Here is a 72089-nt window from a genome sequence, read left to right as displayed (position 1 = left end):
ATTTCAATGCAGCGTATATCCGAATTCTGCCTAAGCCAAACAGAGATTTATGCCTACCTACCTCCTATAGGCCCATATCCTTACTTGATTCAGATTACAAGATATTAGCCAAAATTTTGGCGGACAGACTCAAAAAAGTGTTACCCCTAATTATTCACCCCGATCAAACGGGATTTATAACGGGCAGGCAGTCAGTCCTTAATGTCAGAAAAGTGGTATCAGCAGTACAGCATCTCCAACTTTCATTAGGCATTGCCCCTCCGGGAGTAGTTATGTCCTTAGACGCAGAGAAGGCCTTCGACCTTGTTCTCTGGCCTCATTTATTTTCCACAATGGAACGTTTTGGAATTCCCCCTATGTACATCTCCTATATTAAAATGTTATACACAAACCCTATTTCCCGAATCATGTGTAATGGCCAATTCTCTGACTGGTTTACTTTGCATAGAGGCACGAGACAGGGTTGCCCCCTGTCCCCCCTCCTCTTTGCAATAGCCATAGAACCCCTGGCTATCATGTTACGAGAATCCTCGGGCTTTAGGGGTATTCGCATCTCCGATTATGAGTTAAAAGTGTCTCTTTTCGCAGATGACATGCTCCTCTTCATTTCAGATCCTTTACACTCCATTCCGATAATCATGTCCATAATTACGAGATTTGGTGAGATTTCGGGGTACAGGGTAAATGTCGAAAAATCAGAAATATTGCCCTTAGGCTCTTACTCCCTTGATCTCTCCACTTCTCAGGTATTCTCTGAATTTAAGATTAATTCCACCCAATTGAAATACTTGGGAATTTTTATCTCTAATAAGATAGATAAATTATACCAAGCAAACTTCTCCCCCCTAGTAAGCAAAATCACTACGTTAATGAACTCCTGGAACTCTCTCCCTCTTTCACTGATGGGTAGGGCTGCTGCGGTCAAGACTGTTATCTTTCCTAAGCTATTTTACGCAATTCAAATGCTTCCCATTGCTCTGAGAAACAGAGACATTCTTACAATTAACGCCTCTGTCTCCAAATTTCTATGGAACAACAAGAGACCTAGAATCGCTCTCTCAAAACTTATATTACCCAAACACCAAGGAGGACTTAGCATCCCAGATTTTGCAGCTTACTCGATAGCAGTATTTTATAGATACGCCAGCGACTGGCTTCTAGATACCTCCACATTTACAGATGTAAGGCTGGACAAGGCCTTATTCCACCCCTACTCCCCTTCAGCGCTACTCCACCTCAAATCTAGTGAGATACCTAAAATTATTTGCACCCATGTGATATTTCAAGACACTTACATCTCCTGGGTAAAACTTCATAAAAAACTTCATAGGGATTACAGATTCTCCCCTTACCTCCCCCTTTGGGGTAACCCAAACTTTCCTCCCTCCCTTCACAACCCCTCTTTTCAGGTTTGGAAACATAAAGGGATTGCTCTGGTGAACAAAGTCTTTGACCCGGGAGGAAATATCCTCTCTTTTGCAGAACTGCAGCAACAATACTCCCTACCTAACACTCTGTTCTATCTATATCTCCAGATTAGACATTACATACAGTCCCTCCCAATTGTATTCCCTCTACTCAATGATTCCCATCTACTGCTTAGATTACTACGCACCAGACCCTTGATCCATTATAGAATAAAACACCTCTACCCCCATCTCATAGAATCTAAGGTTAGGAATCCGCAACACGCACAAAATGTTTTCTCAAGTTGGGTTGCGGATATGCCAAGGCTAAGTGGGTCAGAAGTAGTATTACTTCAAAACTATTGCAGATGCACTAAATATCTCCAATCCGCCTATTTGCAAGAAACCCATTTACGCCTTCTGCACAGAGCTTATATCTCCCCAGCCCAGAGAAAATATATGCTACCTGAAGACACGGGGAATTGTGTTAAATGTAACATGTCTAATGCGAAACTACTACACTGCTTTTGGGACTGCTCCAAGGTACGCAGATTCTGGATGAAAACAATGTGCTTTCTAAATGCTACTCTAGGACTCTCCCTGACTCCCTCACCGGAGGCTTGTTTACTGATGGACTTCAGAGAATGGACCTTTGGTGCTGGCAACGCACGTTTTATCCCCTTTATTGTCACGGTTCTAACTGTGGCCAAAAAGCTGATATTAATCCATTGGATCAAGAAAACTGCACCCTCCATACAGGAACTTAAATCACGACTATTGTACCTACTGTACTTTGATATGAGATCTGTACTACTCACTGAAACTATTCCCTCTACTAAGGTCTATAAAAAATGGGACTCGTACATAAACTCTTTGGGGGATGAAAGCAAATCCATTATATCGGCATTTTTTGGATCTCAACAATGGACGAGAGCTCGAATGCTTCTAACACCCCCTGTGTGAGCCTATATACTTCATTGATGTTTGTTATTCAATATGTAATGTCCACCGCTTGCCTTACCCACCCTCATACAGGTCAGAATGGTGAATGTATATATGCTTTGGAGGTTTAACAGAACCCGCCTCCCATTATCCTCAAATGTAAAACTAGGCGCAAACCTTACATATATTCCTCAGATATCGCCTCTTTACTCTATAAGCTGTCCTCTCCCCTCCCCCCAATCACCCCCCCCCCCTTCCCCTCTCCCTTCTTACTTTCACGTCTATACTTATCCCATCTCCTCTATACTTTTCCCACTCTATGTCTGTCATGTCATGTTTGTCAGGTTAAAGTTTATTAAGGTCAAAAAAGAAAACACGCTCTAGGTGAAATGTTGCAGTACTTTTATTGCCTGATTGTGTAACGACCTTGTTTCTGTATACTAGCAGTATGTAACATACTCAAGATTTGTTTGTTCTATTTTTGTCGAAAATCACAATAAAACGTATTTAAAAAAAAAAAAAAAACCACAGAGAGGTTGAATGGGAACATCGAACAAATGTTCCCTATACCAAGTTTCAAAAACTATAGATACTTTGGATCCACTATCCATCAATACTGTACAATCTTGCCCATTTATCATAGCTTTCACCAGTGGTGCATGCCCCATTAGGGCATCTGGAATGTTGGAAGACAACTGGGCACTCCCCATTGCTCGCACATTTATGATTGGGGAGCCTGTGAGGGGGTCACAGCACTCCCGTTGGGGTTTTCCCACGGAGCCGTCATCATCCGACCCTGGTTTTGCTGACTTCCCCGTCCTTCCTTGGACATTCAAAGGACCGATGTCCAGGTTGTCCGCAACTATAGCAGATGATGGGGAATCGATTCCCTCTTCCCCTACTCCTCCCCCTTTCCCCATCGGGGGTCCAATACGACCTAGGGTTGTTATTTGCTTGGATGGCAATTAACTGATCTATTTTCTTGTTTTGCTCCTCCAGCAATTTGAGCAACCGATCTTCAAGAATTGGGGGTGATGGAGTCATGGTAGGTAATACTACCTTTACTTTCTTAATGGTCTTCTCTCGATTTTCGATCTGTACCTCTTCTAATTTTACTTCCTTTACAAACTCCATTAAGGAAGGGGGGGGACCAGATGCCATAGTACATCGGAGACGTTGAGCCACAGGGTGGTTAGTTAATGCTCCTTTTAACAACTGCTTCCTGCGACTCTCGTTAACACACTCAGGGGCAATACCCCCTTTATCCACAATTTTGTAGATCAATCTATCCACCCGGTATATATAGTTCATCAGGGTCTCCCCGGGCTCTTGATAAGTACGAGTCAATCTCGCCATTAAATCCCCCACATCCTCCAGAGTGCCAAACGAAAAATCCAATGCCTCTATATAGTCTTTCAATGTAGCTGCTGCCTTACTTCTCCGAGTGGCCTGTATAACTCCCATAGCTGGTCCCCGAAGACTCTCAACTATACGCTGTTTCTTAATCGACTCTGGGCATTGCCATTCCTCAGAATGTTGAATAGCAGCTTCTCGCCAGTTGTCATAGGTTTCTTCCCCAGCTGGCACAGGAGTAATCCCCCAAAATATCCTCAATCGTCTATATCCACCCTCGTAGTGCCATCTTTCAAGTTGACTAACCATTTTGTCAACTACCATGTCGACTCCAGTCCCAGTAGTTTCACCTTTGGTTTCGTGGACTTACTGGTCATCACTATTAGTGTGAAGACACCCCCGGGATGTTGTAGCCCTAACATCAGCGTCCCCCCATTAGGGTTCTCTTCATCGGCACAACCCTCCGCTTCGGGCCATAATAATTGTGCTCTTTGCACTACATCCCCTTCCAATACCACCATACTTGGAATTAACCTGGGATCTAAGTGGTTCCGATTACTAATCAACACCACATCAGTATCCCCATACTGCCCTTTCCACCGATCGACTATACATGGCTGGTCGATACCATATAGATTCCTTACAGCTTTAAGAATTACATCATCATTAACAGCTGACAAAGTCCTCTCTAATCTGAAACTACAAAGAGGTTCCACCCCCTTATCTCTACACCATCGATAAATGGTGGCTACAGTTACTTCTTCCATAGTCTCTACTACAGGTTATACAGCCTGATTGTATCCTCTCGTTGGTATCTCAGCATTGCCACCACTTGTAACCCTTCCTTACTCTATGGTACATTAAATGGGGGGTTACTTTATTACCTCCTATGGCGTGCCTCCACCCAAGCACTAAATATAATCGGGCTTGCTTGGGAAAGCCAGTAAACTTATACTAAGTATACTTTAATACATAATACTTAACATACTCTTTGCTTTATACCTTGCTTTCTACTTTGTCTTTCAGTTCTTCTCGGTATACCGTCCCCTGGATTCGATGTCCGTCCTGGTAAGTATGTAGTACACAATAAAATACCACCCGTGCATGAAGTTATATTTGAATGAGTATATTATTAGTTCACATGAACAATACTAAGACTACAACTGTGGACCTATACAAATTCATTTGCATGCAGAACAAAAAAACAATGTTACTTTGGTACCAAAAAATTATATGAGCTCAGTATTAAACCAGTGTACCGTGTTTATATTTATCCAAAGTTAGTTACATAGGTCTTTTGTTAACTAGTTATATCCAAGAGACTCAAAGATATATTTGGCTCCACCACCTCTCCTCTGTACACTTTCTTTTGTCTCTGATCAAATGTAGTAGCTGCAGTTGAATATTCCGCTGATTACGGATAGGAAGGGAACTAGGTGTGTATTCAAAAGCTTTACTATTTGCTACTATGCTCAGTGCAGCACCCTTGACGGTACTCCAAACAGTTCTGGTCACTTCGCTACTGCCCAACTCTCCTCAGCTTTTGCATTTATAGTGTTTTATCAGAAGTAGTCTCTATTAAGACACCCACCACCATCAAATAATCCTTTTCTGGAATGATGGCGTTTCAAGTTCTTGGTAGGCTATGCAGTGGCAGATAGTCGTCCTATCATATCCCAGTTAGTACAATGTCTATCAATAATACCAACTAATACCCAATAATACTGGCCACTCTGCAGACCCAATGGTGCACCATACAGTCTCCGTAACCAAGGAATAGTGGTGTTAGCCTCCCAATCGTTGTAGAGTGCTCTTTCAATATCCCCAGTTGTAGTCTCTATAGTGTGAAGGGATTATGCTGATTGTTACCCTTATGTTTTATGTCCTCTTTGGTACAGCTTAATACTGTTGCAGAGCTGCCATTTATTGCACCGGATCCCACCCTAAGTTTATGCTGCAATAACTACCTTCTCCCCCTTCACTGAAGTTGCATAGATATGGATTTATTGATAGGTAACAGAGGTTGCAGCTGAGTTGAATTTACTCTTCTAGCAATACAGCTGGCAAGGAGGACTTCCCAATTTACTCAATACACTTGTATGTGGGAGGGCCCAGTTCGGTAAAGTGTGGCATATGATGCCTGACTTCTCCTAACCCAACCTCTTCCTGACGTGTCATGTCATCTATTCCATCCCAATGTGAGCACGGAGCTGCGCTCCGGTAAGCAGGGATCTACGAGGCTCTATGCGGCTTTTTAGAACAATGTACCGGTACCTCTCTGTGCAGCGCTCCCCACAGCGCCTTCCGTCTCTCCTCAACTAGCCCACTGGCAGTTCTCCGCGCTGCAACATCTCGTCGATCGGCTGTATATGCTCTCTATATACTCAGCAGGAGAGAGCCCTCTTGTACTTCTCCTCCTGCCCAACCTCCGCTGCCTACTATCAGGGGCACAGGATCATTGTCCGGTTATGTTATTGGTCCGTCTTGCTACCCGCTGCCGCACCTCTGTTCGGGTCCTCTTTCGCTGCCGCTTCCCTGCGTCACCTCGTTGTCCTCGAGAGACCCAGCTCAACCGTCCTTGCTACAACTGTCCTCGCTGGCTCGCGGTCCCTTCTAGGCACGAGGGTTCTGGAAGATTCTCTCCAGACCCTCAAGGCTCCATACATATAATTATGACCATTTATATATATTACCAGCATTACAACCAGACATATATACCTTACACAATTACACACAATTGATATATTTACACATATTCCCCTATTACCCAGTAATCCTCCATACTTTTATTTCTAGGGCGCTACAAATGCTTAGCATGGGTAAGTCATTCCACCACGAGTAGCGATTGAATGGAGTCCCAAATTTTTTTGCCTCAAAAGAATTAGTATAAAGTAGCAGATTAAAGTAGCATATCTTAAGAAAAATCACAAGGCGTGGCTAAATCGCAGATTCCATTGCCTGGCTAATTTTGCCATATGACTTAAATGTAGAAAGGTGTACATATGTGGACACTAGAGATGTGCACCGGAAATTTTTCAGGTTTTGTGTTTTGGTTTTGGATTCAGTTCCGCGGGCGTGTTTTGGATTCGGACGCGTTTTGGCAAAACCTCCCTGAAAATTTTTTGTCGGATTCGGGTGTGTTTTGGATACGGGTGTTTTTTTTCACCATCCCCCCCAAAAAAGCTTAAATCATAGAATTTGGGGGTAATTTTGATCCTATAGTATTATTAACCTCAAAAACCATAATTTCCACTCATTTCCCGTCTATTCTAAACACCTCACACCTCACAATATTATTTTTAGTCCTAAAATTTGCACCGAGGTTGCTGGATGACTAAGCTAAGCGACCCAAGTGGGCGGCACAAACACCTGGCCCATCTAGGGGTGGCACTGCAGTGTCAGACAGGATGGCAATTAAAAAAATTGGCCCCAAACATCACATGATGCAAAGATAAATAATAATAAAAAAAAGAGGTACAAGATGGAATTGTCCTTGGGCCCTCCCACCCACCCTGATGTTGTATAAACAGGACATGCACACTTTAACAAACCCATCATTTCAGCCGCAGGGTCTGCCACATGACTGTGGATGAAATGACTGGTTGGTTTGGGCCCCCACCAAAAAATAAGATTTTAAACCTACCGGTAAATCTTTTTCTCCTAGTCCGTAGAGGATGCTGGGGACTCCGTAAGGACCATGGGGTATAGACGGGCTCCGCAGGAGACATTGGCACTCTAAGACTTTAGATGGGTGTGAACTGGCTCCTCCCTCTATACCCCTCCTCCAGACCTCAGTTCTAGAACTGTGCCCAGAGGAGACGGACAGTACGAGGAAAGGATTTTTGTTAATCTTAGGGCAAGATACACACCAGCCCACACCATACACACCGTACAACATGGTACATAATAAACCAGTTAACAGCATGAACAAAACAGCATCAGCCAGAGCCTGATCTCAACTGTAACATAACCCTTATAACAACAACTATATACAAGCCTTGCAGAAATAGTCCGCACTGGGACGGGCACCCAGCATCCTCTACGGCAGGCATTCCCAACCACGGTCCTCAAGGCACACTAACAGTGCACTGGTTTCCTTTAATCTGGCAGGGGATTTATTATATACTGCCTCTGCAGTATCTATATAACTGTGCCAGACTTATTTGAGGTGAAAATTGCTGCCTAGGGCGCCCCCCCCGTGCTGTGCCTGTGTGTGTTGTGGGAGCGATGGCGCGCAGCGCGACCGCTGCGCGGTACCTCATGAAGATCTGAAGTCTTCTGCCGCCTTTGAAGTCTTCTTGTTTCTTACACTTACCCGGCTTCTATCTTCCGGCTCTGTGAGGAGGACGGCGGCGCGGCTCTGGGACGAACAGCAAAGACGACACCTGTGTTCCGACCCTCTGGAGCTAATTGTGTCCAGTAGCCTAAGAAGCAGAGCCCATCAGTCCAGGAAAGTGGGTCTGCTTCTCTCCCCTCAGTCCCACGAAGCAGGGAGCCTGTTGCCAACAGTGCTCCCTGAAAATAAAAAACCTAACAAAAGTCTTTTCAGAGAAACTCAGTAGAGCTCCCCTGCAGTGCATCCAGTCTCCTCTGGGCACAGGATCTAACTGAGGTCTGGAGGAGGGGCATAGAGGGAGGAGCCAGTTCACACCCATCTAAAGTCTTAGAGTTCCCATGTCTCCTGTGGAGCCCGTCTATACCCCATGGTACTTACGGAGTCCCCAGCATCCTCTAGGACGTAAGAGAAAAAGAAGCAATCAATCTCTCCTTGCTCAAACTGGCTCTACAGAGGCAAGATGTCCACCTCATCATCATCCTCCGATTCCTCACCCCTTTCACTGTGTACATCCCACTCGTCACAGAGTATTAATTCATCCCCACTGGAATCCACCCTCTCAGGTCCCTGTGTACTTTCTGGAGGCAATTGATGGTGAATGTCTCAACGGAGGAATTGATTATAATTCATTTTGATGAACATCATCTTCTCCACATTTTGTGGAAGTAACCTCGTACGCCGATCGCTGACAAGGTGACCGGCTGCACTAAACACTCTTTCAGAGTACACACTGGAAGGGGGACAACTTAGGTAAAATAAAGCCAGTTTGTGCAAGGGCCTCCAAATTGCCTCTTTTTCCTGCCAGTATACGTACGGACTGTTTGACGTGCCTACTTGGATGCTGTCACTCATATAATCCTCCACCATTCTTTCAATGGTGACAGAATCATATGCAGTGACAGTAGACGACATGTCAGTAATAGTTGGCAGGTCCTTCAGTCCGGACCAGATGTCAGCACTCGCTCCACACTGACCTGCATCACCACCAGCGGGTGGGCTCGGAATTCAAAGCCTTTTCCTCGCAGCCCCAGTTGCGGGAGAATGTGAAGGAGGAGCTGTTGACGGGTCACGTTCCGCTTGAGTTGACAAGTGTCTCACCAGCAGGTCTTTGAACATCTGCAGACTTGTGTCTGCCGGAAAGAGAGATACAACGTAGGCTTTAAACCTAGGATCGAGCACGGTGGCCAAAATGTAGTGCTCTGATTTCAACAGATTGACCACCCGTGAATCCTGGTTAAGTGAATGAAGGGCTCCCTCCACAAGTCCCACATGCCTAGTGGAATCGCTCCGTTTTAGCTCCTCCTTCAATCTCTCCAGCTGCTTCTGCAAAAGCCTGATGAGGGGAATGACCTGACTCAGGCTGGCAGTGTCTGAACTGACTAGTTCAAAGGGTTGGAGAACCTTGCACAACGTTGAAATCATTCTCCACTGCACTTGAGTCAGGTGCATTCCTCCTCCTTTGCCTATATCGTAGGCAGATGTATAGGCTTGAATGGCCTTTTGCTGCTCCTCCATCCTCTGAAGCATATAGAGGGTTGAATTCCACCTCGTTACCACCTCTTGCTTCAGATGATGGTGGGGCAGGTTCAGGAGTGTTTGCTGGTGCTCCAGTCTTCGGCACGTTGTGGCTGAATGCCGAAAGTGGCCCGCAAATCTTTGGGCCACCGACAGCATCTCTTGCACGCCCCTGTCGTTTTTTTTTAAATTCTGCACCACCAAATTCAATGTATGTGCAAAACATGGGACATGCTGGAATTTGCCCACATGTAATGCACGCACAATATTGGTGGCGTTGTCCGATACCACAAATCCCCAGGAGAGTCCAATTGGGGTAAGCCAATCTGCGATGATGTTCCTCAGTTTCCGTTAGAGGCTGTCAGCTGTGTGCCTCTTATGGAAAGTGGTGATACAAAGCGTAGCCTGCCTAGGAACTAGTTGGCGTTTGCGAGATGCTGCTACTGGTGCCGCCGCTGCTGTTCTTGCTGCGGGAGGCAATACATCTACCCAGTGTTTTGTCACAGTCATATAGTCCTGAGTCTGCCCTGCTCCACTTGTCCACATGTCCGTGGTTAAGTGGACATTGGGTACAACTGAATTGAACTTTTTTAGGACACTGGTGAGTCTTTTTCTGACGTCTGTGTACATTCTCTGTATCGCCTGCCTAGAAAAGTGGAACCTAGATGGCATTTGGTAACGGGGACACACTACCTCAAGAAATTCTCTAAGTCCCTGTGAACTAACGTCGGATACCGGACGCACGTCTAACACCAACACAGCTGCCAAGGCCTGAGTTATCCGCTTTGCAGCAGGATGACTGCTGTGATATTTCAACTTCCTCGCAAAGGACTGTTGGACAGTCAATTGCTTACTGGAAGTAGTACAAGTGGTCTTCGACTTCCCCTCTGGGATGACGATCGACTCCCAGCAGCAACAACAGCAGAGCCAGGAGTAGTAGGCGTTACACTCAAGGAGAGGACTCGTCAGACTTGCCAGTGACATGGCCTACAGGACTATTGGTGTTTCTGTCTAAGGAGGAAATTGACACTGAGAGAGTTGGTGGTGTGGTTTGCACTGGGGGCTTGGGTACAAGAAGAAGAAGAAGGGATTTAGTTGTCAGTGGACTGCTTCCTCTGTCACCCAAAGTTTTTGAACTTGTCAATGACTTCTGATGAATGCGCTCCAGGTGACGTATAAGGGAGGATGTTTCTAGGTGGTTAACGTCCTTACCCCTACTTATTACAACTTGACAAAGGCAACACACGACTTGACACCTGTTGTCCGCATTTCTGTTAAAATAATTCCACACCAAAGAGGTGATTTTTTTTGTAATTTGACCAGGCATGTCAATGGCCATATTCATCCCATGGACAATAGGTGTCTCCCCGGGTGCCTGACTTAAACAAACCACCTCACCATCAGAATCCTCCTTGTGAATTTCCTCCTCAGCGCCAGCAACACCCATATCCTTATCCTGGTGTACTTCAACAGTGAAATCTTCAATTTGACTATCAGGAACTGGACTGTGGGTGCTCCTTCCAGCACTTGCAGGGGGCGTGCAAATGGTGGATGGCGCCACCTCTTCCCGTCCAATGTTGGAAAGGTCATGCATCGCAACCGCCGACACAATTAGACTCTCCTTGGGGATTTGTGATTTAGAAGAACGCACAGTTCTTTGCTGTGCTTTTGCCATCTTAACTCTTTTCAGTTTTCTAGCGGGAGGATGAGTGCTTCCATCCTCATGTGAAGCTGAACCACTAGCCATGAACATAGGCCAGGGCCTCAGGCGTTCCTTGCCACTCCGTGTTGTAAATGGCATATTGGTAAGTTTACGCTTCTCCTCAGGCGCTTTTAATTAGATTTTTGGGTCATTTTACTGAACTAGTGCCAGCAACTTCAGCACTAGGTGGAAGTGGATCTTGATCTTTCCCTATTTCACCCTCCACATTTTTGTTCTCCATTTTTTAATGTGTGGAATTAAATGCCAGTAATATTATTATATCAATAGCAATGGCCTACTGTACTGTACAACTATATACTGTTGGTCACCAAAATGCTGCACTGTACTACTATATATACTGCTCTCAAAAATGCAGCACAGATATGGAATGGATACTTGCAGTGACACAGAGCTGCAAGATACAGCAATGGCCTAATGTACTGTACAACTATATACTTTTGGTCACCCAAATGCTGCACTGTACTACTATATATACTGCTCACAAAAATGCAGCACAGATATGGAATGGATACTTGCAGTGACACGGAGATGCAAGATACAACGGCATACTGTACTGTACAACTATAAATGTCACAAGACACCACTTACTGACACACACAAACACACACAAAAAATTATGAAAAAAACTTGTGGCTTGCGGCAATGAATAGGAAAAAAGAGGAGAGTGTAGTGGGTGCAGCAGGAGAAGAAAGGAGAAAGATTGGAAAGAGGACACTAGGAATAATTTTAAAAATAAAAAATAAATAAATAATAAAATATAAAAACAATGGTCTAGTGGCCCGATGTTTACAGGCCCTTCTACGTGATTTGATTTGGTGTGGAGCTGGTTAGAGAAAATTATAGTCCCGCGTTGAACGCTTGGTGGACACTGTCTCTGGCTTACCCTAAGTCAGGTCCCGCTCTGTGCGCTATGCGCTGTGACCTGAAGTTAGGGTCTCGGCTTCCGGTGATGGCAGACGCTGGCGGCGGTGCTTTCTCCTTCTCTTGTGTCTGCTCCCATGCTATATCCAATGCATTTCGAGCGGGACCTGACAAAAGGTAAGCCCTTTTTTCCTATTCATTGCCGCAAGCCACAATTTTTTTTCATAATTTTTTTATTATTATTAGTTTTTATTATTATTATTATTATTATTATTATTTTTTATCATTATTATTTACCACCATATTTTTTCTATTTTGTTCTTTCTTTTCATTTATATTATATCATAATTTGTTCATTTATTTATTCATCACTGTGCCAGACATACACTAACACAGCGCTTAATCTCGCCTCCAAAAACGGATTCCCCGATCTATAAATTGAGCAGCTCACATCAAGCACCGCAAACTATTATCATTTACCCGAAACATTTACCACAGACACCACTTACTGACACACACACACACACACACACACACACACACACACACACACACACACCGACATAGACCCCACTTACTGACACACACACCCTACATAGACACCACTTACTGACACACACACCCTACATAGACATCACTTACTGACACACACACACACACACGCACACACACACACACACACACACACACACACACACACCCTACATAGACACCACTTACTGACACACACACCCTACATAGACACCACTTACTGACACACACCCTACATAGACACCACTTACTGACACACACACCCTACATAGACATCACTTACTGACACACACACACACACACACACACACACACACACACACACACACACCCTACATAGACACCACTTACTGACACACACACCCTACATAGACATCACTTACTGACACACACGCCCTACATAGATACCACTTACAGACAAGAATACAGACACCACTTACTGACACACAGACACCACTTACTTACACAAACAAACACCACTTACTGACACAAATGCACACAGACACCACTTACTGACACAAACAGACACCACTTACTGACACAAACTCACTAAACAGCCACCACTTACTGACACAAGGTGAGAGGGTAACCCCCGGGTGTGCGCTGCTTCTCGCAGATGTCCGCCCGCTCTGCCATCCACGGACCCGGCTGTCATCTTCTCAGTGCAGCCTCCTCCTCCATGCCCAGGTGTTGGTCCTTCTGGCAGGCGGGGGCCAGGTTCTCTGGGACACTCCGACACTGACGTATATCGCAGCAGAGCGGGGACAGGAAGGAGCCGGTAACAAGATGCAGGAGGGAGCGGGAGGCAGCTCCCGCTCCCTCCTGCAACGTGAGCGGGCAGTGTCGGACTGGAGCATGAAGGGCCCACCGGGGGTATGCAGTGGTAGGGGCCCATAATTAGAGGTGTGGCCAGCCTCCAAAGAGGGTGTGGCCAGCCACCACAGAGGTTTGGCTAACCATTATAGAGTACCTGGTCTGGACTCCTTGATAATTTATATAGTAATTAATGCTAGTGCATGCATGATAATGTGCCAGATTAATGACAGCAATGTACTGTAGAGAATACATCCTGTGCAGTATAAGGTAACATATGTATAATATATAATTCAAGAGCACAGTCTAGAACCTGATCCTTAGAGGAGGAGGGCCCCCAAGGCAGTGGGGCCTACCGGTGGTTTCCCCTGTACCCCTGTAGGCCAGTCCAAGCCTGTGAGCGGGAGTCCAATTGCGGGGGGAAGGGGGGGAGCTGGTGACAACATGCAGTAGGGCAGGAGCCAATCGCGGGATTGCGTGAAGGTGGGGGGGGGGCAGGTAACATTCGGCTATACAATCACGGGGGGGGGGGGAACGCGGATAACATTCAGGGGAGCCTAATCGCAGGGACGGGGGAAGTAGCCAACATGACGTGGGAGCCAATCGCGAGTGGAGCTGCCGGCTGGTAATTTCTTCAGTGTGCTGTGCCGCCCTCCAGTGGTCGCCGCCCATAGGCAGCTGCCTAAAGCTGCCTAGTGTTAGCGCCGGCCCTGGGCCTACTGTACTATACAACTATATACTGTTGGTCACCAAAATGCTGCACTGTACTACTATATATACTGCTCACAAAAATGCAGCACAGATATAGAATGGATATTTGCAGTGACACGGAGCTGCAAGATACAGCAATGGCCTACTGTACTGTACAACTATATACTGTTGGTCACCAAAATGCTGCACTGTACTACTATATATACTGCTCACAAAAATGCAGCACAGATATGGAATGGATACTTGCAGTGACACGGAGCTGCAAGATACAGCAATGGCCTACTGTACTGTACAACTATATAGTACTGTTGGTCACCAAAATGCTCCACTGTACTACTATATATACTGCTCACAAAAATGCAGCACAGATATGGAATGGATACTTGCAGTGACACAGAGCTGCAAGATACAGCAATGGCCTACTGTACTGTACAACTATATACTGATGGTCACCAAAATACTGCACTGTACTACTATATATACTGCTCACAAAAATGCAGCACAGATATGGAATGGATACTTGCAGTGACACGGAGCTGCAAGATACAGCAATGGCCTACTGTACTGTAAAACTATATACTGTTGGTCACCAAAATGCTGCACTGTACTACTACATATACTGCTCACAAAAATGCAGCACAGATATAGAATGGATACTTGCAGTGACACGGAGCTGCAAGATACAGCAATGGCCTACTGTACTGTACAACTATATACTGCTGGTCACCAAAATGCTGCACTGTACTACTATATATACTGCTCACAAAAATGCAGCACAGATATGGAATGGATACTTGCAGTGACACGGAGATGCAAGATACAACGGCATACTGTACTGTACAACTATAAATGTCACAAGACACCACTTACTGACACACACAAACACACACAAAAAATGATGAAAAAAAATTGTGGCTTGCGGCAATGAATAGGAAAAAAGAGGAGAGTGCAGTGGGTGCAGCAGGAGAAGAAAGGAGAAAGATTGGAAAGAGGACACTAGGAATAATTTAAAAAATAAAAAATAAATAAATAATAAAATATAAAAACAATGGTCTAGTGGCCCGATGTTTACAGGCCCTTCTACGTGATTTGATTTGGTGTGGAGCTGGTTAGAGAAAATTATAGTCCCGCTTTGAACGCTTGGTGGACACTGTCCCTGGCTTACCGTAAGTCAGGTCCCGCTCTGTGCGCTATGCGCTGTGACCTGAAGTTCGGGTCTCGGCTTCCGGTGATGGCAGACGCTGGCGGCGGTGCTTTCTCCTTCTCTTGTGTCTGCTCCCACGCTATATCCAATGCATTTCGAGCGGGACCTGACAAAAGGTAAGCCCTTTTTTCCTATTCATTGCCGCAAGCCACAATTTTTTTTCATATTTTTTTTCATATTATTAGTTTTTATTATTATTATTATTATTATTATTATTATTATTTTTTATCATTATTATTTACCACCATATTTTTTCTATTTTGTTCTTTCTTTTCATTTATATTATATCATAATTTTTTCATTTATTTATTCATCACTGTGCCAGACATACACTAACACAGCGCTTAATCTCGCCTCCAAAAACGGATTCCCCGATCTATAAATTGAGCAGCTCACATCAAGCACAGCAAACTATTATCATTTACCTGAAACATTTACCACAGACACCACTTACTGACACACACACACACACACACACACACACACACACACACACACACACACCGACATAGACACCACTTACTGACACACACACCCTACATAGACACCACTTACTGACACACACACCCTACATAGACACCACTTACTGACACACACCCTACATAGACACCACTTACTGACACACACACCCTACATAGACATCACTAACTGACACACACACACACACACACACACACACACACACACACACACACACCCTACATAGTCACCACTTACTGACACACACACCCTACATAGACATCACTTACTGACACACACACCCTACATAGATACCACTTACTGACAAGAATACAGACACCACTTACTGACACACACACAGACACCACTTACTTACACAAACAAACACCACTTACTGACACAAATGCACACAGACACCACTTACTGACACAAACAGACACCACTTACTGACACAAACTCACTAAACAGCCACCACTTACTGACACAAGGTGAGAGGGTAACCCCCGGGTGTGCGCTGCTTCTCGCAGATGTCCGCCCGCTCTGCCATCCACGGACCCGGCTGTCATCTTCTCAGTGCAGCCTCCTCCTCCATGCCCAGGTGTTGGTCCTTCTGGCAGGCGGGGGCCAGGTTCTCTGGGACACTCCGACACTGACGTATATCGCAGCAGAGCGGGGACAGGAAGGAGCCGGTAACAAGATGCAGGAGGGAGCGGGAGGCAGCGGGTACCAAACGTGAGCGGGCAGTGTCGGACTGGAGCATGAAGGGCCCACCGGGGGTATGCAGTGGTAGGGGCCCATAATTAGAGGTGTGGCCAGCCTCCAAAGAGGGTGTGGCCAGCCACCACAGAGGTTTGGCTAACCATTATAGAGTACCTGGTCTGGACTCCTTGATAATTTATATAGTAATTCATGCTAGTGCATGCATGATAATGTGCCAGATTAATGACAGCAATGTACTGTAGAGAATACATCATAATCCTGTGCAGTATAAGGTAACATATGTATAATATATAATTCAAGAGCACAGTCTAGAACCTGATCCTTAGAGGAGGAGGGCCCCCAAGGCAGTGGGGCCTACCGGTGGTTTCCCCTGTACCCCTGTAGGCCAGTCCAAGCCTGTAAGCGGGAGTCCAATTGCGGGGGGAAGGGGGGGAGCTGGTGACAACATGCAGTAGGGCAGGAGCCAATCGCGGGATTGCGTGAAGGTGGGGGGGGGGGAACATTCGGCTATACAATCACGGGGGGGGACGACGCGGATAACATTCAGGGAAGCCTAATCGCAGGGACGGGGGAAGTAGCCAACATGACGTGGGAGCCAATCGCGAGTGGAGCTGCCGGCTGGTAATTTCTTCAGTGTGCTGTGCCGCCCTCCAGTGGTCGCCGCCCATAGGCAGCTGCCTAAAGCTGCCTAGTGGTAGCGCCGGCCCTGGGCCTACTGTACTAAACAACTATATACTGTTGGTCACCAAAATGCTGCACTGTACTACTATATATACTGCTCACAAAAATGCAGCACAGATATAGAATGGATACTTGCAGTGACACGGAGCTGCAAGATGCAGCAATGGCCTACTGTACTGTACAACTATATAATGTTGGTCACCAAAATGCTGCACTGTACTACTATATATACTGCTCACAAAAATGCAGCACAGATATGGAATGGATACTTGCAGTAACACGGAGCTGCAAGATACAGCAATGGCCTACTGTACTGTACAACTATATACTGTTGGTCACCAAAATGCTCCACTGTACTACTATATATACTGCTCACAAAAATGCAGCACAGATATGGAATGGATACTTGCAGTGACACAGAGCTGCAAGATACAGCAATGGCCTACTGTACTGTACAACTATATACTGATGGTCACCAAAATACTGCACTCTACTACTATATATACTGCTCACAAAAATGCAGCACAGATATGGAATGGATACTTGCAGTGACACGGAGCTGCAAGATACAGCAATGGCCTACTGTACTGTAAAACTATATACTGTTGGTCACCAAAATGCTGCACTGTACTACTATATATACTGCTCACAAAAATGCAGCACAGATATAGAATGGATACTTGCAGTGACACGGAGCTGCAAGATACAGCAATGGCCTACTGTACTGTACAACTATATACTGCTGGTCACCAAAATGCTGCACTGTACTACTATATATACTGCTCACAAAAATGCAGCACATATATGGAATGGATACTTGCAGTGACACAGAGCTGCAAGATACAGCAATGGAGTACTGTACTGTACAACTATATACTGTTGGTCACCAAAATGCTCCACTGTACTACTATATATACTGCTCACAAAAATGCAACACAGATATGGAATGGATACTTGCAGTGACATAGAGCTGCAAGATACAGCAATGGCCTACTGTACTGTACAGCTATATACTGATGGTCACCAAAATACTGCACTGTACTACTATATATACTGCTCACAAAAATGCAGCACAGATATGGAATGGATACTTGCAGTGACACGGAGCTGCAAGATACAGAAATGGCCTACTGTACTGTACAACTATATACTGTTGGTCACCAAAATGCAGCACACTGAGCACAGATATGGAGCTTTTCAGGCAGAGAACGTAGATATTTGCAGCACACTGAGCACAGATATTTGCAGCACACTGAGCACAGATATGGAGCTTTTCAGGCAGAGAACGTAGCCACGTCCTCTCCGTTCAATCTCCAATGCACGAGTGAAAATGGTGACGTGCGTTCTTTATATAGAATACGAATCTCGTGAGAATCCGACAGCGGGATGATTACGTTTGGCCGCGTTCGGGTTGTCCGAGCAAGGCGGGAAGATCCGAGGCTGCCTCGGACCAGTGTAAAATAGGTGAAGTTCGGGGGGGTTCGGATCTCGACGAACCGAACCCGCTCATCTCTAGTAGACACATCTCTATGTTAATAGTTGGAAGCGATATTATATTTCCCTATATTTCTTTATCTAGCATTTTTTTTGTTATTACATATTTGTCTCTATACATAGAGGTCATGGCTTAAGAGAGCACATGCAGTCATTCACTTTATTATGTGCTGAGTGGACCTTCTAGGTGCCAGTACAAAACTAAAGGGGGTTACACACGGAGAGATGTGTGCTGATCGAACTATCACAGAACGCTCAGCACACATCTCTCCTCCCGCTCAGCACATAGCACGACGTGATCTAAGACGATACGCGATCTTACTAGATTTGGCATGCATGCATGCCAAATCTAGAGCCGGCGAATGCGACATGCAGGACTGTGCATCGCTGTTGCCAGCACCCTACACACGGAGCGATGTGTGCTTAATTTCTAAGCAATCTAGTTAAATTACTTAGAAATTAAGTAAAAATCGCTACGTGTGTACCCCCCTTAGGACATCTTGGAGTCCAAAATCAGTGCAAAGACATGACATTTACAGTGCAAATTGGGTGTGCACACTGACAGATTCAGGGGGGCACCAGGACACATACCCCTTCGATTACATTTTTTAATTATTGAACCACTTGCCTGGCAACACCGGGCTAGGCTACCTCTACTGGGCAACTGAAGCCCTCTATATCAGAGAGACCTTAAGTGTGGACATTATGTGTATAAGGAGCACCACTACTGTGGGTATTATGTGTAAGGGACACTATGACTGTGGGCATTATGTGTATAAGGGGCACTACCCCATTCTTGGCAGCTGGCTCTCCTCTTCTTAGTTTGTCCCATGTCAATCGCAATGGGAGCAGCTGGAGCATACTCCCAGGCTTCATCTGGCCACGTGTTGAGGAGACAGGAGTCTCTGTCACCCACTGCCTCCCTGTCTCCCATTATCTCTCCCTGCCACCCACTACCTCTCACCTGCATCAGTATCTCCCCATCACCCTTTGTCTCCTGTCAGCCTCTGCTGTTCCAAGGCATCAGCCTTTCCTTGTCATTCGGATATGGCATTCCCTTTGAATCCATGCCCTTTGTTACGAGGCCATACCCACTTTACCAGGAGGAAGCGCTCCTGGGATGCATGCAAATAACACCTCCTCCCTTCTGTCAATTGTGGGGCCTAGTACGGATGACACAGACAAGGCCCCCGAAGTCCAGGGCTGGTACTGTACATTTGTACCAGCTGTATGGTGATCACTGGTTAGATGGGCTAACCAAGTCTCCTGATGCTCTGCACAACATACATGGTTTATCTACTGTATGTCATACTCTGCACTCCTGTATGCTGCATCACTGAATCACAGTATAAGGCATGTCATACTCTGCACACTTTATACTGCAGCACTGATTCAAAGTATAGTATACAATACCAAGGAGCAGGTCATGCTCTGAACCACCTTATACAGCAGCACAACGTGCACACACTTTTACACAGCAGCAGCAGCAAAAAGATGTAGTAAGACACATTGCCATTACATCTGCAGTATGCTGACCTCCTGTTGGACAGTGAGCAGGGCCAGGCTTCTCTGGGGGACAACATGCTTGCTGGCACTACAAGTCAGCAGCCTCTCTACTCACACTGACACATGTGGATGCACAACAGGCAGCAGAGGGTCTTCCAAGGGGCTGCTGAGCAACAGCAGCAGTGGCTGCAGCAAATCACTTATGAAATGTATGGAGAGAGACCTCTTTGCTGCAGCCACTGTTATCGATGCTCAGCAACCCCCACACCCACCCATAGGGATTGCACTTACTGCTTCTTTCAGAGCCACTGACTTCCCAGCCACTGCTGCTGCTTACCTGCTGCTCTCCGGAATCCTGTCCACACAGTGACAGCCGGGACATCACAGTGACAGGGTCATGGCCAGATGTTATATCAGCAGAGCCCACATGGAGCCCAGGGCAGGATACTAGTGCAGGGCCCTAAAATATACATAGAGAGAGACACACACAGAGAGAGAGAGAGAGAGAGAGAGAGAGAGGACTGACTAGGAGAAGGTAAAATGAGGAGGGGGTAGATAGGTACAGTAGGTGCCAACAAGATATGCCAGATGGACTGGAACCAATAGAGGGGTGAAGTGATCACTGTAGAGAGGTGAAAAGGTGCAAATTGGCATGGTGTTAGATAACAAATAGTGGAGGGGAAGATGGTAGGAGAGAAGACACAAGTAAAAAGATGACAGGGGAAGGACATTGGCAATGGTAATGGTGAAATGGTAAATATAATGGTGTGATATGGTAATAAATGCAAGTAAACAGTAGGACTAGATGGTAAAATATAAGACAGGAGAGGATGGGGACAGAGGAGAAGTATGACGGCTAGAGGTGACTGTAGTGGTGGGATGTATCAAGACTTGGAGAGAGAGATAACCAGGGGCAGATTGGCCCACCAGGACACCATGACAGATTCCGATGGGCTGGTCCCATATCCCCCTCAGCCAGACCGATTCACACTCAGGCTGTGCTGGCTCACACTGCTTCCAGTACTTGCGGTTCATTGGAAAGCAATCCGGAAGTTAGGCTAGCGTGCACTTCCAGGTGCCGCTAACCGTGAAATGTGGTGAAGCTGTTCTACCAACAGGGGATCTAGAGAAAGTTAACCAGCCCAGCAGCATCCTTTCTCTGGCCCCGGCCAAAGGTCTCTTCAACGAGCCCGGCCCGGGAGCAGCAGCATAGCGATGGTCGGAGCCAGGTTCACTACACCCGCCGCCACCCTAGCTCCCACACTCTCACTGAACTGGCCAGAGCGGCAGCTGAGCACTGAAGGGGACCCGACAGAGAGGTTATTTTTAATTACATTATTTGCATTGTCATAATGGTGTAAGGGTTAGGGAGTCCCCGGACACAGTGTATGGTTTGGGGACTGGGCAGAAGCAGGTTGTACCTTGTTCTCAGGATGCCAGCTGATCAGGCTGCACTCACAGCCAGCCCTGGGACAATCTCTAATGCAAAGTCCTTCAGCCATATAGCTGCCCAATGTCTGTCCATGATGATGGGCCTATTCATGTAATGCGGTGGCTACGTATGTAGGGGGTCATTCCGAGATGATCGTTGCTGTGCTAAATTTAGCACAGCTACGATCATTCACACTGACATGCTGGGGGACGCCCAGCACAGGGCTATCCTACCCCGCATGTCAGTGCCCCCCCCCCTTCCCGCAGAAGTGCAAAGGCATCGCACAGCGGCGATGCCTTTGCACTTCAAGAGTAGCTCCCGACCAGCGCAGCTATAGCTTGCTGGCCGGGAGCTACTCATAGCTCCCCGGCCCGCAGCGGCTGCGTGTGACGTAACGCAGCCGCTGCGGTGCTCCCATTCGGTCCAGCCACGCCTGCGTTGGCCGGACCGCGCCCACGAAATGGCGGCCAAATGCCGCCGCTCCGGCCCCTCCACCCAGCGACCGCTTCTCTGCCTGTCAATCAGGCAGAGGTGATCGTAGCGGGCCAACGGCCTTCGGCCATCTGGCATGCACCGGCGCACTGCGGCGCCGTCACATGTGCACTTCTGACCAGATCGCTCCGCTGCGATAAAATGCAGCGCGCGATCGGGTCAGAATGATCCCCGTAATGCGGTGGCTATGTATGGAATGTGGTGGCTATGTATGTATTGTGGTGCTATTTGTGTAATGAGGTGCTATACATGTAATGTGGTGCTATTCGTATAATGCGGTGCTATACGTGTAGTGCGGTGCTATACCTTTAATGTGGTGTTGTGAGTGTTATGTGATGCTATTTGTGTAATTCAGTGCTATATGTGTAGTGCGGTGCTATTCGTGTAATGTGGTGCTATTCGTTTAATAATGTGGTGGCTGGCTATGCCTGTAATCAGTGGTGGATTGGCCACTGGGACAGATTCCGCTGTGCTGGTCCCCTGTGTCTGTGTTTCATTACTTGTGTGTGCTCCCTTCCTGTACTGTACTGTGCTGTATGTAGTGTGTGCTCCCTCCCTGTACTGTGCTGTATGTAGTGTGTGCTCCCTCCCTGTACTGTGCTGTATGTAGTGTGTGTTCCCTCCCTGTACTGTGCTGTATGTAGGTGTGTTCTCTCCCTGTACTGTGCTGTATGTAGTGTGTGCTCCCCCTCCCTGTACTGTGCTGTATGTAGTGTGTGCTCCCTCCCTGTACTGTGCTGTATGTAGTGTGTGCTCCCCCCCTGTACTGATCTGTATGTAGTGTGTGCTCCCTCCCTGTACTGTGCTGTATGTAGTGTGTGCTCCCTCCCTGTACTGTGCTGTGTATGTAGTGTGTGCTCCTTCCCTGTACTGTGCTGTATGTAGTGTGTGCTCCTTCCCTGTACTGTGCTGTATGTAGTGTGTGCTCCCTCCCTGTACTGTGCTGTATGTAGTGTGTGCTCCCTCCCTGTACTGTGCTGTATGTAGTGTGTGCTCCCCCTCCTTGTACTGTGCTGTATGTAGTGTGTGCTCCCTCCCTGTATTGTGCTGTATGTAGTGTGTGCTCCCTCCCTGTACTGTGCTGTATGTAGTGTGTGCTCCCTCCCTGTATTGTGCTGTATGTAGTGTGTGCTCCCTCCCTGTATTGTGCTGTATGTAGTGTGTGCTCCCTCCCTGTACTGTGCTGTATTTAGGGTGTGCTCCCTCCCTGTACTGTGCTGTATGTAGTGTGTGCTCCCTCCCTGTACTGTGCTGTGTATGTAGTGTGTGCTCCTTCCCTGTACTGTGCTGTATGTAGTGTGTGCTCCTTCCCTGTACTGTGCTGTATGTAGTGTGTGCTCCCGCCCTGTACTGTGCTGTATGTAGTGTGTGCTCCCTCACTGTACTGTGCTGTATGTAGTGTGTGCTCCCCCTCCCTGTACTGTGCTGTATGTAGTGTGTGCTCCCTCCCTGTACCGTGCTGTATGTAGTGTGTGCTCCCCCTCCTTGTACTGTGCTGTATGTAGTGTGTGCTCCCTCCCTGTATTGTGCTGTATGTAGTGTGTGCTCCCTCCCTGTACTGTACTGTATGTAGTGTTTGCTCCCTCCCTGTATTGTGCTGTATGTAGTGTGTGCTCCCTCCCTGTACTGTGCTGTATATAGTGTGTGCTCCCCCTCCTTGTACTGTGCTGTATGTAGTGTGTGCTCTCTCCCTGTATTGTGCTGTATGTAGTGTGTGCTCCCTCCCTGTACTGTACTGCATGTAGTGTGTGCTCCCTCCCTGTATTGTGCTGTATGTAGTGTGTGCTCCCTCCCTGTACTGTGCTGTATTTAGTGTGTGCTTCCTCCCTGTACTGTGCTGTATGTAGTGTGTGCTCCAGTCCCTTCCTGTACTGTGTTGCATGTAGTGTGTGCTCCCCACCTGTACTGTGCTGTATATAGTGTGTGCTTCCTCCCTGTAATGTGCTATATGTAGTGTGTGCTCTCTCCCTGTACTGTGATGTGTATGTAGTGTATGCTTCCTCCCTGTACTGTGCTGTATGTAGTGTGTGCTCCCTCCCTGTACTGTGCTGTATGTAGTGTGTGCTCCCTCCCTATACTGTGCTGTATCATAGTGTGTTCTCCCTCTCTGTACTGTGCTGTATCATAGTGTGTTCTCCCTCCCTGTACTGTGCTGTATTTAATGTGTAGTCCCTCCCTGTACTGTGCTGTATGTAGTGTGTGCTCACTCCTTGTACTGTGCTGTATGTAGTGTGTGCTCCCTCCCTGTATTGTGCTGTATGTAGTGTGTGCTCCCTCCCTGTACTGTGCTGTATGTAGTGTGTGCTCCTTCCCTGTACTGTGCTGTATGTAGTGTGTGCTCCCTCCCTGTACTGTGCTGTATGTAGTGTGTGCTCCCGAACTGTACTGTGCTGTATGTAGTGTGTGCTCCCCCTCCCTGTATTGTGCTGTATGTAGTGTGTGCTCCCTCCCTGTACTGTGCTGTATGTAGTGTGTGCTCCCCCTCCTTGTACTGTGCTGTATGTAGTGTGTGCTCCCTCCCTGTATTGTGCTGTATGTAGTGTGTGCTCCCTCCCTGTGCTGTGCTGTATATAGTGTGTGCTCCCCCTCCTTGTACTGTGCTGTATGTAGTGTGTGCTCCCTCCCTGTATTGTGCTGTATGTAGTGTGTGCTCCCTCCCTGTACTGTACTGTATGTAGTGTGTGCTCCCTCCCTGTACTGTGCTGTATGTAGTATGTGCTCCCTTCCTGTACTGTGCTGTATATAGTGTGTGCTCCCTCCCTGTACTGTGCTGTATGTAGTGTGTGCTCCCTGCCTGTACTGTGCTGTGTATGTAGTGTGTGCTCCCTCCCTGTACTGTGCTGTATGTAGTGTGTGCTCCCTCCCTGTACTGTGCTGTATGTAGTGTGTGCTCCCTACCTGTACTGTGCTGTATGTAGTGTGTGCTCCCTCCCTGTACTGTGCTGTATCATAGTGTGTTCTCCCTCCCTGTACTGTGCTGTATGTAATGTGTCCTCCCTCCCTGTACTGTGCTGTATGTAGTATGTGCTCCCTTCCTGTACTGTGCTGTATATAGTGTGTGCTCCCTCCCTGTACTGTGCTGTATGTAGTGTGTGCTCCCTCCCTGTACTGTGCTGTATGTAGTGTGTGCTCCCTCCATGTACTGTGCTGTATGTAGTGTGTGCTCCCTTCCTGTACTGTGGTGTATGTAGTGTGTGCTCCCTGCCTGTACTGTGCTTTATGTATTGTGTGCTCCCTCCCTGTACTGTGCTGTATGTAGTGTGTGCTCCCACCCTATACTGTGCTGTATGTAGTGTGTGCTCCCTTCCTGTACTGTGCTGTGTATGTAGTGTGTGCTCCCCCTCCCTGTACAGTGCTGTATGTAGTGTGTGCTCCCTCCCTGTACTGTGCTGTATGTAGTGTGTGCTCCCTGCCTGTACTGTGCTGTATGCAGTGTGTGCTCCCTCCCTGTACTGTGCTGTATATAGTGTGTGCTCCCTCCCTGTACTGTGCTGTATGTAGTGTGTGTTCCCTGCCTGTACTGTGCTGTGTATGTAGTGTGTTCTCCCTCCCTGTACTGTGCTGTATGCAGTGTGTTCTCCCTTACTGTACTGTGCTGTATGTAATGTGTCCTCCCTCCCTGTACTGTGCTGTATGTAGTGTTTGCTCCCCCTTCCTGTACTGTGCTGTATGTAGTATGTGCTCCCTTCCTGTACTGTGCTGTATATATTGTGTGCTCCCTCCCTGTACTGTGCTGTATGTAGTGTGTGCTCCCTCCCTGTACTGTGCTGTATGTAGTGTGTGCTCCCCCTCCCTGTACTGTGCTGTATGTAGTGTGTGCTCCCTCCCTGTACTGTGCTGTATATAGTGTGTGCTCCCTCCCTGTACTGTGCTGTATATAGTGTGTGTTCCCTGCCTGTACTTACTGTGCTGTGTATGTAGTGTGTGCCCCCTCCCTGTACTGTGCTGTATGTAGTGTGTGCTCCCTCCCTGTACTGTGCTGTATGTAGTGTGTGCTCCCTCCCTGTACTGTGCTGTATGTAGTGTGTGCTCCCTCCCTGTACTGTGCTGTATGTAGTGTGTGCTCCCTCCCTGTACTGTGCTGTATGTAGTGTGTGCTCCCTTCCTGTACTGTGGTGTATGTAGTGTGTGCTCCCTGCCTGTACTGTGCTTTATGTATTGTGTGCTCCCTCCCTGTACTGTGCTGTATGTAGTGTGTGCTCCCACCCTATACTGTGCTGTATGTAGTGTGTGCTCCCTTCCTGTACTGTGCTGTATGTAGTGTGTGCTCCCTTCCTGTACTGTGCTGTGTATGTAGTGTGTGCTCCTCCTCCCTGTACTGTACTGTATGTAGTGTGTGCTCCCTCCCTGTACTGTGCTGTATGTAGTGTGTGCTCCCCCTCCCTGTACAGTGCTGTATGTAGTGTCTGCTCCCTCCCTGTACTGTGCTGTATGTAGTGTGTGCTCCCTCCCTGTACTGTGCTGTATATAGTGTGTGCTCCCTCCCTGTACTGTGCTGTATGTAGTGTGTGTTCCCTGCTTGTACTGTGCTGTGTATGTAGTGTGTTCTCCCTCCCTGTACTGTGCTGTATGCAGTGTGTTCTCCCTTCCTGTACTGTGCTGTATGTAATGTGTCCTCCCTCCCTGTACTGTGCTGTATGTAGTGTTTGCTCCCCCTTCCTGTACTGTGCTGTATGTAGTATGTGCTCCCTTCCTGTACTGTGCTGTATATAGTGTGTGCTCCCTCCCTGTACTGTGCTGTATGTAGTGTGTGCTCCCTGCCTGTACTGTGCTGTGTATGTAGTGTGTGCTCCCTCCCTGTACTGTGCTGTATGTAGTGTGTTCTCCCTCCCTGTACTGTGCTGTATGCAGTGTGTTCTCCCTTCCTGTACTGTGCTGTATGTAATGTGTCCTCCCTCCCTGTACTGTGCTGTATGCAGTGTGTGCTCCCTCCCTGTACTGTGCTGTATGTAGTGTTTGCTCCCCCTTCCTGTACTGTGCTGTATGTAGTATGTGCTCCCTTCCTGTGCTGTGCTGTATATAGTGTGTGCTCCCTCCCTGTACTTTGCTGTATGTAGTGTGTGCTCCCTGCCTGTACTGTGCTGTGTATGTAGTGTGTGCTCCCTCCCTGTACTGTGCTGTATGTAGTGTGTGCTCCCTCCCTGTACTGTGCTGTATGTAGTGTGTGCTCCCTACCTGTACTGTGCTGTATGTAGTGTGTGCTCCCTCCCTGTACTCTGCTGTATCATAGTGTGTTCTCCCTCCCTGTACTGTGCTGTATGTAATGTATCCTCCCTCCCTGTACTGTGCTGTATGTAGTATGTGCTCCCTTCCTGTACTGTGCTGTATATAGTGTGTGCTCCCTCCCTGTACTGTGCTGTATATAGTGTGTGTTCCCTGCCTGTACTGTGCTGTATGTAGTGTGTGCTCCCTCCCTGTACTGTGCTGTATGTAGTGTGTGCTCCCTTCCTGTACTGTGGTGTATGTAGTGTGTGCTCCCACCCTATACTGTGCTGTATGTAGTGTGTGCTCCCTTCCTGTACTGTGCTGTATGTAGTGTGTGCTCCCTTCCTGTACTGTGCTGTGTATGTAGTGTATGCTCCTCCTCCCTGTACTGTACTGTATGTAGTGTGTGCTCCCTCCCTGTACTGTGCTGTATGTAGTGTGTGCTCCCCCTCCCTGTACAGTGCTGTATGTAGTGTGTGCTCCCTCCCTGTACTGTGCTGTATGTAGTGTGTGCTCCCTCCCTGTACTGTGCTGTATATAGTGTGTGCTCCCTCCCTGTACTGTGCTGTATGTAGTGTGTGTTCCCTGCCTGTACTGTGCTGTGTATGTAGTGTGTTCTCCCTCCCTGTACTGTGCTGTATGCAGTGTGTTCTCCCTTCCTATACTGTGCTGTATGTAATGTGTCCTCCCTCCCTGTACTGTGCAGTATGTAGTGTTTGCTCCCCCTTCCTGTACTGTGCTGTATGTAGTATGTGCTCCCTTCCTGTACTGTTCTGTATATATTGTGTGCTCCCTCCCTGTACTGTGCTGTATGTAGTGTGTGCTACCTCCCTGTACTGTGCTGTATGTAGTGTGTGCTCCCCCTCCCTGTACTGTGCTGTATGTAGTGTGTGCTCCCTCCCTGTACTGTGCTGTATATAGTGTGTGCTCCCTCCCTGTACTGTGCTGTATATAGTGTGTGTTCCCTGCCTGTACTTACTGTGCTGTGTATGTAGTGTGTGCCCCCTCCCTGTACTGTGCTGTATGTAGTGTGTGCTCCCTCCCTGTACTGTGCTGTATGTAGTGTGTGCTCCCTCCCTGTACTGTGCTGTATGTAGTGTGTGCTCCCTCCCTGTACTGTGCTGTATGTAGTGTGTGCTCCCTCCCTGTACTGTGCTGTATGTAGTGTGTGCTCCCTTCCTGTACTGTGGTGTATGTAGTGTGTGCTCCCTGCCTGTACTGTGCTTTATGTATTGTGTGCTCCCTCCCTGTACTGTGCTGTATGTAGTGTGTGCTCCCTCCCTGTACTGTGCTGTATGTAGTGTGTGCTCCTTCCCTGTACTGTGCTGTATGTAGTGTGTGCTCCCTTCCTGTACTGTGCTGTATGTAGTGTGTGCTCCCTTCCTGTACTGTGCTGTGTATGTAGTGTGTGCTCCTCCTCCCTGTACTGTACTGTATGTAGTGTGTGCTCCCTCCCTGTACTGTGCTGTATGTAGTGTGTGCTCCCCCTCCCTGTACAGTGCTGTATGTAGTGTGTGCTCCCTCCCTGTACTGTGCTGTATGTAGTGTGTGCTCCCTCCCTGTACTGTGCTGTATATAGTGTTTGCTCCCTCCCTGTACTGTGCTGTATGTAGTGTGTGTTCCCTGCCTGTACTGTGCTGTGTATGTAGTGTGTTCTCCCTCCCTGTACTGTGCTGTATGCAGTGTGTTCTCCCTTCCTGTACTGTGCTGTATGTAATGTGTCCTCCCTCCCTGTACTGTGCTGTATGTAGTGTTTGCTCCCCCTTCCTGTACTGTGCTGTATGTAGTATATGCTCCCTTCCTGTACTGTGCTGTATATAGTGTGTGCTCCCTCCCTGTACTGTGCTGTATGTAGTGTGTGCTCCCTCCCTGTACTGTGCTGTATGTAGTGTGTGCTCCCCCTCCCTGTACTGTGCTGTATGTAGTGTGTGCTCCCTCCCTGTACTGTGCTGTATATAGTGTGTGCTCCCTCCCTGTACTGTGCTGTATATAGTGTGTGTTCCCTGCCTGTACTTACTGTGCTGTGTATGTAGTGTGTGCTCCCTCCCTGTACTGTGCTGTATGTAGTGTGTGCTCCCTCCCTGTACTGTGCTGTATGTAGTGTGTGCTCCCTCCCTGTACTGTGCTTTATGTATTGTGTGCTCCCTCCCTGTACTGTGCTGTATGTAGTGTGTGCTCCCTCCCTGTACTGTGCTGTATGTAGTGTGTGCTCCTTCCCTGTACTGTGCTGTATGTAGTGTGTGCTCCCTTCCTGTACTGTGATGTATGTAGTGTGTGCTCCCTTCCTGTACTGTGCTGTGTATGTAGTGTGTGCTCCTCCTCCCTGTACTGTACTGTATGTAGTGTGTGCTCCCTCCCTGTACTGTGCTGTATGTAGTGTGTGCTCCCCCTCCCTGTACAGTGCTGTATGTAGTGTGTGCTCCCTCCCTGTACTGTGCTGTATGTAGTGTGTGCTCCCTCCCTGTACTGTGCTGTATATAGTGTTTGCTCCCTCCCTGTACTGTGCTGTATGTAGTGTGTGTTCCCTGCCTGTACTGTGCTGTGTATGTAGTGTGTTCTCCCTCCCTGTACTGTGCTGTATGCAGTGTGTTCTCCCTTCCTGTACTGTGCTGTATGTAATGTGTCCTCCCTCCCTGTACTGTGCTGTATGTAGTGTTTGCTCCCCCTTCCTGTACTGTGCTGTATGTAGTATATGCTCCCTTCCTGTACTGTGCTGTATATAGTGTGTGCTCCCTCCCTGTACTGTGCTGTATGTAGTGTGTGCTCCCTCCCTGTACTGTGCTGTATGTAGTGTGTGCTCCCCCTCCCTGTACTGTGCTGTATGTAGTGTGTGCTCCCTCCCTGTACTGTGCTGTATATAGTGTGTGCTCCCTCCCTGTACTGTGCTGTATATAGTGTGTGTTCCCTGCCTGTACTTACTGTGCTGTGTATGTAGTGTGTGCTCCCTCCCTGTACTGTGCTGTATGTAGTGTGTGCTCCCTCCCTGTACTGTGCTGTATGTAGTGTGTGCTCCCTCCCTGTACTGTGCTGTATGTAGTGTGTGTTCCCTCCCTGTACTGTGCTGTGTGTAGTGTGTGCTCCCTCCCTGTACTGTGCTGTATGTAGTGTGTGCTCCCTCCCTGTACTGTGCTGTATGTAGTGTATGCTCCACCTCCCTGTACTTTGAAACATATAAGGTTAAAAAAAAGGAGGTTGTAGAATGAAAAATCAATAAAATCAGTAGATTAAAGGCATGACTACACTGTTAGTAGACACTGAAAGTGGGCATATCAGTCCTTGTATATTTAGACTTACAGATGTACATCAGGGAAGGGCATTTTAGCAGAATATGCATAAAGTCGCAGGTAAACATTAGCATAATGTAAAGCAAAGGAGGCAACAGAAAAAGAGAAAAGAAGATTCTTTTGTGGGCGCACTTATATGTATGTGTATAGAAGTCTCAGAAGAAACAAATGATAAAAATTATATGCAAATTTTATTAACAACAATCGGTAAAATGGTAGTAGAATATACTGTCAAAATTATCAAAAAGAGGAGGGGGGGGTTAGGAAAAGGGGAACACAGAAAAAAAAAATATATATTTTTACAGTGTAAATACTGAGTAATAGTTCTGGACTGCCTGGGTACGAAAATGCAGAAAATAACAGCTGGAGGCCTGAAAAAAATCTCTATAAGAATCCTAGGTAGGTATGTAAATAAAATTATAAGGATATTGGGTTGATGATAAGTCAGCTAGATCTCTTATGAATAATAATAAAGAGACGGGTGGGGTAGATAAAGATAGAATGAGCAAGATGAATCTGCTGTCAGTGTTAGACGCTGAGCAAAACCGTCCAGGAACTTCTACTAAACTGAGTATTCCTCAAGAGTCTCCCACTTGAGTACTAACCCAGCCCGACACTGCTTAGCTTCCAAGATCGGAAGGATTCGGGCGTTGCCAGTGTGGTATGAAAGTAGAAGAGATATTTGATGTCGAAGGCTCGGGAATCACTGATGAGAGTTCACGAAATGGAGAAGAAAAAGAGTAGATATAGATTGGAGAAGAAAATAGGGGATCTGCTGCCAATGTTAGACAGGGATGGTTGCCCCTGAATCAGTGGTGAGAGTCCTGAAATTAGAGAAAGTTGGAAAACAAGGGGGGGGGGGAGGGAAGGAACAATGCTGGTCTAAAGTAGTTTAGGAAGGGTTGATGGTCGATAAGCTACTAATTACAGGGTGCTGATGGTACCTGTGATATTAATAATACTTGATGTTGTAGAAAGCAGATTGTAAAAATTGGCAGAAAGTTAGGATGATTTAAACCATGCAAAAACATCTGTTTGATGCTATCAGATTGATATCATTTGTCTCAAAGTGATATCAAGTGGGAAGATTCGAAAAATAGTAACATATAGGAGACAACAGTTCTATAATAAATAAATTGGGACTTGTTAAGTCTCACTGTTGTCAGAACTGCAGAGATACTTTACATAATAATAGTGGAAAATGCTACTATAAATCTTTGCTCCAGGTGGATTTAAGGAAAGGTAGAAAGCAAATAAGGAAGAAAAAGAAGAAGAAAAACTTGAAAAAATACTGAGCCAATAAATATGTCAGATTTATAACTGAACATAGCTCTGGTAACCCATTATAGCTCAGCAATATCGTATGTCATAAAATAAGGTGCCGCTAAGTGCCGACTGCCTAAGAAACAGATACTTTCATAATCTGATGTAAACAGGTTTTGTGAATAGTATATAAAGCGAGCATCAAAAAATGAATACCAATAGATATACAAGGAATATACTGTAATTGTGCAGATGTTACCCGGAATGGAAGGGGCGATCAGTCTCTGGTATGCGGCAAAATGCAGTGTACACAAAGGATGTCCGTATCAGGGTCCAGGCATGTCACAAATGCGGGATACAGTAGTTACTGAGATTACACAGTGTAATACAGCTGCAGAGCAGATCGGTCTACCTGGTCTGTTTCAGAGACGGAGTCTGTCTAAGTCTATTACAGACTGATGATAGAATGTCCAATCCTGTAGTGAGGCGAGCTGCAGCTGTAGGATGTTACATAACTGCAGGGCTGGTGCAGCTGTCTGTGTCCGAGATGTACCAATTGAGGGTGCTGACAGTACCGTGATGATACGAGCTGTAGTTTTAAGATGTTACGTGACTGCAGGGCTGATGCGGCTGCCTGTGTCCGAGATGAAGGAGGAAGGAGCGCAATGTCCAATGTCCCGTCGCGGCAGTGTGTGGCGGCTTGTTGATGTAGCGGCTGAGTGAGAAGGAGCTGCTCGAGGTTCAGGCTGTCCGGAGTCGGCTGTTCCCCAGGCAGTGGGGTACGGAAGACGCGTTTCGCCCGTTCACCGGGCTTGGTCACTTCCTGTTCATGGAGGGGATCGTGCGGGCTTTATCTTGAAAGGGGCTGGTCAGTGTCCAATCAGAAGGGAGGTGTGTCCTACGTTTTCAGATTGCTGCACAGATGTAACTGTTGTTCTAAATTACATTGAATCCCAATTGAACTTGCAGTTAATGGCCCATTGCACGAAAAAGAATGAGAAATATACAAGGCAATTAGATATCAATAAACATGAAAAAAATATAATATAAAATGGAAAGATAAATACATGAGAATAAATCATCATCCTCCGATATATCACCGTGTACATCCCGCTCCTCACAGATTATCAATTTGTCCCCACTGGAATCCACCATCTCAGCTCCCTGTGTACTTTGTGGAGGCAATTGCTGCTGGTCAATGTCTCCACGGAGGAATTGATTATAATTCATTTTAATGAACATCATCTTCTCCACATTTTCTGGAAGTAACCTCGTACGCCGATTGCTGACAAGGTGAGCGGCGGCACTAAACACTCTTTCGGAGTACACACTTGTGGGAGGGCAACTTAGGTAGAATAAAGCCAGTTTGTGCAAGGGCCTCCAAATTGCCTCTTTTTCCTGCCAGTATAAGTACGGACTGTCTGACGTGCCTACTTGGATGCGGTCACTCATATAATCCTCCATCATTCTTTCAATGGTGAGAGAATCATATGCAGTGACAGTAGACGACATGTCCGTAATCGTTGTCAGGTCCTTCAGTCCGGACCAGATGTCAGCATCAGCAGTCGCTCCAGACTGCCCTGCATCACCGCCAGCGGGTGGGCTCGGAATTCTGAGCCTTTTCCTCGCACCCCCAGTTGCGGGAGAATGTGAAGGAGGAGATGTTGACAGGTCGCGTTCCGCTTGACTTGACAATTTTGTCACCAGCAGGTCTTTGAACCCCAGCAGACTTGTGTCTGCCGGAAAGAGAGATCCAAGGTAGGTTTTAAATCTAGGATCGAGCACGGTGGCCAAAATGTAGTGCTCTGATTTCAACAGATTGACCACCCGTGAATCCTTGTTAAGCGAATTAAGGGCTCCATCCACAAGTCCCACATGCCTAGCGGAATCGCTCCCTTTTAGCTCCTCCTTCAATGCCTCCAGCTTCTTCTGCAAAAGCCTGATGAGGGGAATGACCTGACTCAGGCTGGCAGTGTCTGAACTGACTTCACGTGTGGCAAGTTCAAAAGGTTGCAGAACCTTGCATAACGTTGAAATCATTCTCCACTGCGCTTGAGACAGGTACATTCCACCTCCTATATCGTGCTCAATTGTATAGGCTTGAATGGCCTTTTGCTGCTCCTCCAACCTCTGAAGCATATATAGGGTTGAATTCCACCTCGTTACCACTTCTTGCTTCAGATGATGGCAGGGCAGGTTCAGGCGTTTTTGGTGGTGCTCCAGTCTTCTGTACGTGGTGCCTGTACGCCGAAAGTGTCCCGCAATTCTTCTGGCCACCGACAGCATCTCTTGCACGCCCCTGTCGTTTTAAAAAAAATTCTGCACCACCAAATTCAAGGTATGTGCAAAACATGGGACGTGCTGGAATTTGCCCATATTTAATGCACACACAATATTGCTGGCGTTGTCCGATGCCACAAATCCACAGGAGAGTCCAATTGGGGTAAGCCATTCCGCGATGATCTTCCTCAGTTGCCGTAAGAGGTTTTCAGCTGTGTGCGTATTCTGGAAACCGGTGATACAAAGCGTAGCCTGCCTAGGAAAGAGTTGGCGTTTGCGATATGCTGCTACTGGTGCCGCCGCTGCTGTTCTTGCGGCGGGAGTCCATACATCTACCCAGTGGGCTGTCACAGTCATATAGTCCTGACCCTGCCCTGCTCCACTTGTCCACATGTCCGTGGTTAAGTGGACATTGGGTACAACTGCATTTTTTAGGACACTGGTGAGTCTTTTTCTGACGTCCGTGTACATTCTCGGTATCGCCTGCCTAGAGAAGTGGAACCTAGATGGTATTTGGTAACGGGGGCACACTACCTCAAGAAATTGTCTAGTTCCCTGTGAACTAACGGCGGATACCGGACGCACGTCTAACACCAACATAGTTGTCAAGGCCTCAGTTATCCGCTTTGCAACAGGATGACTGCTGTGATATTTCATCTTCCTCGCAAAGGACTGTTGGACAGTCAATTGCTTGGTGGAAGTAGTAAAAGTGGGCTTACGACTTCCCCTCTGGGATGACCATCGACTCCCAGCAGCAACAACAGCAGCGCCAGCAGCAGTAGGCGTTACACGCAAGGATGCATCGGAGGAATCCCAGGCAGGAGAGGACTCGTCAGAATTGCCAGTGACATGGCCTGCAGGACTATTGGCATTCCTGGGGAAGGAGGAAATTGACACTGAGGGAGTTGGTGGGGTGGTTTGCGTGAGCTTGGTTACAAGAGGAAGGGATTTACTGGTCAGTGGACTGCTTCCGCTGTCGCCCAAAGTTTTTGAACTTGTCACTGACTTATTATGAATGCGCTGCAGGTGACGTATAAGGGAGGATGTTCCGAGGTGGTTAACGTCCTTACCCCTACTTATTACAGCTTGACAAAGGCAACACACGGCTTGACAAATGTTGTCCGCATTTCTGGTGAAATACTTCCACACCGAAGAGCTGATTTTTTTGGTATTTTCACCAGGCATGTCAACGGCCCTATTCCTCCCACGGACAACAGGTGTCTCCCCGGGTGCCTGACTTAAATAAACCACCTCACCATCAGAATCCTCCTTGTCAATTTCCTCCCCAGCGCCAGCAACACCCATATCCTCCTCATCCTGGTGTACTTCAACACTGACATCTTCAATCTGACTATCAGGAACTGGACTGCGGGTGCTCCTTCCAGCACTTGCAGGGGGCGTGCAAATGGTGGAAGGCGCATGCTCTTCACGTCCAGTGTTGGGAAGGTCAGGCATCGCAACCGACACAATTGGACTCTCCTTGTGGATTTGGGATTTCGAAGAACGCACAGTTCTTTGCGGTGCTTTTGCCAGCTTGAGTCTTTTCAGTTTTCTAGCGAGAGGCTGAGTGCTTCCATCCTCATGTGAAGCTGAACCACTAGCCATGAACATAGGCCAGGGCCTCAGCCGTTCCTTGCCACTCCGTGTGGTAAATGGCATATTGGCAAGTTTACGCTTCTCCTCCGACAATTTTATTTTAGATTTTGGAGTCCTTTTTTTACTGATATTTGGTGTTTTGGATTTTACATGCTCTGTACTATGACATTGGGCATCGGCCTTGGCAGACGACGTTGCTGGCATTTCATCGTCTCGGCCATGACTAGTGGCAGCAGCTTCAGCACGAGGTGGAAGTGGATCTTGATCTTTCCCTAATTTTGGAACCTCAACATTTTTGTTCTCCATATTTTAATAGGCACAACTAAAAGGCACCTCAGGTAAACAATGGAGATGGATGGATACTAGTATACTTATGGATGGACGAGCGACTGCCGACACAGAGGTAGCTACAGCCGTGGACTACCGTACTGTGTCTGCTGCTAATATAGACTGGATGATAATGAGATGAAATCAATATATATTATATCACACTAGTACTGCAGCCGGACAGGTAGATATATTTATTATGTCAAAGTCAGAAAAATATCTCTATGCACACTACCATATTTGCACCTCACACAGGTCCGTGCTGCGCGTGCGTACGCTCTCCCGTACGTGCGCATACTCACAGTCGCGGGCACCCGCAGGCGCATGGTATGCGTATTTACGGTAGAGTTTATGCGATCATAGCGTGCGACTCAATCATTACATATTTTCACTAATAATGTATTTTGTAGATCATGGTCCCTTTGATAGATTCTGAAAGTTGGTTAATATAGAATGTTCATGAACAGAGGAATCCCTCTTTGTTTGATACGAAGGGTCAGATAGGAGTAATACAGTGGTGTTTAGTATCCATCGGAAGAATATTAAATTAGAAATATTCCGGTGTTGGTTTGAAGCAGATCAATCGCTCGTGCGAATAGTTATGGACATAAGAAGTTTATGAACATTTACTTTATTTGCACTTTATTACCCATGCGGCGGGAAACTCAGTTTCCCTCCCACCTGAGCAGTTGGAAATAGTCACAGCCCACCTGTATGAATCAACCTATGACCTTTTGTTATAATGCGAAGCCGAATTCCTGTGTCCAATGAACAATGAGATTGTAGGGACCATTGATTTGTATTGTGTGTGGGGCATAAATAGCAGGCCGACCATATCCAACGTCACTCTCTTCAACGGTTCTCATTGCTGATAATCGGGAGCTGGATATCGAGGCGCATGCGATCGTTCCCCTTGTGCGTAAGTTTTCTCCGTAATCATATTGTCTTACTGTGAGCCATTTCTCTCTCTCTCCCTCTCTTCTCTTTCTCTCGTATTTTCCCTTGATTAGACTTGAATTATATCGTATTGTATTTCCTGTGTAGTTATCTGGTTAGTTGGTTTATGTTATACTGTAGTGTATGCTTTGTACTGTGATTCTTTTTGCAAGTAATAGTCATAATACATATAATAGGTTTCGGACCCTAAGCCAGGTATCTGTGTATTCTTTATAGTGTTAAGTATTCTCTGAGCGTCGGTGACGCTCAAGCAGCTTTGTAGGTAATCAGGTTACACAAGGTTGCACTTACACATTGTCTCCACACTAAGGTTTACTGTGTATTTCATTGCTGAAGGTATAGATATAAAGGTTTAACGTTGTGAGCGTCTGCATCGCTGGTGATCTCCTCGTGGTCCCGAGCGTCCGCTACGCTATAGCTAATCATTACGTTAGTCGTCAGCCAATAGCGTGCCTGCCTGTGATCATGTGTTTTTGTATTACATAAGTTTATATAACTTAAAGGTTGAACCACAAGAAAAGTCGAGTACTCGTGAGGTACACGCGTGTAAGTGACGTGCACGGTGGCTAGGGAGGCATCCTTGGTTAAACATAATATTTGAGCATTAGAGTATAGCGGACCAGTATAGAACAAGACCAGGAGGTCAGACCAGGAGGTCGTACAGAACAAGACCAGGAGGTCAGACCAGGAGGTCGTACAGAACAAGACCAGGAGGTCATAACAGACCAGGAGGTCCAGGTACAGTAAACAGGGAAGTCCGCTATACAGTTCAGAGGCACAACACCGAGAAGGGTTGGTGCAAGACCCATATAGGCCGTACAAGCTCTGGCTGAAGGAATTCGCAGTCGTAAGTTTCGATTCCATTGGTCTTTCTGTACACAAGCTTAGTTGTTTGTGTACTGAACGACTGGACCGCACGTAATTGTGTACAGTAGTTAGTAATCTGACCTAGTACCATAAGAGTAAAGGGGTCACAAACGCTATTTGTACATTCTGACGTGATTTGTGTAATTTTTTATTTTTCAAGAAGGGAAGTTCGCTGGTCACTCAGGAACTATCTGACAAACCTCACCTTTACTGGAAAGAGTAAGTGTTCTGCGGATAACCCTCACATGTTCCAGTAAACAACGGTTTTTATAGGTGCCCTGGGTCGAGTGCGCCAGCACCATATCGGTGTGATCAGGTCGCATTGGTCGGCGTGGGCGAGTGAGTGGGGTACTCGGTAAACCGCCACCGTCGGCCTATTGTGAACAATCTGGTTTTCTGTAAGGGTTCGCTGAAGACCTTGATATAGAGATCAGAGGTAGAGTAAGCAACGCCTGCAGAGTTATGGGGGCCAGTTGTTCAGGTAGGGGGCGATCAACCTCGGTTCGGGTTGATTCAGTGGTCCGACCAATTGGGTCGGCCAGGTATATCATGTGTGAAAAATATGGAAGTCACACAGAGGTTTTTTGTGATGAATGGGAGAGAATGACGGTACAAGACCGGGAGAAATTCCCAAGAATAGGTAGCTTCAGCCCAGAGGTGTTACAAAATTTAAGGAGGAGGATATGTCTCATAAAATCAACAAAGAGACGAGTTCAGCATTATGATTATTTACAGTTGTGGCAACAGGAAGGTGAGATACAGAGAGGTTTGGCTCAGGCGGCAGGATCTGGCTCTAACAGAAAACTGATTGCCACGGCCCCGCCGCCACCATATATATCAGGAGAGAAGTTGATTACGGAGAAAGACGCACTAAGGTGTAACACAAAATCACTTAGTAACTGTGTAAATGTTAATGATAATGTTAACCCATTAACCCATGCAAGTATTAACCCGTGCAAGTTGTACCCTGTTTTGAACTTTCCTCAGGAGTGTGATCAAGAGGACGAAGCGACAACGATTTCAGCGCTCTCTCTAGCAGCCACCATAGCAGAGACCACAGTAGGCACAGCAACACCCACGAGATTAGTAAAGGCCCCTAGCGGAGGGATAGGTGAGGTCGTATCAACTGGTAAGTACGGCACCATGCATTATGCTGAGACTATTTCACCACAAGCTGTAGAATCTACACAGAATGAGGTTGTTAGAATTACTCCTGTTAGGGTAATAGCAGTTCCCAACGGGAAAACAGATGTATCAGGAGCCACTCCCATAAGGAACATTGCCATGTACAGCCCATTTTCCCGAATGGAATTAAGGACCATAGTGTCTGAATTCCCTGACCCTAGAAAAGATTTAGTTGCCAGCCAAAAATACATTACAGACTTAGGAAACACTTTAGAGCCCAATAATAAAGATTGGCAGATATTGCTAAAAGCTTGCTTACCCTCCAATGTCGACTCAGCTCAATTTTTAGCTGATTGTGGACTAGATCTGGATGTACCTCTTACAGATGTGTACAACAAAGATAACGTAAGAAGGATAAACTTACAGTTAAAGGAGCAATTCCCAGCAGTTGTTAAATGGAACAAAATATTTTCCATTAAACAAAAAGAGTCAGAAACAGCTGCAGAATATTTTCACCGGGCACTATTAGAAATGGCAAAGTACACTGGTATAGAGGACATTAGGACAAATCCAAACCATCGAGAAATAGCAGTATCTGTACTAATGGATGGTTTGAAGGAAACATTAAAGGCAAGGGTACAGACCACGCAACCATGTTGGCGAGGTCTGTCAGTGTCCACTTTGAGAGAGGCTGCTATTGATCACGACCGAAACATCACCAGACACAGGGAGTCGCAGAGTGATAAGCTAATGTCAGTAAGTATACAGGCTCTGACCACAAAGCAGCCTGCGTATGTACCATCCAACCCTATGGGTAAGTCAACTATGATAACATGTTATTCTTGTCAAAGACAGGGGCACTATGCACGAGACTGTAGAGCGAAAAATTCGCAAAGATCATACCAACCCCCTAGACAACGACACGACACACGACATTGGGAGCAAGGTCCGCAGAAACGGAGTTATGAGCCACATACAGGGGAAACAAAAAGATATCCCCCAAACAGAGACTGGCATGCCTCTGGTAGTTCCCAACTATCTCCCTCACAAATAGTTGCTGCCAGCGGGATTCAGGGAGGTCACCATACCCAATAGGGGTGTGGCCATACCTGTAATCTGCAGCCAGTGAAATTGATTGCCAACCTTGAAAGTGAACCCGAGGTCGCAATTAATGTAGCTGGTAAAACTTTAAACTTTCTTGTAGACACAGGGGCGGCCAAGTCAGTGATAAATTCGACAGTGGGCATGAGGACCACTGGTAGGACAATTCCAGCCATGGGAGTAACAGGAGTAGTCCAGCACTACCCTGTTAGCAAACCAGCCGAGATTACAATAGGGCCTTTGCATACCAAGCATTCCTTTTTGCTGGCTGCATCGGCACCAACCAATCTCCTGGGAAGAGATTTACTGTGTAAAATGGGGTGCGTCATTTATTGTACTCCTGAAGGTGTATTCTTGGACATACCTGAGAAACACGCTCAGGAAGTGCGAGACATGTTAGACTCCCCATCAAAATTAATGTCACATACCATTATGACAAATAGGAATCCATCCCAAGTAGAAGAGATGACATCTCAGATACCAGAGTCACTTTGGACAAAAGACGGACAGGACACTGGATTAATGGCAAACGTAGCTCCAGTAGTTGTACAAGTAAAAGATGGTAGGATAGCTCCAAAAATCCCACAATATCCTCTGAAGCCAGAGGTGGAGTTAGGAGTTTACCCAGTAATAGAGCGCTTGCTACAACAGGGCATTCTGGTAAGAACGTCCAGCACTGCCAATAGTCCCATCTTCCCTGTTAAGAAGAGTGGGGGGAGGGGTTACAGGCTAGTGCAGGATCTAAGGGGGATTAACAAAATAGTTGAGAGTCAGTTCCCCGTAGTGCCAAATCCAGCTGTCATCCTAATGCAAATCCCTCCCACTGCCAAATTTTTCACTGTTATTGACCTCTGCTCCGCTTTCTTTTCGGTACCTCTGCACCCTGACAGCCAATATTTGTTTGCATTCACATACAGAGGAGTCCAATATACGTGGACTCGATTACCCCAAGGTTTCATAGATAGTCCAAGTATATTTTCTCAGGCTTTGCATGATTGTTTACAGTCTTTTCAACCAGACAGTGGATCAGTATTGATACAGTATGTGGACGATTTATTACTGTGTTCAGATTCACTGGAAGCATCTCTGAAGGATACGAAACAGCTCCTGTTTCATCTTTCAGACACCGGACACAAGGTGTCCAAAGACAAGTTGCAATTATGCCAAACTAAGGTAAAATATTTGGGACACTGTCTAACACAAGGACTGAGACACCTGACCGCTGATAGAATCCAAGCAATTAGAGACATGACCCTGCCACAAACCCAGCAACAGATCAGAACGTTTTTAGGAATGTGTGGGTATTGCCGTAATTGGATCCCAGGGTTTTCCATTTTAGCGTTACCTTTGCAGGAAATGGTCTCCTCAAACAAACCTGATAGGATCTCGCATACAGACGAGTCCGAAACAGCATTTGAGAGACTTAAACAGTGCCTAACGCAGGCACCAGCACTAGGTATGCCAGACTATGGGAAACCCTTTGAACTATACGGAACAGAAAGTGCTGGTTGCGCGGCAGGCGTACTAACCCAAAAACACGGTGATGCCAGCAGGCCAGTTGCATACTACAGCGCTCAGCTAGATACGGTAGCGCGATCCCTCCCCACATGCTTGCGAAGCGTTGCTGCGATAGCATTGCTAGTGACAAAAAGCGAAGATGTCGTGCTAGGCCACAACCTCACAATCCATACGCCACATGCGGTATCAGCCTTATTGAATTCTGCCCAAACCAGACACGTCTCATCAGCGAGGTTTACAAGATGGGAATTAGCACTAATGGCCCCCGTAAACATCACCATAAGGAGATGCAGTGCATTAAATCCTGCAACATATCTCCCAGGTGTGCCTGGTCAGGCACAAAGGGTGGAAGGTGAGAGTGCTGGGGAAGGAGGATTTAATACAAAGGAAGATACACATGATTGTATGGAATATTTGACCCAAAATTTTACCGCAAGGCCTGACATCAGTGACAACCCACTGGAAGATGCAGAACTCACGTTCTACACGGACGGTAGTTGTCACAGACAGTCAGACTCGGGAGACTTGTGTACTGGATACGCAGTCGTAGATGACCAAGACACCATAGAAGCGGAACCGCTAGGCCCACCTCACTCAGCCCAGGTTGCTGAACTGGTCGCCCTAACCAGAGCATGTGAATTGGCTAAGGGTAAGTCAGCCAATATCTACACCGATTCTAGATACGCATTCGGGGTAGTCCATGATTTCGGAGCCCTATGGCGCCTCAGAAATTTCATGACGGCAGCTGGTACACCGGTAGCGCATGCAGCTCACATAAAAAGGCTTCTAACAGCGATACAGGAACCCGACAGAGTGGCTGTTATCAAATGTAAAGCACACACATATAGCCAAGACCCGGTATCACTTGGTAACAGCCGAGCAGACGAAGCTGCTAAGTTAGCAGCTGCTACCCCCATACAGACAGACACCACACAACTGATGGTATTCAATACCATCAACACACAGAAGTTGTGTAAAATGCAAAATTTGTGTTCCACACAGGAAAGGGCAGTCTGGAAGGCAAAGGGATGTGGCCAAGAGTCCTCAGGACTCTGGACGGATGGACATGGTAAACCAGTGGCCCCCAGAGCATATCTTCCATGTCTGGCTGAAGCAGCTCACGGGCTGACTCATCTAGGCAAGGAGGGAATGTGCAAATTGGTAAGAGCCTATTGGTGCGCCCCAGGATTCTCCTCTCATGCGAGTAAAAGAGCAATGTCATGCCTTACCTGTCTGAGAAAGAATATTGGAAAGGCAATACCAACAGAACCATCCCATATCCCACCTGCCGGCGGCCCTTTCCAGGTAATACAAATTGACTTCATTCAATTACCCCCTTGTCGGAATTTGAAATATGTACTTGTTTGTATAGATGTTTTCTCGAATTGGGTCGAAGCATTTCCTGCAGCTACAAATACCGCTATGTTTACAGCTAAGAAAATTGTGCAGGAATTTGTATGTAGATATGGTATCCCTAGAATAATCGAGAGTGATAGGGGTACCCATTTTACAGGTGATGTCTTTCAAGGAATGTGTAAGTTGATGGGAATTGATAGCAAGCTGCACACTCCGTACCGTCCACAGGCGAGTGCGAAGGTCGAAAGAGTGAACAGCACTATTAAAAATAAATTGAGTAAAGTGATGGCAGAGACAGGATTGACATGGCCAGAAGCTTTACCCATTGTATTGTACAGTATCAGAACCACTCCCAGGTCCCCTCTTAATCTGTCCCCCTTTGAAATCTTATTTGGTCGACAACCGCATGTCATGATTAACCCTCAGGATGATTTGAAATGTAACAATGAAGTAACTGTAAAGTACTTGATTAACATGAGTAAACAGTTAAGGAATCAAAATGATAATCTAAAGTTGGTGATTCCTGATCTACCTGATAGTAGTTGTCATGACATTGAACCTGGGGATTATGTAATGATACGAAATTTTCTACGCTCAGGTTGCCTTATTGACAGATGGGAAGGACCATACCAGGTCTTATTGACTAGCACGACAGCATTGAAGGTTGCTGAGAGAGAGACTTGGGTCCATTCATCCCACTGCAAGAAGGTTGCTGATCCAGAGAAGTCCCGTGATAAGGAACAGACGGTAGAGGTTGTATCACTGGAGTGTCTGTTCCAGGAGGACTGAGGCGGCACCTGAGCCTTGAAGACCGAGAGCAGTTGTCGACTCCCCACTCCCTTTTATTGTTTTTCTCCACTTCCCATCCCCTCTCCCTCAAATGTATTTTTCCTCCTTCTCATTCTTCTTCGTCTCCTCCTCAAAGATGGACTTGCCCCAAGAGACTGTGATCCGGATTTTCCTGTTGACCATGATGTTGACCAGAGCAGTCTGTTCCGGCGAGAGTACCATGGAGGTCGATAGAGGTTCTGGAATGGGTTCTGATGATAAAGATGGAGGCGTAGTTTTCCAAGATCAACCTAACCAACAAGCAAAGGCGAGTATCAGAAAACGATCCGATAGCATTGACCATAGAAGAAATTGTGACGGATTGTTAGCTGAAGAAAACTGTATCTGTAGGCTCTGTAACAATGTCATTGAAGATGGGTGCATTAAGAAATGCCAATCCAGTTTTAATATCCATATGGACCGGCATCCATTGAGTGATTATCACTCCTTAGTGGGTAATGTATTAAACAAAACAGATTGTTGGGTATGCTCTCAAGTACCTCAGGGTCATAGCAAATCAGGGCTAGTACCATTTCCTTTAACGATAGGGGAGGTACTTGAGTTAAATGGTGGGAGACCGGTGGACCGGAGGTTTAATATCTCCAGCCCTCCTAGTTTGAAGCTCCACCAATACCACGTGGATAGGTCCCTATTATGTTTTAACATCTCCAATTCCAGAAAGCCGGGAAATTGGGAAGTATCATGGAGTGACCACACCATGACCTTTTCACATAGAGCAGATAGAATGCCTACAGATACAGAGCTTGTACGCCACATAGCCAGTAGAGGAAAATCTTTCCGGTATAGATACACCTTAGGAAATAGGATTACTAGAGTTGGAGAAGTATCACCAGGATACTGTGCACATATCGTACAACCTGATACGTGCATTAAGCAGATGGAAGAATTAGGGCTAGGAGATTTCACCTGGAAGGTGTGTAATATGGTGATGTCTTTCTCCGTCCCATATGTTCTCCCCGATGATGCATATTTCATATGCGGGAGAAAGGCGTACAAGTGGCTTGCCCCAAACTCTGAAGGATTGTGTTATATTGGAAGAGTATTGCCTGAAGTAATGACTGTAACTCATGATAAAATGAAAGACATACACCGTGGTGCCCAAGCTCCTTATACTCACACTCACTACGAGCACCTTGTTAAAAGACAACTGTCAGAAAGGTTAGAGCATCCGGCCTCTGATCTGATCCATGAATCCACCGGGATTCAGGTTCTGGTGGCGTTAGATTTCACTCGCACCGCTCGAGGAGTGATGAATTATAGATACATTTCCGCACTCGCCAATTTGTTAGATAATATCACTGAAATGTATGATGACACGTTTAGATATACTGGAAGAGAACTTCAGGCTTATAAAACAGAACTGGTACAGCATAGAATGGTTCTTAATTACCTCACAGCAGTGACAGGCGGATATTGTGTTACATTAGCAACACAGTACGGCGTGAAGTGTTGCACGTATATCACAAATAGCACCGAGGATCCGGTAGAGGTCATAGACCAAAAGATGGACGATATTCTCCAATTAAAGTGGGAATTTCGTCGAAAACACAATCTCACTCTTGCTGCTGTAGGTAATGAGCTGACTGGTTGGGTGTCATGGTTGAACCCGCGAAATTGGTTCACTGGTTTAGGAGACTGGGCTCAAGGAGTCATAATGGATGTTGGGAAGTTTCTACTATGTATCTTAGGTGTCGTTATATCGATTGGATTGATATTTAGATGCGGGCAGGCTTTAATGAGGTGCAAACAAAGTACCAGAGTGATGAGTTTGAGGAGTGAGGAAACTGTAATTAACCTGGATTTGATTTACGACCCAACGATAGAAACAATGATGTGATGAAAATGCGATTTCTACGGTCCGTTTCTTTCACCTGTTTTTCTGGTTTTTCTCCAAGATAACAAGACCCCCTTGGACGAGGAAGTTGATGAGACGCTATACAGACAACGGATAGACCAAAGAAGAAGTTTTGACCACTTGAGATATGGACACTTGATGAACTTTGCCATGGATCCCCAGTTTCCCTAGAATTCTTAAAATTACGCTAGCCCAACATTTTTTTTGTAAATCTAATGGCATTGACAAAGCTTATTGCTCACGCTTAATGAGCAAAACAGCGCAAAGAAGACGACTTTCAACTGATACCGAACAAAACTTCAACCGACAGATGTACATTAACCTGACATAGAATACCACCGCATTTACCGTAATTATGTCTTTTCTTCATTTCTACAACCCTCAGGTAATGACACACATAGTATAGGGAATACAGGCACAGATATCAGCAATCACATATTCCCCCATTCATGTATCATCAACTAAAATGTGCTCCCCATTTTGTTCAAAATCCGAAAAGAGCTCGGTAAAGTTTGACAGCCCATCCACAGACCTGTACCACGGGATAAGAAGGAATTCAAATGTATACTTCGCAATACCTCGAAGCTTGATTTACAACACGTACGGCACGATGATACATGACCCCCCAAACATGGACTCATACACACATGCTTCTGCTATCTCACTAGGTCATACCCTCTTCCCACCTACTCCTCTCTCCTCCCTTACCCAACCATGGAAATGAATTAACCCCTGACATATATTTTTCTCCTTTTGAAATGTTTTCAGGAAGTGGCAGTTATTATTGACTGCCAAAGGGTGGACTGTCAAAGTCAGAAAAATATCTCTATGCACACTACCATATTTGCACCTCACACAGGTCCGTGCTGCGCGTGCGTACGCTCTCCCGTACGTGCGCATACTCACAGTCGCGGGCACCCGCAGGCGCATGGTATGCGTATTTACGGTAGAGTTTATGCGATCATAGCGTGCGACTCAATCATTACATATTTTCACTAATAATGTATTTTGTAGATCATGGTCCCTTTGATAGATTCTGAAAGTTTGGTTAATATAGAATGTTCATGAACAGAGGAATCCCTCTTTGTTTGATACGAAGGGTCAGATAGGAGTAATACAGTGGTGTTTAGTATCCATCGGAAGAATATTAAATTAGAAATATTCCGGTGTTGGTTTGAAGCAGATCAATCGCTCGTGCGAATAGTTATGGACATAAGAAGTTTATGAACATTTACTTTATTTGCACTTTATTACCCATGCGGCGGGAAACTCAGTTTCCCTCCCACCTGAGCAGTTGGAAATAGTCACAGCCCACCTGTATGAATCAACCTATGACCTTTTGTTATAATGCGAAGCCGAATTCCTGTGTCCAATGAACAATGAGATTGTAGGGACCATTGAATTGTATTGTGTGTGGGGCATAAATAGCAGGCCGACCATATCCAACGTCACTCTCTTCAACGGTTCTCATTGCTGATAATCGGGAGCTGGATATCGAGGCGCATGCGATCGTTCCCCTTGTGCGTAAGTTTTCTCCGTAATCATATTGTCTTACTGTGAGCCATTTCTCTCTCTCTCCCTCTCTTCTCTTTCTCTCGTATTTTCCCTTGATTAGACTTGAATTATATCGTATTGTATTTCCTGTGTAGTTATCTGGTTAGTTGGTTTATGTTATACTGTAGTGTATGCTTTGTACTGTGATTCTTTTTGCAAGTAATAGTCATAATACATATAATAGGTTTCGGACCCTAAGCCAGGTATCTGTGTATTCTTTATAGTGTTAAGTATTCTCTGAGCGTCGGTGACGCTCAAGCAGCTTTGTAGGTAATCAGGTTACACAAGGTTGCACTTACACATTGTCTCCACACTAAGGTTTACTGTGTATTTCATTGCTGAAGGTATAGATATAAAGGTTTAACGTTGTGAGCGTCTGCATCGCTGGTGATCTCCTCGTGGTCCCGAGCGTCCGCTACGCTATAGCTAATCATTACGTTAGTCGTCAGCCAATAGCGTGCCTGCCTGTGATCACTAAGCCGTAAGCGAACGTGACGCTTGAGCGTCTCGCCTACGGCTGAGCGATCGTTACGCAACTTGCGTACCCTTACGGTACTTCTTACGTAGCTAGCGTACAGTGTTCTTAGACCTCATAAAGGGTTATATACGCGATAAATATTTAGCTTTATCAATTATGTAATGACTGATGACGGACCTGCTGGACACTGTCAGCTCAGCAGCACCGCAGACTGCTACAGTAAGCTACTATAGTAGTATGTATAAAGAAGAAAGAAAAAAAAAAACCACGGGTAGGTGGTATACAATTATGGATGGACGAGCGACTGCCGACACAGAGGTAGCTACAGCCGTGGACTACCGTACTGTGTCTGCTGCTAATATAGACTGGATGATAATGAGATGAAATCAATATATATTATATCACACTAGTACTGCAGCCGGACAGGTAGATATATTTATTATGTAATGACTGATGACGGACCTGCTGGACACAGTCAGCTCAGCAGCACCGCAGACTGCTACAGTAAGCTACTATAGTAGTATGTATAAAGAAGAAAGAAAAAAAAAAAACCACGGGTAGGTGGTATACAATTATGGATGGACGAGCGACTGCCGACACAGAGGTAGCTACAGCCGTGGACTACCGTACTGTGTCTGCTGCTAATATAGACTGGATGATAATGAGATGAAATCAATATATATATATATAATATCACTAGTACTGCAGCCGGACAGGTATATATATTTATTATGTAATGACTGATGACGGACCTGCTGGACACTGTCAGCTCAGCAGCACCGCAGACTGCTACAGTAAGCTACTATAGTAGTATGTATAAAGAAGAAAGAAAAAAAAAACCACGGGTAGGTGGTATACAATTATGGATGGACGAGCGACTGCCGACACAGAGGTAGCTACAGCCGTGGACTACCGTACTGTGTCTGCTGCTAATATAGACTGGATGATAATGAGATGAAATCAATATATATATATATATAATATCACTAGTACTGCAGCCGGACAGGTATATATATTTATTATGTAATGACTGATGACGGACCTGCTGGACACTGTTAGCTCAGCAGCACCGCAGACTGCTACAGTAAGCTACTATAGTAGTATGTATAAAGAAGAAAGAAAAAAAAAAAAACCACGGGTAGGTGGTATACAATTATGGATGGACGAGCGACTGCCAACACAGAGGTAGCTACAGCCGTGGACTACCGTACTGTGTCTGCTGCTAATATAGACTGGATGATAATGAGATGAAATCAATATATATATATATATAATATCACTAGTACTGCAGCCGGACAGGTATATATATTTATTATGTAATGACTGATGACGGACCTGCTGGACACAGTCAGCTCAGCAGCACCGCAGACTACTACAGTAAGCTACTATAGTAGTATGTATAAAGAAGAAAGAAAAAAAAAAACCACGGGTAGGTGGTATACAATTATGGATGGACGAGCGACTGCCGACACAGAGGTAGCTACAGCCGTGGACTACCGTACTGTGTCTGCTGCTAATATAGACTGGATGATAATGAGATGAAATCAATATATATATATATAATATCACTAGTACTGCAGCCGGACAGGTATATATATTTATTATGTAATGACTGATGATGGACCTGCTGGACACAGTCAGCTCAGCAGCACCGCAGACTGCTACAGTAAGCTACTATAGTAGTATGTATAAAGAAGAAAGAAAAGAAAAAAACCACGGGTAGGTGGTATACAATATTATATATATATTATATACAATTATATATATATATATATATATATATTAAACTGGTGGTGACTGGTGGTCAGGTCACTGGTCACACTATCAGCAACTTGCAAGTAGTACTCCTAAGCAGACAATCACAATATATATTATACTGGTGGTCAGTGTGGTCACAATGGCAGTGTGGCACTCTGGCAGCAAAAGTGTGCACTGTACGTTATATGTACTCCTGAGTCCTGCTCTCAGACTCTAACTGCTCCCCACTGTCAGTGTCTCCCCCACAAGTCAGATAATATACAGTCACACTATCTATCACTTCAGCAAGTAACTAGTACTCCTCCTAATGCTCCCCAAAATTACTACTGTGTCTCTCTCTACTGTCTCACTCTCTTCTCTATAAACGGAGAGGACGCCAGCCACATCCTCTCCCTATGAATCTCAATGCACGTGTGAAAATGGCGGCGACGCGCGGCTCCTTATATAGAATCCGAGTCTCGCGATAGAATCCGAGCCTCGCGAGAATCCGACAGCGGGATGATGATGTTCGGGCGCGCTCGGGTTAACCGAGCAAGGCGGGAAGATCCGAGTCGCTCGGACCCATGTAAAAAAACATGAAGTTCGGGCGGGTTCGGATTCCGAGGAACCGAACCCGCTCATCCCTAAGATTTATAGTAGCATTTTCCACTATTATTATTATGTAAAGTATCTCTGCAGTTCTGACAACAGTGAGACATAACAAGTCCCAATTTATTTATTATAGAACTGTTGTCTCCTATATGTTACTATTTTTCGAATCTTCCCACTTGATATCACTTTGAGACAAATGATATCAATCTGATAGCATCAAACAGATGTTTTTGCATGGTTTAAATCATCCTAACTTTCTGCCAATTTTTACAATCTGCTTTCTACAACATCAAGTATTATTAATATCACAGGTACCATCAGCTCCCTGTAATTAGTAGCTTATCGACCATCAACCCTTCCTAAACTACTTTAGACCAGCATTGTTCCTTCCCCCCCCCCCCCCCCCTTGTTTTCCAACTTTCTCTAATTTCAGGACTCTCACCACTGATTCAGGGGCAACCATCCCTGTCTAACATTGGCAGCAGATCCCCTATTTTCTTCTCCACTCTATATCTACTCTTTTTCTTCTCCATTTCGTGAACTCTCATCAGTGATTCCCGAGCCTTCGATATCAAATATCTCTTCTACTTTCATACCACACTGGCAACGCCCGAATCCTTCCGATCTTGGAAGCTAAGCAGTGTCGGGCTGGGTTAGTACTCAAGTGGGAGACTCTTGAGGAATACTCAGTTTAGTAGAAGTTCCTGGACGGTTTTGCTCAGCGTCTAACACTGACAGCAGATTCATCTTGCTCATTCTATCTTTATCTACCCCATCCGTCTCTTTATTATTATTCATAAGAGATCTAGCTGACTTATCATCAACCCAATATCCTTATAATTTTATTTACATACCTACCGAGGATTCTTATAGAGATTTTTTTCAGGCCTCCAGCTGTTATTTTCTGCATTTTCGTACCCAGGCAGTCCAGAACTATTACTCGGTATTTACACTGTAAAAATATATATTTTTTTTTTCTGTGTTCCCCTTTTCCTAACCCCCCCCTCCTCTTTTTGATAATTTTGACAGTATATTCTACTACCATTTTACCGATTGTTGTTAATAAAATTTGCATATAATTTTTATCATTTGTTTCTTCTGAGACTTCTATACACATACATATAAGAGTGCGCCCACAAAAGAGTCTTCTTTTCTCTTTTTCTGTTGCATGTTTCATTACTGACTCAGGGTGCACCACCAAATTTAAGATTAAATTAGAAAACATTGGTTTTCTCTTTGTACTCATTATATTTTGGTCTTAATAATATCTTTTGGATACATCATTATTTTCCAGTGCGGTATACCCCCGATACATTTAAAGCAAAGGAGGCCCCAACTTTGTCTATCTCAGAATCAGGACCTCTTAGAAGTGACCACGCCCTCTTGACAGGCCCCTCCCACTCAACAGACTCCGCCTCAATTAGGGCTGCTTCCATAAATTTTCCGATCCCAATCCGCCCCTGGAGATAAGTAACACAGAGAAGTTACCCAAAGCATCCAATCAGATTTTGTCAGTTTAACAACTGTGCTAGATAAATGACAGTTAGAAACTTATTGGATGCTCTTCTCCACTTAATCTCTCGTCAAAGCTTGATTCATCTCCTCATGGGGGTGTAAACAAGGTGTAAACAATGAAACTAACATATCAGGATTCAGGAATGAAGAGAGGGACAGAAGACAGAGTAGTGATGGGCTGGCAAATATAATGAAGTGACAGAAAAGCAAAAATACAGTGGTAGTTCAGCGTCAGGACAGTGGCAGAAACGAGCTAAGACAATGTACTGTCACAATTCAATGGAGCATGCAGAAATAGCAGGACTGTCAAATGATGGAAAACAATAAAAGCACACTGGTTGAGGTACTTGGGAAGATAGGGGTATTTGTTGCAGGAATGCCGAGAGGGAGAAGGTGCTTCAGGCAGCAAAGGGAGTGAGTATGGTCTACAGTTTAGGAGGGACCAGGCCAGGACCAGAGCATGGGAAGGAAGGCAGGAGAGGACACATTTAATGTACTTGGGATAATTACTATAACCCCACCACCACCTTGCTTGATAACTTCAATATACCCGCCCCTTACGCAAACAATAGTATAAACTTACACCACACCCCACCCACAAATGACAATAATATAAACTTATCCCCCATTCCACACCCAACAGTGACAATAATACACTTGCACCCCCCTTCCCCACCCACAAGTGACAATGATACACTTACACCCCCCACCGCCACACTCACAAGTGACAATAATATACACTTACAACCCCATCCCCAGACAATAATTCACTTACAACCCCCTCCTCACCCACAAATGACAATAATACACTTACAACACTCTTCCCACCCACAAGTGACAACAATTCACTTACAACCCCCTCCTCATCCACAAGTGACAACAATTCACTTACAACCCCCTCCTCACCCACAGGTGACAATATTACACTTACTCCCCACTTTCCCTCCGCAGACACTGATCTCTCTTTGAAGGTGTCTCTGTGTTTTGCAGAGCTCCATACTCTGAAGGAATTGAGTGATAGGGAAGGGGCGGGGCCTCAGTGGAGTAGGAAGCGCAGGCTTTGTGTCAGCATCTGTGTGTGCTGTGTTAAGGTGCGTACACACGGTGCGATTCTGGCTAACGATCGATATTGACTAGAAACTGGCCGGAGGCATGAACCTCCGATCTAGTCAGTATTGACCCTGCCTGCACACACTATATTTTCTTGCTATGCCGTTCCCGCAGGACAGCACATCAACGTCGCAAGTGCATACACATGGTGTGATTTGTGATAACTTTTCTTACGATTTTGACTATATAGTCAAAATCTTAAGCATAAATCGCACCATGTGTACGCACCTTAACACAGCACACAGAGATGCTGAAACAAAGCCTGCGCTTCCTTCTCCACTGAGGCCCCGCCTTTGCAATATGCAGTAAGACAAAATCACTTTGTCACTGGGTCACTTTGTATAATGGCCTGTGCCTCAGAATGAAGGCACCACAGACCAGAAACTACCCCCTCACCAGTCGTCACTGCTCCTCCTGCCTGTATTCGAAGAGTGTAATAGACGCAGGGTAAACCCCTGCTGTCTCTATCATGATATACTGTATGTAACATCCGATGCATTTGCTACACATAGCACTGCACCGGAGCCACTGTCTATGTCCCCACCTCCTGGCCCATGTTTTGAATTTTGGTTTGACATAAAAAATAGGATTAAAATACATTGACAGTGGCAGGTGATAGGAGGGCATTATACCACCTTATGGAAGATCCATCTCTGTACATAAAGTGATGTCCGTGACCAGAGCACATAGCAGAGCACAGAGCCGACAGTTACACAGCAGGAAGGGCATGGAACAGAGGACAATGGAGAACAGGTGCTCACTTTAGGGCTGGGAGCCTGGCAGCAACTGACTCCATTGTCTCCAGCAGTTCTGCCCCTGAAGAACAGTATAAATATTGGCTTAGCCCCCACCCAAAAAGCAACAACTATATCCACTCTGTGTAGGTACAGTAACTTGTGCACTATAAAAGCAGTCTTTTGACTTCAAGTAATTTAAGTTCCATGAATGCAGAGATGAGAATAAAATAATGCTTCACAAAATGGCCAAAGTCTGTTTTTTCAATTTCTCCTCAAGTAAATTAATCTTCATCCCTAGAGCACAATCTAATATATGTATTCATGTATTCATAAGAAATATAATGAAAAAGAAAACAGAAAATAAAAATTGACAGAATTAGCAAACTTTCTATGTACATGTTTTTAAAAACGCATAGAAGTGTCTGAAATATTATTTTCCCAGTCTCCAAGTATCTTGGCGCGTGACATAATGATTTGATGTATTGCTTACCTGTGTAATATACAGAACAGTTTCTCAACTTAAGAGACAGACATGCAGAAGTGAAAAATGCAGGGTGCTTGGTTATATAGCAAAGTGTAAATATCACCAGGCACATTCTTTTTTCAACTTGGGGAGATTTAAAAAATTAGTATGAACTAATAGAGGTCAATGAATTATTTATATTGCATATATATTTATATATTCATTAATCTGTTTGTTATGTTTTCTGTCACATGCCTTTTTTTTAAATATGCTAGTTTTTGAGTGGAGTTTCTTTAGCCTTTAACACTCTGGAATGACTAATGCATAGATTCCTAAGCTTTGTTCAATATGAATATAATTACTTATCTTCCATAGTACACAAAATATGGGTACATTTAAACGCAACAGAGACTTCACAAGGGATGTCACTGCAACTTTGGAAGAACGTAGTCATAACGTTCCTGTAATGCTTTGGGATGTTAATGGGCTTATTCATAGATGGGAGCAGTGTTATATGTTACCTAGGAGCTGCAGGGCTTCAGCGACCCCAGTAAATTTTGCCACTACAAGTGAGGCTTCTGGCAGTGGCTGCAGTACCTAGAAGCCATCGTGTGTGCACATGCATCAGTCAAGGGCCTTGCTAGCCAGATGCTGAAATGCACCTAACAGACGCCAAATAGATCAGGGGCTTGACCGCTACTAGGACTGCAGAATAGAGACAGTCCTTCTTACGTAAGAGGGTAGGAGTCGCAACTGGTTGGGATCACAGCAAAAAAAGGGAGCAAATGTAAATATTGGCTGGCAAGAACATGTTGCACTACAGATATGGCAGATTTAAAATGCAGAGAGATTTAGAGTTGGGAGAGGCTTGTGCTACCTGAACTGAAAAATGTTGTGTACAAAAGTCCAATATTTAATCGCATGCAAAAATATAAAAAAAATGTTTTTGTGGACTTGCATTGCAAAATGGTCTGTACTTGTGCAAAGTTACTTCTGTTTTTTTGCTGTTCTACCAACTCGGAACCAGTTCCATAGTTTGCCATTTATAAAAGAATTCTGAACACAATTTATTTGACTTTCCTGCAAGAAAAATATAAAGTAATCGTCAGGAAGATTTGTTTTTATTTAGTCTCCATGATTCATGTAATTTAAAAAAACATATTGAGTATAGTGTAATATATTATTTCCCATAGGAAATAAGCCTTTTTATAATGACAACTGTGGGTAAAACAGTGCAGAAACTGAGCAAAAAGATATAGACATACACCAACTCAGTAAAACATTGAAACTATGTACACACTAGACGACTCGCAAATGATACAAAGCCGGTAGCAACGAGCGACGGTGGAGGGGGAGGCGGACATGGGCCATGCTGCAATTGACAGCATGGCCGTTGCTGGTGATGTCGCCCAACCAAAGATGCCGCTGACGTTGGCGACATAGTGCATACATGCTGGACAATGGGCCTAATTCAGACCTGATTGCAGCAGCAACATTTTTCTCTAAAGGGTAAAACCATGTGCACTGCAGGGGAGGGGGGGGGGGGGAGATATAACATGTGCAGAGAGAGTTAGATTTGGGTGGGGTGTGTTCAAACTGAAATAAATTGCAGTGTAAAAACAAAGCAGCCAGTATTTACCCTGCACAGAAACAAAATAACCCACCCAAATCTAACTCTCTCTGCCCCACCTGCAGTGCACATGGTTTTGCGCATTAGAGAAAGATTTTGCTGCTGCAGTCTGAAATAGGCCCAATATCGTGAATGATGTATCCAAATCGTGCACCTCATACACGATATCATCTAGTGTGTACGCACCCTTACTTCAATTGTGTCTGAGTTGTTTTGTTGATGGCAGGTGAAAGATGTTTTTTGTTATATGATACTTTAGAATTGGTGCGATTCTGTTAAAATGCTCTCTTATATTTTATTTAAACCTCAAAAGAGAGTGCAAATTAGAAAGCACTTTGAAAAGTGTAACTGAGTGGCTGGTAACGTAGTGTAGTTGGATCGTACAAATCAGTAATATGATTCCATAAATTGTCAATAAATGGCAAATATTTATCCTGTAAGTACTGAGACAAGTCATACCCAGTGCAATGTCTAAACATCTCTGAGAAGAATTACGCATTTAAGCTCTGCCCTCTAGCCCCTTCTATAAATTCAACAGCTGTGTTTTACTTCTAAAATGCTAGTCTGGGCGGCCCAATTTCTGTCTTAAATTAATCAGTGGACATTGAGATTGTCTTTATCACATGTGTGTGTTCTAACTTCTAAGGTATTAATCACATAATAAAACTGTACCAAGAAATATGCTTTTTCATAAAAGGTGCATTTATAAAGTGCTAAATGGATCATATTGGAAGTATACGATCAGGCCCAATCAATACCACTTCAATAAATGGGGACAAAATAGGTCCTTTTGAGGGAGAAAAAGTCTATTGCAGTCTCCCAGAAAACAGTGAACACTCCACCAAATGCAGATTCGCTACCCATCATCCCATTTTAATAATCTTATTTTGCTAAATGATATCTGCTTTTCATATAGGTGTAAAGTAAGAAATAAATGAACCTAGTGCTATTTTTCTATGTAAAGTAGTACCGGTACCAGGGGCGTATCTAGCAAGGCGGAGGCCCGTGTGCAGGCTCTGTCAAGGCCCCCTCCTCTCTACCCGGCAGCGCTGTAGCTCTGGGCACTAGGGTCACTAGGGGACCCTAATGCTGTCCCAGAGCCTAGAGCGCGTGATCAGATCTTTGGGAAATGGCCATTTTCCCAGTGATTATCCTACTGCCCATGCGCAAAACACCATTTTCCCAGTGATTTCTGCAGACATGCAACCGCCGTGGGACTACAAAGGGTAAGTATTATAAATACGCCAGTGACAAGTACCATACCTCCCAACATTTGGAGATTCATAAGCGGTACGAAAAGGGGTGTGACCTAACTGGAAGGGGGCGTGGCCTTGCAGCATGCTGCGATCGCGAGTTGCACCTCCATTCATTGTCACTAAAGGGGGCATGACTAGCGCTCTGTGAGCTGCTGGCATGCCCCCTCTCACTCTGTCCTCACTGAATAGACACGGAATAGACAGTTGGGAGGTATGCAGTATTCAGACAGAAAGGTGCCAGAACTCACCTAAAGTTATATATTGATACAAGATTTATAGTTACTTCCACACTCTGGATAAGTGTGCAGATGCTTATTTTTTAATTCATTTCTGAAATTGTTCCACTGATTTCTTTCTTTTTCTGGAACTACTGTACTTATAAGAATTTAATATTACACAAAAAAGTGCAGGAACTGTGTACCACTAAGTAACACCAGAGAAAAAGACATATGTGCACCTTATCTGCAATCTTCAAACAACCACCTGACCCATTGTGTAAGTATTACAATTGGTGATACAGTGGTTCCAAGAGTGTCAGTGACTGAGAGGAGAACACATTTCAAGTGAAAACATATGTAAGGAAGAAAAAAAATGAATACAATTATAGCTCCATTTATTGATTTTCACACCATAAACCAAATTGACATCATCAGTTTAAGAAAGTGCTCTTTCTTTACCAATTGCTTGCCCAAGCTGTTTAAACTAGGAATGTTTTAATGGTTTAATAAAACGTTCCTAATCTTTACTCTACAATCCTGATATACACAGCTTAGATGCAAAATGTTCTCCATCAATAAATGTGTATTATACACGTGGTAAGAGAACGGAATGCTAGGATAGGAGGTAAATAAAAGAACCTTATTGACCATAGTGATGAATGAGGTTAGAGTAGTCACATGATTAAATCCATCTGTCATTGACAGTCGATAGGGAACACAAAGCCTAGTGACAGGCACGGAATTGCATGTGAGTCGAGTGTAAAGTGCCGAATATAATCATTGCTGGGCTTGTCTGAAGTTAATCAATATCAGGAATGGAAACATGAATAGAAATGTGGCACAAAAGAGAAAAGACAGAACAAGGAAGTGTTATTATGATGGTACTTGTAATGGACGTGTAAGTTTGACACATTTCATTTTATGTAAAATTCTTATATACAGTATGAGTTTGTGTTTAAGTGACATGGTATGATCTGTCTATAGCATTAAAGCTATGTACATGTAACCCCCTTTTCCACTACAATATGGGGAGCCTAATACTTAAAGTGCCTCCACCCAAGTATATTTGTCCTGCAATAGGAGATGGGGCCTACACAGGGCCGGTTCTTGCCCTTGTGGCGCCCCGGGCAAAAAACAGGGGCGTGGCTTCATATGGGGGCGTGGTCAGAAACACCCCCATTTGTGCCACTGTAGCGCAGCTGGAAGAAAAATAAAATAAAAAATAAAAGTATACTTACAATCCCCGCTCCTGATTCCAGACTTCCTCCTCCGCCGGCGCCGCTTTTCTTGTCAAAGTCGAAAAATATCATAATGCATATGCCTTGTACTAACCCCATGCACATGCCCGCTGCTCGTGCACTCAGTCCGCCATGCATGCACATATCCGCAATTTGCGTAGGATAGCTCCGGCGATTATGCACATGATATGGGTATTTACGGCAGAGTTTGTGAGCGCGTAGCGGGTTATTAGAACATTACATATTTAACCCAAATAGTGCATTTTGTACCCATAGTTCCCTTTTACCATGTCAGCGAGTATTAATAGTTTAAACAGTCCCTGGACAGAGGGATTCGCCTTTGCATGATAGGAAGGTTCAGATAAAGGTTGGAAGGTGATGTCTAGTATCCAGCTGTAGGGTATTTTGAGGGTAACATTCCGGTGTTGGTTAGAGAAAGATCGCTTATTCCTGCGTATAGTTATGTACAAAAGTAGAATATGAACTTTAACTGTATTTACTGTATTTTATGTATGCGGTGGGAATCCAGAGGATACCACCCACAAAAGCAGTTGGGGAAAGACATCGCCCACCCATTCAAATCAACCTATGACCTCTTCTATAATGTAAAGACACATTCCTGTGTCCAATGGACAATGAGATTACAGTGACCATTGTATTGTGTATGCATGTTGTGTATAAAAAGACCATTGTTGCCTGGCCGGTCAGAAGACTCTAAACGCTATCTGTATGACCAGCGGAGGACCGAGCTGGGTTGCGCTTGCGAAACATTCTCACGTATGTACATTCTCTGTAGCCATTATTCTGTTTAGATTTACTTGTTAGCCTGTAGTGTATACATTGTATTGTTTTTATCTTTTGGAATCAATCCACTGTGGCCTTAGAACCCGGTGGTTTCAACTACAAATCAGTGTGGTGTCTTCACTTTCCTGCACAAGGGTTTAAAGTATATTTATCTGTATAAGGTGTATAAGCATTGATAAGGTGTACGCACTGCGGGTACTTTATACCGTCAGCGCTACTTAAGGTTTAAGATATAACATTGTTGCAGTACTTTGCTGTTAAGAGTTTAAAGTGTAAGCATATCATTACATTGTATCATTAACAAGGTTTAAAGGTTATCAATTGTGTGTGCGCTCGCTGTGTGTACTCCGTACACTCAGCGCGGCGTGTGTACGCCAAGTGCGTACCACGTGCAGGACTCTGTACGCAAATAGCATACAAAGTACGTAGCACGTGCATTAGTCTAGCAGCCATAGCGGCTCTACGGTAATAGTGTATTTAGAGGTATAGCTTTGCAGTCTAAGATAATATCAGCATTATCAATTGGGAGCTCGTCCGGTTCCTTCTCATACCCGCAGCCTAGCAGAGTTTTCGCAGACTTTATCTATCAGCAAAGGGCGGAGAGGTATCCCCTGTAGCCTTCTCTTGGTTGGTGGATACACTAGTGCTGATTAGATAAGCGTCTGCCCTGCATGGTTTGAAGGGATGCTGGAGGGATCCGTAAGGTAAGAACGCAAAAGCTATTTTTACATCTGTGAAATTTCTGTTTGGCGCCAAATGCGCACACATCACACGCACACACCTGTATTTTGTACTTTGCATATCTGCTCACACTATTGCCATAATTACTGATTACTAGATTTATTTTGGCCTGTACTGGGAAATTTGTTGCTATTTAGTTAACATATAGAGTTAATATTTAAGGGAGTAAGTGTAAGACGCACACACAGCCTGGCCTAGTTGTAAAGGTTGATACAGTGGAAACTGTGTGTAGTGTTAAGTGAGCGATTATAGTTAAATATTGCTTACATTTATAGAAGTGTGGGATTTGTAGTACTGCGGACGTACGGCCTTTGTACACGTGTCTCGGACAGCGTTCGGGACTGCGTACGCAACGTAAAGGCCTACACACGTGGCGTGTTTACGCAACGTGCGTACAGGTACGCCCACTAAATACAAATCACACAATAGCATTGTTTCAGTTTAGGCGATACGGTAGCCACGCGATAATAGCACAAATTTGTTCAGTTTCCAATATTTAGTTTAAAAGAACCTTCTCTTACTGTGTCACCTCTGGGACTAGGCTGTTTTATCTGAATGAAAGTTAATTTTCTGTACATAAAAACCAAAGTGTATATGAGTGAACGAGCGTGAGTGTGCAAACAATAAAGGTTTTGTGGACCAAGGGAATTCGGGATCCCGTAGGAGACCACATCAGGTGAGTGGACACTTGGTGGCATGGGAGTGGCTTTCTCACGTTAACATTGTTTAAGGTATAAAGGAGCAATTAGTATAACAGCAGACCAAGAGGACAGCGAACTCAGAAAACCGCTGACAAAGTCAAGCGAAGCTCTGAATACCGTGGCCTAAAAGGTCAGTGGTGAGAGCGCAGCCCCGGGGGTTAGCGTAGTACCCATATAGGCCTGTTCTGAAAAGCTCCGGCTGTGGTTTCGCAGCCTGAAAAACTATTCCATTGGTCGTACAGCGGATAAGTAACAGTTACTTATACGCCGTGCGATTGTACCGCGCGTTAGTTTGTGCAATAGTTAGTTCAACTTGATACCCATTACGCCATTTGCATAAAATCGCGGGATAATAGACGCTAATTGTAGCACACGCAACGTGATTTGTGTAACAGTTTTTTATTTTAAGGGAGTTTCGCTGGTCACTCAGGAAATCTCCAAGGACCGATATTTACTGGGAAGGGTAAGTCACTCCCACACACTCTCAGTAAATAGAGGTTACATAGGGCCCTAGGTTGGGTACGACCGGTGCAGAGAACAGTGCTTAGGTGTATTGGCCAACAGGGGCGTGAGTGGGTGAGAGCGCTCTGAGAACTTTCACCGTTGCCTTACCACTGAGTAATTTGTTTTTTTGTAGGAATTAGCTGAGAAGGCAATACCTGCAAAAGAATGGGGGCCAGTTGCTCAAGTAAGGGACGATCAACCAGGGTTCAGGTTGATATTCCGCGGCCCAAAGGGTCGGCGAGGTACATAATGTGTGAGAAATATGGATCACACGCAGAGGTTTTATGCAATGAATGGGAACGTATGACTGCGGAAGATAGGGAACCGTTCCCTAAGGTAGGCAGTTTTAGTCCTGAGGTGTTGCAAAATTTAAGGAGAAGGATATGTCTAATAAAATCCAGAAAACAAAGGATTAGACATATTGTTTACATTTATGGCAACAGGAGGGTGATATGCAATGTCAAAGTCGAAAAATATCATGATGGATACCCCTTGTACTAACCCCTCATGCACATGCACGCTGCTCGTGCACTTGTTCCCCCGTGCGTACACATACCCGCAAGGACCAGGGTGTCGCTGTTGTGGTGGCTGCAGAGTGCTCATCTTCTAGAGGGCCGCAGATTCGGCATACAGGACTGGGTCCTGGTGACCACGGATGCCAGCCTTCGAGGTTGGGGGGCAGTCACACAGGGAAGAAATTTCCAGGGACTATGGACAAGTCAGGAGACTTCCCTACACATAAATATTCTGGAACTAAGGGCCATTTACAATGCCCTAAGTCAGGCAAGACCCCTGCTTCAAGACCAGCCGGTGCTGATCCAGTCAGACAACATCACGGCGGTCGCCCATGTAAACCGACAGGGCGGCACAAGAAGCAGGATGGCAATGGCAGAAGCCACAAGGATTCTCCGATGGGCGGAAAATCATGTGTTAGCACTGTCAGCAGTGTTCATTCCCGGAGTGGACAACTGGGAAGCAGACTTTCTCAGCAGACACAACCTCCACCCGGGAGAGTGGGGACTTCATCCAGAAGTCTTCCAAATGATTGTACACCGGTGGGAAAGGCCACAGGTGGACATGATGGTGTCCCGCCTCAACAAAAAGCTAAAAAGATATTGCGCCAGGTCAAGGGACCCTCAGGCGATAGCTGTGGACGCTCTGGTAACACCGTGGGTGTACCGGTCGGTGTATGTGTTCCCTCCTCTGCCTCTCATACCCAAGGTACTGAGACTAATAAGAAGGAGAGGAGTAAGAACTATACTCATTGTTCCGGATTGGCCAAGAAGAGCTTGGTACCCAGAACTTCAAGAAATGATCTCAGAGGACCCATGGCTTCTGCCGCTCAGACAGGACCTGCTGCAGCAGGGGCCCTGTCTGTTCCAAGACTTACCGCGGCTGCGTTTGACGGCATGGCGGTTGAACGCCGGATCCTGAAGGAAAAGGGCATTCCGGAGGAAGTTATCCCTACGCTTATTAAAGCTAGGAAAGAAGTGACCGCAAACCATTATCACCGCATATGGCGGAAATATGTTGCGTGGTGTGAGGCCAGGAAGGCCCCAACGGAGGAATTTCAGCTAGGTCGATTTCTGCACTTCCTACAATCAGGGGTGACTATGGGCCTAAAAATGGGTTCCATTAAGGTCCAGATTTCGGCTCTATCGATTTTCTTCCAAAAAGAACTGGCTTCACTACCTGAAGTTCAGACATTTGTTAAGGGAGTGCTGCATATTCAGCCCCCTTTTGTGCCCCCAGTGGCACCTTGGGATCTCAACGTGGTGTTGGATTTCCTAAAGTCGCATTGGTTTGAACCACTTAAAACCGTGGAGTTGAAATATCTCACGTGGAAAGTGGTCATGCTGTTGGCCTTGGCTTCGGCCAGGCGTGTGTCAGAATTGGCGGCTTTGTCTTGTAAAAGCCCTTATCTGATTTTCCATATGGATAGGGCGGAATTGAGGACTCGTCCCCAATTTCTCCCAAAGGTGGTTTCAGCGTTTCATTTGAACCAGCCTATTGTGGTGCCTGTGGCTACTCGTGACTTGGAGGACTCCAAGTTGCTGGACGTAGTCCGGGCCCTAAAAATCTATGTTTCCAGGACAGCTGGAGTCAGAAAGACTGACTCGCTATTTATCCTGCATGCGCCCAACAAGTTGGGTGCGCCTGCTTCAAAGCAGACTATTGCTCGCTGGATCTGTAGCACGATTCAACCTGCACATTCTGCGGCTGGACTGCCGCATCCTAAATCTGTAAAAGCCCATTCCACGAGGAAGGTGGGCTCTTCTTGGGCGGCTGCCCGAGGGGTCTCGGCTTTAGCTTTGCCCAGCAGCTACTTGGTCGGGGTCAAACACATTTGCTAAATTCTACAAGTTTGATACCCTGGCTGAGGAGGACCTAGAGTTCGCTCATTCGGTGCTGCAGAGTCATCCGCACTATCCCGCCCATTTGGGAGCTTTGGTATAATCCCCATGGTCCTTATGGAGTTCCCAGCATCCACTAGGACGTCAGAGAAAATAAGATTTTACTCACCGGTAAATCTATTTCTCGTAGTCCGTAGTGGATGCTGGGCGCCCGTCCCAAGTGCGGATTGTCTGCAATACTTGTATATAGTTATTGTTTAACTAAAGGGTTATTGTTGAGCCATCTGTTCAGAGGCTCAGTTATATTTCATACTGTTAACTGGGTATAGTATCACGAGTTATACGGTGTGATTGGTGTGGCTGATATGAGTCTTACCCGGGATTCAAAATCCTTTCCTTATTGTGTCAGCTCTTCCGGGCACAGTATCCTAACTGAGGTCTGGAGGAGGGTCATAGAGGGAGGAGCCAGTGCACACCAGGTAGTCCTAAAGCTTTCTTTAGTTGTGCCCAGTCTCCTGCGGAGCCGCTATTCCCTATGGTCCTTACGGAGTTCCCAGCATCCACTACGGACTACGAGAAATAGATTTACCGGTGAGTAAAATCTTATTATCAGGTGCTGGAAGGGGGAGGGGTCACAGACAAACAAACAAAGAGGAAGGGGGGTGGAAATCCCCACCCCCAAATTCCCTTCCGCACACTGAAAATTACCTGTAACCATCCCTGAATCTATCTGGTAATAAAATTCAGAGAATTCGTCACAAATGTTTGCAAACACATGTTTAGCTGCTGGCCACTTCAAGGCTTCTCTGATACAGCAGTCCTAACTACTTGATAGCAGTGCCCACATTGGGCCATTTAATTTGTCACAGTATGCCTCATAATAAAGGCCATTACTAAAACAGTTCCAGACTGAGAGCTAACTTACCAGGGAGCCACCCCCAGGATCTCCCATTGGCACTACAAGGAACAGCATGCCTTCCAAATGCTGCTCCCATTCAATGCCTCATGCACACAAGCAGACAAACAATTTGGAAGCTGCTCAATCATACCTGGAGATAATTATATATCAGGTGCTGGAAGGGGGAGGGGTCACAGACAAACAAACAAAGAGGAAGGGGGGTGCAAATCCCCACCCCCAAATTCCCTTCCGCACACTGAAAATTACCTGTAACCATCCCTGAATCTATCTGGTAATAAAATTCATAGAATTCATCACAAATGTTTGCAAACACATGTTTAGCTGCTGGCCACTTCACGGCTTCTCTGATACAGCAGTCCTAACTACTTGATAGCAGTGCCCACATTGGGCCATGTCATTTGTCACAGTATGCCTCATAATAAAGGCCATTACTAAAACAGTTCCAGACTGAGAGCTAACTTACCAGGGAGCCACCCCCAGGATCTCCCATTGGCACTACAAGGAACAGCATGCCTTCCAAATGCTGCTCCCATTCAATGCCTCATGCACACAAGCAGACAAACAATTTGGAAGCTGCTCAATCATACCTGGAGATAATTATATTTCTCTGACGTCCTAGTGGATGCTGGGAACTCCGTAAGGACCATGGGGAATAGCGGCTCCGCAGGAGACTGGGCACAACTAAAGAAAGCTTTAGGACTACCTGGTGTGCACTGGCTCCTCCCTCTATGACCCTCCTCCAGACCTCAGTTAGAATTTTGTGCCTGGCTGAGCTGGATGCACACTAGGGGCTCTCCTGAGCTCTTAGAAAAAGAAAGTTTATTTTAGGTTTTTTATTTTCAGTGAGATCTGCTGGCAACAGACTCACTGCTACGAGGGACTAAGGGGAGAGAAGCGAACTTACCTGCTTGCAGCTAGCTTGGGCTTCTAGGCTACTGGACACCATTAGCTCCAGAGGGATCGAACACAGGCCCAGCCTCGGTCGTCCGGTCCCAGAGCCGCGCCGCTGTCCCCCTTACAGAGCCAGAAGCAAGAAGAGGGTCCTGGAAATCGGCGGCAGAAGACTTCGGTCTTCATCAAGGTAGCGCACAGCACTGCAGCTGTGCGCCATTGCTTCCCATGCACACCTCACACTCCGGTCACTGATGGGTGCAGGGCGCTGGGGGGGGCGCCCTGGGCTGCAATATTGAGTACCTTGGCTGGCAAATAACACATAATATAGTCATAGAGACTATGGAGGTCATTCCGAGTTGTTCGCTCGCAAAGCGATTTTAGCAGAGTTGCTCACGCTAAGCCGCCGCCTACTGGGAGTGAATCTTAGCATCTTAAAATTGCGAACGAAGTAATCGCAATATTGCGATTACACACCTCGTAGCAGTTTCTGAGTAGCTTCAGACTTACTCGGCATCTGCGATCAGTTCAGTGCTTGTCGTTCCTGGTTTGACGTCACAAACACACCCAGCGTTCGCACAGACACTCCTCCGTTTCTCCGGCCACTCCTGCGTTTTTTCCGGAAACGGTAGCGTTTTTTCCCACACGCCCATAAAACGGCCTGTTTCCGCCCAGTAACACCCATTTCCTGTCAATCACATTACGATCGCCAGAACGATGAAAAAGCCGTGAGTAAAATTACTAAGTGCATAGCAAATTTACTTGGCGCAGTCGCAGTGCGGACATTGCGCATGCGCATTAAGCGGAAAATCGCTGCGATGCGAAGATTTTTACCGAGCGAACAACTCGGAATGAGGGCCTATATATGTGTAAAATACCGCTGCCAGATATACATAGAAAAAAGCGGGAGAAGTCCGACGAAAAAGGGGCGGGGCTATCTCCCTCAGCACACTGGCGCAATTTTCCCTCACAGCTCCGCTGGAAGGATCGCTCCCAGGCTCTCCCCTGCAGTTTCCAGACTACATAGGGTAAAAAAGAGAGGGGGGGGCACTAAATTTAGGCGCAATATTGTCTATACAAGCAGCTATTGGGAAAAATCACTCAGTTATAGTGTTAATCCCTGTGTTATATAGCGCTGTTGGTGTGTGCTGGCATACTCTCTCTCTGTCTCCCCAAAGGGCTTTGTGGGGTCCTGTCCTCAGTCAGAGCATTCCCTGTGTGTGTGCGGTGTGTCGGTACGGCTGTGTCGACATGTTTGCTGAGGAGGCTTATGTGGAGGCGGAGCAGGTGCCGATAAATGTGATGTCACCCCCTGCGGGGTCGACACCTGAGTGGATGGTTATGTGGAAGGAATTACTCGACAGTGTCGACTCCTTACATAAAAGGTTTGACAACATAGCAGATGTGGGACAGCCGGCTTCTCAGCCTGTGCCTGCCCAGACGTCTCTAAAGCCATTGTCACGATCCGGGTATCTGGACGCCATTTCTTACCCATCAGATGCCTCCTAAGGCTGGCTCAGCGCTCCAGGACCGGATCCCATCTGTTATCCTGATGTGTACATTCCTGTATCCTCTCCTGTCACTCTGGGACGCTGTCACAGTAAACGCCATATTACACCTGGCATGGCGTCTCCCGCGGCCTCCGCCGCCGTCCCTGAACTTCTGCATGCAGAGTGTCTGAGTGGCGATTACGTCAGCCGCGGCCTCCGCTGTGTCCGCGTGGTTGGATGTGCATCTGTCAGCCTGGCGCCTCCTGTCTCCGGTGGCCGGCGCCGCCATTACTGTTTTCATTACCACATGGATTACAAACCAAACTTCCCTCCAAGTGTCTGCATGGGCGCAGCCATCTTGGATTCTGTCAGCTGATCATTTCCACCAATCTGTTCTCAGTATTGATAATCTGCATAATTGCCTAGCCAATCCCTTCCTTGCTGCAGGTATAAATACACTGTGCCTGAGCAAGGAAGGCATCAGTGCTTTGGTTGTCAAACCTAGTTCCTGTTTGTCTCTCTCCTGTGATTGTCTTCCAGGTTCCAGCTCCTGTCTCAAGACTTCCACCATAGAGATCCGCACCAGCATTCCACCTGCGGTGTAGCCTGACTCTCCAATCCATTGTGGATTCATCTGTTTCCAGCTACAACTTTACCTGCTTCCATCTCAGCTTCCAGCAGAGTACAGCTTCCCTTAAAGGGCCGGTGTCCTTTCTACACTTTACCACTCTCCACCGGTATTATTATTTCTCCGCTCTCAAGTTCTACATTTCAGTTCATATTTCATCGCTCCCAAGTTCATTTATTATTTAACTGGTTCCAGCCAGTATCCACTCCGTGCTAACAACAGTCTGGTTCCAGCCAGTATCCACAGCAGCTGTTTTATCTTCAGCAACCCAGCTTTTCCTGGAACACCAGCTGGCACAATCCTGGGTTATCTCCATTGCTACAGTCGGGCCTGGTAAGGACTTTCCATCTAGAAGATCATAAGAACTATCTCACACTACCAGTGCCCTGTGGCTCCTGCCATCCTGTAGTACCCAGGAACTGTATTTATTCTTTGCTGACTTTTACGTTTTCTTTTACTGCTGCTGTGTTGCGGAGTTGTCATAATAAACATCATTGACTTTTATCCAAGTTGTCGTGGTCACACCTTCGGGCAGTTATTATTCATGTTACTTACATGTCCAGGGGTCTGATACAACCTCCCAGGTTCCGGTACATCTCAGCCCCTACAACTGAGGCTGCCTCCCGTCAGCTCAGGCCCTCAGTTGTGACAGTAAGCACTGACCTAATGAATCCAGCCGGAGACCAGGATCAAGCGGCCAGGCCGATGCAAGAACTGGCAGCCCGACTAGAACATCAGGAGGCTGCACAGGGCCACATCATCCGCTGTCTCCAGGATCTCTCTACTCGGCTGGATGGGATTCAGACAACTCTCCGTGGATCAGGCGCGTCTGGTGCGTCAACCACAGTGACTCCAGCTATAACCCCACCCACCTTACCCATTTCTGCTCCACGTCTTCATCTTCCAACGCCAGCAAAATTTGACGGATCTCCAAGATTCTGCAGGGGATTTCTCAACCAGTGTGAGATTCAGTTTGAGCTACAACCTGGCAATTTTCCCAGTGACCGTACAAAAATTGCCTATATTATCTCTCTTCTCAGTGGCTCAGCCCTTGATTGGGCATCACCGTTATGGGAGAGGTCCGACACCCTGCTATCTTCCTACACTGCCTTCGTGTCAACATTCAGGCGCATCTTCGACGAGCCAGGCCGGGTAACCTCAGCTTCATCCGAGATTCTCCGTTTACGCCAGGGGTCACGTACTGTAGGACAATATCTGATACAGTTCCAGATCCTGGCATCCGAACTGGCATGGAACGACGAGGCCCTGTATGCTGCATTCTGGCATGGCTTATCTGAGCGTATTAAAGATGAGTTAGCTACCAGAGACTTACCTTTTAAGTTAGATGAGCTAATCTCACTCTGCACGAAAGTTGATTTACGTTTCAGAGAGAGAGCAACTGAGCGTGGAAGATCATCTGCTCCAAAATCTTCTGCTCCTCCTCCTCGTCAACTGTCACCATCTAAAGATGAGCCCATGCAACTTGGCCGTTCCCGTTTAACTCCTGCTGAGCGCCGAAGACGTTTCTCCGAGTTTCTCTGTCTCTATTGTGCAGCTCCGTTTCACACCATTAATGCCTGTCCCAAACGTCCGGGAAACTCCAAATCCTAGCTCGCCAAGGAGAGGGCCGGCTAGGAGTAATGATCTCCTCTCCATCTCCTCAAGATTGTAATCTCCCAGTCTCGCTTCAAGTTGCTCAACGTTATCGGAACGTCATTGCCCTCCTTGATTCCGGAGCAGCTGGGAACTTTATTACCGAAGCCTATGTTAAACGGTGGTCCCTACCCACCGAGAGACTTCCTTCGTCCATTTCTTTAACTGCCGTGGATGGCAGCAAAATTTTTGATGCAGTCATTTCTTTAAGGACTCTACCAGTTCGTCTGAGAGTGGGAGTTCTTCATTCCGAACTTATTTCTTTTTTAGTGATTCCAAGAGCCACACATCCTGTGGTCCTGGGCCTTCCATGGCTCCGTCTTCACAATCCTACAATTGATTGGACGACTACGCAAATCCTGGCATGGGGTTCCTCCTGTGCTGAGACATGTTTGTTTAAAGTATTGCCTGTCTGTTCTTCCTCCCCCAGGTCGTCAGATGTTCCACCTCCTCCATATCAAGATTTCACGGATGTGTTCAGTAAAGCTTCTGCTGATATCCTTCCTCCTCATAGAGAATGGGACTGTCCGATTGATCTCGTTCCAGGGAAGGTTCCACCTCGAGGCCGAACTTATCCGTTGTCTCTGCCTGAGACGCATTCTATGGAGGAATATATTAAAGAGAACCTAGCAAAGGGGTTCATTCGACCTTCTTCTTCTCCAGCCGGCGCAGGCTTCTTTTTTGTAAAAAAGAAAGATGGTGGTCTGCGGCCGTGCATCGACTACAGAGGTTTGAACGACATTACCATCAAGAACCGTTATCCTTTACCCCTGATTACTGAGCTCTTTGACAGAGTTAGCGGAGCTACCATCTTTACAAAGCTGGACTTGCGAGGTGCATACAATCTCATCCGGATCCGTGAGGGTGACGAGTGGAAGACCGCCTTTAACACCCGTGACGGACATTATGAGTACCTCGTCATGCCCTTCGGATGGAGCAATGCTCCAGCCGTCTTCCAGCATTTTGTCAATGAGATCTTCAGAGACATTCTATACCGTCATGTCGTGGTCTATCTAGACGATATCCTCATTTTTGCCAACGATTTAGAGGAACATCGTTTTTGGGTTAAAGAGGTTCTGTCCCGTCTCCGTGTCAATCATCTCTATTGCAAATTAGAAAAATGCGTCTTTGAAGTCAAGTCCATTCCGTTTCTAGGGTACATTGTGTCCGGTTCCGGACTAGAGATGGATCCTGAGAAACTACAAGCAATCCAAAATTGTCCGGTACCCTTAACCCTCAAAGGGGTCCAGAGGTTCTTAGGGTTCGCCAACTATTACCGAAAGTTTATACGAGACTTTTCCACCATTGTGGCGCCTATTACTGCTTTCACTAAGAAGGGTGCTAACCCGTCCAAGTGGTCTGAAGAAGCCATGCAAGCATTTCATCTTTTAAAACAAAGGTTCATCTCTGCGCCTGTTCTGAAACAGCCTGACACCGACTCTCCTTTCATCTTAGAGGTGGATGCCTCCTCCGTTGGAGTAGGAGCGGTGTTATCTCAGAGGGCTAAAGATGGCCATTTACACCCTTGCAGTTTCTTCTCCCGGAAGTTCTCCCCAGCTGAGCGCAACTATGCCATTGGCGACCAGGAGTTGCTAGCCATCAAGCTCGCTCTAGAAGAGTGGAGGTATCTGTTGGAGGGAGCTTCTCATTCAATCACCATACTTACAGACCACAAGAACCTTTTATACCTGAAGGGCGCACAATGTCTCAACCCTCGTCAGGCCAGATGGGCACTTTTCTTTTCCAGGTTCGACTTTAAACTCCAGTTCTGTCCGGGCTCTCAGAATCGCAAGGCCGATGCCCTTTCCCGCTCATGGGAGCAAGAAAATGAGTCAGAGTCTTCAGACAAGCATCCTATTATAAATCCGTTGGCATTCTCCACGGTAGGGATGGACTCTACGCCCCCATCAGGGAAAAGTTTTGTGAAGCCGATGCTAAGGAAGAAGCTCATGCATTGGGCCCATGCTTCCCGTTTTGCCGGACATACAGGTATCCAAAAAACCCTGGAGTTTATCTCTAGGTCCTATTGGTGGCCAACTCTGAAAAAGGACATCTTGGAGTTTATTGCATCTTGCCCAAAGTGTGCCCAACATAAAGTATCCCGCCAGTCGCCTGCGGGGCAACTGGTTCCACTATCCGTTCCCCGTCGACCATGGACCCACTTGTCGATGGATTTCATTACAGACTTACCCATGTGCAACAAGTTCAATACCATCTGGGTGGTAGTTGACCGGTTCACCAAGATGGCACACTTCATTCCTCTCACCGGCCTTCCGTCAGCTTCCAAGTTGGCTCAAGTATTCATACAAGAGATCTTCCGACTCCACGGTCTTCCTGAAGAAATTATCTCAGATCGAGGAGTTCAATTCACAGCCAAATTCTGGCGAAGTTTATGTCAAGTCCTCCAAGTCAAGCTAAAGTTTTCCACGGCTTACCATCCTCAGACCAATGGTCAAACCGAGAGGGTGAATCAGGACTTGGAGGCCTTCCTCCGCATCTATGTGTCCTCCTCTCAAGATGACTGGGTTCAATTACTTCCCTGGGCCGAGTTCTGTCATAACAACCAGTATCATTCTTCATCTGCTTCAACACCATTCTTCACTAACTTTGGATTCCACCCTAAAGTTCCTGAGTTCCAACCGCTTCCAGCAACTTCTGTTCCCGCAGTGGATATCACCTTGCATCAGTTTGCCAATATCTGGAAGAGCGTACGATCAGCTCTGCTCAAGGCATCGTTCAGGTACAAGAAGTTTGCGGATAAGAAGCGTAGAGCAGTTCCTGCTCTCAAGGTGGGTGATCGGGTATGGTTATCCACGAAGAATTTGAGGTTAAGAGTTCCCAGTATGAAGTTTGCACCTCGCTATATCGGTCCTTTCAAGATTGAACAAGTCATCAATCCTGTTGCTTACAGACTCCAGTTGCCTCCCTTCTTAAAAATACCCAGGACATTCCATGTTTCCCTGTTGAAACCGCTGATCTTGAATCGGTTTCATTCCTCACTTCCTCCAACTCCGAAAGTCCAAACTCAACGAGGCGTTGAGTATGAAGTGGCCAAGATCCTGGACTCACGTCACCGTTACGGTCAACTACAGTA

General features: G+C 46.0%; 2 pseudogenes; one reads left to right on the top strand and one right to left on the bottom strand.

Moving 5' to 3' along the window:
• Positions 1–31224: 31224 nt before the first annotated feature.
• Positions 31225–31343, bottom strand: LOC134949666 (5S ribosomal RNA; annotated as a pseudogene).
• Positions 31344–50725: 19382 nt separating this feature from the next.
• On the top strand, positions 50726–50844 carry LOC134949659 (5S ribosomal RNA; annotated as a pseudogene).
• Positions 50845–72089: the final 21245 nt, after the last annotated feature.

This window comes from Pseudophryne corroboree, chromosome 1 (assembly GCF_028390025.1).
Source record: "Pseudophryne corroboree isolate aPseCor3 chromosome 1, aPseCor3.hap2, whole genome shotgun sequence".
NCBI classification, from domain to species: domain Eukaryota; kingdom Metazoa; phylum Chordata; class Amphibia; order Anura; family Myobatrachidae; genus Pseudophryne; species Pseudophryne corroboree.
This window is presented reverse-complemented; position numbering and strand designations above follow the sequence as displayed.